This window comes from Hemitrygon akajei, chromosome 9 (genome assembly GCF_048418815.1).
Source record: "Hemitrygon akajei chromosome 9, sHemAka1.3, whole genome shotgun sequence".
NCBI lineage: Eukaryota > Metazoa > Chordata > Chondrichthyes > Myliobatiformes > Dasyatidae > Hemitrygon > Hemitrygon akajei.
Window position 1 is genome coordinate 41828472 of NC_133132.1, and position 65293 is coordinate 41893764.

The 65293-nt window shown below is 40.5% G+C and overlaps 1 long non-coding RNA gene across 1 annotated transcript; it reads left to right on the top strand.

The window, feature by feature from the left end:
- Window positions 1–25064: 25064 nt before the first annotated feature.
- On the top strand, window positions 25065–57162 carry LOC140732757 (uncharacterized). The gene is made up of 3 exons (XR_012100123.1): window positions 25065–25261; window positions 34761–34810; window positions 55977–57162. It is a non-coding gene; the product is annotated as an uncharacterized lncRNA (long non-coding RNA).
- Window positions 57163–65293: the final 8131 nt, after the last annotated feature.

Genomic DNA, 65293 nt, shown 5'->3' on the forward strand with positions numbered 1-65293 from the left:
GGTATCTGAGTAGCCAGGGCATCAAAGGTTATGGTGAGAAGGCAGGGGAGTGGGACTAAATGGGAAAGTGGATCAGCTTATGATAAAATGGCAGAGCAGACTTGATGGGATGAATGGCTGACTTCTGCTCCTTTGTCTTATGGTTTTTATAAAATAGTCTACAGTTTTGTTTCTTCTACCCAAGTGCATGACCATACACTTTGCAATACTGTATTCCATCTGCCACTTCTTTGCCCATCCTGGTCTGTCCAAGTCCTTCTGCAGCCTCTTTACTTCCTCAAACTACCTGCTCCTCCACCTATCTTCATATCATAATGCAAACCTGGCCACAAAGACATCAATTCCATCATCCAAATCATTTACACACAACCTAAAATAAAGTGGTCCCACCACGGAACCCTGCAGAACACCACTAGTCACTGGTGGCCAACCAGAAAAGGCTCCCTTTATTCCTACTCTTTGCCTCCTGTACATCAGCCAATCCTCTATCCATGCTCGGATCTTTCCTGTAATACCCTTGGCTCCTATCTTGTTAAGCAGCTTCATGCGCAGCACCTTATCAAAGGCCTTCTGAAAATCCAATACACACTATCTACCAATGTTCCTTTGTCTATCCTGGTTATTTCCTCAAAGAATTCCAACAGATTTGTCAGGCAAGCTTTCCCTTAAGGAAACTATGCTAACTATGGCCTATTTTATCATATGTCTCCAAATACCCTGAGACCTCATTCCTAACAATCAACTCCAACCACCAAGGTCAGGCTTATTGGCCTATAATTTCCTTTCTTTTACATCCCTCCCTTCTTGAAGAGTAGAATGACATTTACAACTTTCCAGTCCTCCAGAACCATGCCAGAATCTAGAGCTTCTTGTAAGATCACTACCAATGCCTCCACAGTCTCCCCAGCCACCTCTTTCAGAATCTTTGTGTGTAGTCCATCTGGTCCAAGTGACTTATCTACCTACAGACCTTTCAGTTTACCAAGCACCTTCTCCCTAGTACCAGCAATTACACTCACCTTTTCCCCTTGACACTCTCGAACTCTGGCATACTGTTAGTGTCTTCTACAGTGAAGACTGGTGCAACATACTTATTTAGTTTGTCTGCCATTTCCTTGTTCCCTATTACTACCTGTCCTGCATCACTTTCCAGTAGTCTGATATCTACTGTCACCTCTTTCACTCTTTATATATCTGAAAGTAACTTATGGTATCTTCTCTGATATTGTTGGCTAGCTTACCTTCATATTTCATCTTGTCCTCCTTATAGCTTTTTAGTTGCCTTCTGTTGGTTTTTAAAAGCTTCCCAATTCTCTAACTTCCCACTAATTTTTGCTCTATTATGTGCCCTTGCTTTTTGCTTTTACATTGTTTATGACTTCCCTTGTCAGCCACGATTACTTCATCCTGCCTTTAGAATACTTCTTCATTGGGATGTATCGATCCTGCACTTCCTGAATTTCTCTCAGAAATTCCAACCATTGCTGTTCTGCCATCATCCCTATATCTGTGCGCTTCCAATCAACTTTGGCCAGCTCCTCTCTCATGCCTGTGTAACTCCTGTTACTCCCCTGTAATACTGATACATCTGACTTTAGTTTCTCCCTCTCAAATTGCAGGGTGAAGTCCATCATATTATGATCTCTGCCTCCTAAGGGTTCCTATAGCCTTAAGCTAAATCTAGTTTAAATAAAATCCAGTTCATTACACAACACCCAATCCAGAAGAGCTTTTCTCCTGGTGGGCTCAATCACAAGCTGCTCTAAAAACCCATTTCATAGGCGTTCCACAAATTCCTTCTCTTGGGATCCAACACCAAAACATAGTGGTATAAAGATGCCTATTAAAGTTGTACAGGATACTTTTATCCCCAAAATTTACAAAGTTTTCACAACACTTTGGCATTATGAAATCATACTTCAATACTCTTCTTTAAAGACTACTCCAGGGCAAAGCCTGAGAAACAAAATTGTCTTGGTAATTTCCTGATCAAGGAGCCAGTTGAATGAACACTATGCGAATGATGGAGGGAGGAGAACTGCTGTGAAAGTGTATACTGATCATTCCTGAATTACTTCAGTACAGAGGACTGTTTCTAGTGACTTAGGCTCATTAACAGCAGCTGTGTCAGTTGGTGCCTCCTCCATTGGATGGATCCCCAGTGCTTTCATCTGTTCCATGTGCTTTGGAATTAGTAGTATTCTTATCTTTTGTCCACAGGTTTGTTTTGTGTATTTTTGACCATTCGCACAGATGTCAAAAAAGTACAAAATACAGAAAAATGTACAGAAAGGTATTTTGAAAATGGTAGATGAATTAAAAGATGGAATTTTCATCCATGTCTTCATGAAAACAAATACACATTGAATCAACATTTTTGTAAATGTAGTTGCTACCTCCTGAAGGCAGTTATCAAAAACTCTCAAACTCATTTATGAGGAAAAACTTCTTCACACAGAGAGTGGTGAATCTGTGGAATTCTCTGCCACAGGAAACAGTTGAGGCCGGTTCATTGGCTATATTTAAGAGGAAGTTAGATATGGCCCTTGTGGCTAAAGGGATCGGGGGTATGGAGAGAAAGCAGGTACAGGGTTCTGAGTTGGATGATCAGCCATGATTATACTGAATGGCGGTGCAGGCTCGAAGGGTCGAATGGCCTACTCCTGCACCTATTTTCTATGTTTCTACATGAAGATCATTTGCATAAATGGGCACCTACCTACTGATTCTGAAGAGGAATGAACACTGGGTTTACTGAAACACCTGAAGGTTGTCATCTGCTTGTGCCCTTTTTCCTGAAGTAGCCATTGGCTTAGTATTATAAGGGGCATCCACCTGCACATCAGAACAACAGTCAGCCATAGTCATGGTCACCAGTGCTCAGACCAGTTGCTGAAGCCAAGACATCTTTTAAGAGAGCTATCAACTCTAGAGCTTAAGTTTACAAACTATGTTAAAAGTTTGTAACATCAGTGTATGTTCGTGTTTCTATCAGAGAAAAAGCTTCTTAAATCTGAAGATGATGTTATTTGTTATGTGAATGGGATGTTGACCCCCTTACATAATCCTAAACAATGAGAAGACATTTTTTTCAGTTTGTTAATATTGTTTAGTCATTGTGTGCTGTATCCTATGGCATGGCTGGTCATGGTCTTTCCATGGCCATGATTATCCCTGGCAAATTTTTGTACAGAAGTGGCTTGCCATTGTTTTCTTCTAAGCAGTGTCTTTACAAGACGGGTGACCCCGGCCATTATCCATACTCTTCAGAGATTCAAAGCAACACATGCAAAATGCTGGAGGATCTCAGCAGGTCAGGCAGCATCTATGGAAATGAATAAATAGTCGATGCCTCAGGCCGAGACCCTTCTTCCGGACTGTCTGCGCGGTGTCACTGGTGGCATAACCAGGACCTGTGATGCGCACCAGCTCCTCATACGACCATCTGCCACCTGCTCCCATGGCTTCATGGGGGGACCCTGACCGGGGCTGCTAAGCAGGTGCTACACCTTACCCAAGGGTGACCTGCAGGCTAGCAGAGGGCAGGAGCACCAAGCACCTCCTTTGGTAGAGAAGTATATCCATTCTGCCACTCAATGATAATACTGGGGTGAAAAATCCTGGTTTTCATTCTATGGTGCTGATGACTCATGCATTAAGGATCTTATGCTGTGGATTCCTCCACTGGCAGGAACAGTGGCAATTATTTAGTCAGTGAATACTAAAAGCAAGATTGTAGGACAGAAAGAATTCCAAGGCCCTGATGTGGATTCTCCAGCTGTGGCCCTATTGATTATTTATATTTTCCACAATGTCCGGATCGTTCGTCCCTTGAGGGCATATATGCTCTCTTTGAAGATCCACTAATCTCCTAGGAGACATCTTCCCTGAAGTAACGTGCTGCTTGTGCTTTCAGTATATACATAAAAGAAAGTTAAAAGCGTGCTATTAAAAACAACATATGTGTTAATCCAGTTGAGGTTTGCCTTCATGCACTTTTCACATTTTTTCAGAGTACCATTTATCACTCCTTTCTATTACACAGAGCAATGTTCGGCAAGCAGAAAATGGGTCATGTTTCAAAAATAGTGGAAGGTTTGGAGAGCAAAACCAGCGACAGAGCATCGGCATACTGTGCCACTGACTGAGTTGATGCAGTGAGAAGGGACACCAATTTACATCCATTATCCTGAGTATTAAAAGCTGATAGAGAAGGAAAATTGAACGGGAGCATAAACAAATTTTAAGAGGTCCTAAACATATGTGGAAAACAGTAAGTGGTAATTTTTATCAGAAGTTGAGACAGGGGAATTAATAATGAGGAATAAAATCCCAGGAGCTATAAGGAAATGTTTTGAATCTTGAGTATAGGAGACACAAAAAAAAAGGATACCAAAGATCAAACACGAGGAAATCTGCAGATGCTGGAAATTCAAACAACAACACACACAAAATGCTGGTAGAACACAGCAGGCTAGGCAGCATCTATAGGGAGAAGCGATGTCGACGTTTCGGGCCGAGACCTCGGGTCCTGACGAAGGGTCTCGGCCTGAAACGTCGACATCACTTCTCCCTATAGATGCTGCCTAGCCTGCTGTGTTCTACCAGCATTTTGTGTGTGTTGTTGTTTGGATACCAAAGATAGTAGGTGACCGAATGGGAAAGGAGAGGAAGGAAAAACATGTCAGTATCGGCAGGAGAAGAAGTACTTGTACAGGAACTAATACTTTGGAGATACACCCTAGGATGCACTGGGCCACGTCATCAGCAATGTAACCTGGGGTCATCGGGCATTTTGAGTCTTTCAACATTCAACACTCTCGTCCAGGTGACCCAGCCAGAGTTGATCAGACCCCGGCTTGTGTACCAGCAGCCATGGGCCATGGGTCACTCCTCTTGATCCATAGCCATTTGGACAGTCGCTTGGCAGCCTCTGTGATGGCTCTTTTCTTTGGAGCCCCAATAGTGCCAAGGAGAGAGTAGGTTCTGCACTGCAAGCAGCCAGCAAAACATCTACACCTCACAATGCAACAGAGGGCAGAAGAAACCTCTGCTCCAGATGGGTTTTAAAGGAAGTGGCCACAAAGATATTTGATTTATACTTGCCTTCTTGTAAGATTCATCAAAGTTTGGAAAGGTTCCCGCATATTGTAAAATGACAACTCTTAACACCACTGTTCAAAAAAGGAAAGAAGTGGAAAAACTATTAATCACAGCCCGTTTAGTTGAAACACAAACCAGAGAAAATCTGCAGCTGCTGGAAATCCAAGCAACACACACAAAATGTTGAGGAATTCAACAGGCCAGGCAGCATCTATAGAAAAAAGTGCAGTCGATGTTTTGAGCCAAAACTGTTCAGCAGGGCAGGTTTTGGCCCGAAATGTCGACTGTACCTTTTTCCCCACAGATGCTGCCTGGCCTGCTGAGTTCCTCCAGCATTTTGTGTGTATTGCTCAGTTTAGTCGAACAGTAGTTATCAGTAAAATGGTATTGCTAAGGAAGTTATGTTAGAACATTTCGGAGAGTGGAATAATAGAGACACAGGAAATTCACATCTCACTTAACAGTCCCTTTTAATTGAAAGAATTAATGGACTTTTGTTATAATTGGTAAGAGATTAACCACAAAGGTTACTGAAATTTAATCACAGTCTCCCCTTGTGAAGCTTACACACCATCAAGAAAGAAAGATGAGCTAAAGAAAACAGTTTCGGTTTAGAATGTGAGATAAAGAAATTACGCCACTAAGTTATACACATTTGTAAATAAATTCCTAAAAAGGAGTCTCATAATCACTAAGTTCTGCAGATGCCAGAAATCCAGAGCAACATACCACAAAATGCTGGAGAAACTCAGCAGGTCAGGCAGTATCTATGAGAGGAATAAACTGTTGATATTTCAGGCTGAGACCCTGCGGGACTCGTAACGAAGGGTCTCGGCCAGAAACGTTGATTGTTGTTTCCTCTCTATATATGCTTTCTGACCTCCTGTGTTCTTCCAAAATTTTGTGTGTGTTGCTCAGGAGCCCCATAATATTACTTTAAATTACACCATAGAGACAACATGAAGATAGAAATTACTTTCCAGAGAGATTTGTGGGGGCAAAGTCCCCACAAATAAAGGAATTATACAAGTAAGATTTAGATGCATTATTGGGAGGACAAAAGAAGTGCATAACAAAAATAAAAGTGAATCCAGTGGAGAAAATAACAGGATAAATGATAAGGGCTGGGACATTAAATTCATTTGCACGTATCTTCCCAGATAGAGATGCCCCAAGTGTGTAATAACTGTAAGGATCAAAGTAATTTGTGTCACCTGAGGTAATTCTGGAGAAATTATGGATACCAATCTCTACAACCTGGTAGTCTACATCCTAGATTTCTAAAGGAAGTGACTGCAAGGATGATGGGTTCTTTAGTGATAATCTTCCAACATTCTCAAAACTTTGGAAAAATCCTAGTGGACCGTGAGGTGACAAATATAACACTGTTACTTAACATAGAGAGAAAAATACAGGAGGAACTCAGCAGGTCAGGTGGCATCTACGGAAAGGAACAAAGGGCCGATGTTTCAGGCTGAGACCTGTCATCTGCAGAATCTCTTGTGTTAGAGAACCACATGTAACAGGGCCCGACATCTGCTGTCGGCAAGGTTCTGGAGCCCATCACAAAGGCCACCGGGGACTTAGATTATTATATGATTTAGAAGAGTAAACATTCTATTTAAATAATTGGGTACTTTGGGATGATAAACATCAAAATAGTTAAAGAGAATCCCACATATGTAAGATGTTTGGAGTTCCAAAATGTATCTGTTAAGGTGCTTTTAAGGATATTGAACAAGGATCCATTGCAGTGAGGAAACATACTACTAGAGGTGGAGGATTAGTTGAGAGTCTAAAACCTGATGAACAATATAAAAGCTATTTTCAAACAGATAAGATGTATCGAGTGGACTGCTCCAATGAATGAGATGGGTATTTATCCAATTACAATCGACTGTATATTACTAGCTTCCCTGCTGAAGGTGGGTGAGAGCTTACTGGGTGGCTTTCAAAGCAGAGAATAAGACTAAATACTTTATTAATAACACTCTTTTCTGTGGTTAAACAATCTCAATAAACAATGAAGAGATAAGCAAAGGGGAGGCTGACCTAAGGGATGAGGCGCGCTCGTGCGAGATGGAGTCAGTGTGAGATCGAAGCATGTTCCTGACGGAATTGCAGTGAGTGGAGTGGAGAAGTTTTGGAGCCTACCCACCTAAACCTAGAGCGAGACTGGATGGATCCAAGAGCTGGCCAATGTGGAAAGGTCAGATATGGGCTGGATCATGGTGGCAGGGTTCTAGTCCAGAGCACACTGATGAGATGGGGCTGGGTGCGAGTGCAAGGGTTGACCTGGTTTGAACGCCAGGCTGGACGGATGGAAAGGACCGGGTGTCAGGGACTGGAGGCAAGGGTCGGGCCGGTTCTGCTCACTGCTCTGCAACATTTACCCCACACGGTGGCACTGAGGCCGAGGCAATGCCATGCTACAGCTGCTCCGGGCTCCACATCTGTGAGCTTCACTATGATTTACCCTGCTGTGTGATGTACTGAGGCAGCGGCTATGGGCCTGCTCCACGCTTCAAGACTGTGGACTCACTTTCGTTCTGAATGCTGTTGCTTGTATGATTTGTGTTCTTTCCCCCCTCTCTGAACACTGGGCATTGATCTTCTTTTAAATTGGGTTCTTTCAGGTTTCTTGTTTCGTGGCTGTCTGTAAGCAGACAAATTTCAAGGTTGCATAATTAAAATGCACTTTGATAATAAACGTATTTTGAACTTTGAACTTAGATGAAGGAACCAAGAGTATTACATTCAGATTTGGTGAACAGAAGCAGAAACATTGATGTATGTTATGATATTTGCTGTTTTGTGGCAGCAGTACTAAGCAACACATAAAAAGTAATGTAAGTTATAATTAAAAATAAAATAAATAGTCAAAAAACGAATAATGGGGTAGTGTTCATGGGTTCATGGATCGTTCAAAAGTTTGGTTGAGGAGAAGAACCTGATCCTAAAACTTTGTGTGTGTGTGTGTGTGTGTTCAGGTTCCTGTATCTCGTCCCTGGTGCCAGTATTGAGACGAGGGCATGTGCCAGTTGGTGAGGGTCCTGAATGACGGATGCCTTCTCCTTGATGCACTGCCTTTGCCCTGAACTATGGTGGAGAGGCTTGTGTCCGTGATGGAGCTCGCTGAATCTATGCAACCCTCTGAAACCTCTTTCAATCTTGTGCCCTGGAGCCTCCATACCAAGCACTGAAGCAGCCTGTCAGAAGGTGCTCCCTGGTTCATCTTCAGAAATTTGCTGGAGTTTTTGATGAAATACCAAATCTCCTCAGCCTCCTAATGAAGTATAGCCATTGCCGCACCTTCTTTGTGATTGTACCTATATGTTGGGCCCAGGATAGATCTTCTGAGATTTGATGCCAAGGGACTTGAAACCGCCCACCCTTTGCAATACTGACACCCTCAATGAGGACTGGGGTGTGTTCTCCCAACTACCAATTCCTGAAGTCCACAATGAATTTCTTAGTCTTGCTGAGATTGAGTGAAAAATTGTTATGACACCACTCAACCAGCTGATCTATCATGCCCCGGTATGCCTCCTCATCACCATCTAAGATTCTGCCAACAATGGTGGTGTCATCAGTGAATGCATTTGAACCATGCCTAGCCATCAGTGTAGAGAGAGTAGAGCAGTGGGCTAAGCACACATCCATTATGTGCTGCTGTGTTGATTGTCAATGAGGAAGAGATGTTATTACTAATTCACACTGATTGTAGTCTCTTGACGAGTAAGCCACTGATCCTCTTGCAGAGGGAGGTACAGAGGCTCATATTCTGATGAGTACTGACGGGATGATGCTGTTGAATGCTAAGCTGTAATAAATAAATAGCAGTTTGACGTAGGTTTGCTGTTGTCCTTGTGGTCCAAGGTGGAGTGGAGAGCCAATGAGGTGTGGCTGCTGTTTCCGTATTGTGGTGGTAGGCAAATTGCAGCTGGTCCAAGTGCTTGTTCCAACAGGAATTAACTCCAGTCATAACCAACCTTTCGACGAACTTCATTATAATCACAGGAGACGTCAGTGCAATGAGGCAATTGTCACTGAGGCAGCTCTCCCTGCTCTTCATGGGCTCTGGTATGACCGATGTTCTTTTGAAGCAGGTGGGAATCTCTGTGCGCAGTAGTGAGAGGTTGAAGTTGTCCTTGAACACACCAGCCAGATTGTTGGCAAAGGGTTTCAGTACCCTGCCAGGTACAATAACGGGGCCTAACGCCTTGTGAAGGCTCATCCCCTTGAAAAATGTTCTGATGGTGGCCTCTGAGACAGAGGTCACAGGGTCACCAGATACAGCGGCGATTCGCACAGGCGGAGCTTTTGTTTTCCTTTCTAAAGAATGCATAAAACATGTGGAGATCGTTGAGAGTGAAGCATCATTGCCACTCATGCTGTTAGATTTTGTCTTATAGGAAGGAATGGCATGTAAACACTGCTACACCTGTTGTGCATGCAATTGTGATTCTAACTTCACATCGAATTGTCTTTTCCCTTTCACAATAGTCATACCTGGAGTCCTTGTAGGATTCTGGATCCATGGGTTTCTTGAATGCCACAGATTTAGCTTTCAGCGGACTGTGAATCCCCTGGTTCATCTGTGGTTTCTGGTTTGGGTATGTTCAGTATCTTCTCAAATGCAAGTCTTGATGAAGTTGGTAACAACAGTGGCATAGTCACCCAGGTCAAACAGGAAGATAATAACTGCAAGAAGGGAAATAGAATGTTGTCCTTTATATCTAGGCATGTGATACAAGAACAAGGACATTTTGCTACAGCTTTTCAGGAACCCCACCAGGACCAATCTGTAGAGGTTTGTGATCCATACCTAGTAGTTAATGCAAATACTTCCCTTGGGGTCAGTGTGTCAGAGGTTCATGGGTGTGATTCATTGAATGGAAGGTTAGCCCTTTGAAGTGCTCAGCTGATCATTTTCAGGGACATTTTTATTGGAATCCATTCATCTTCAGATTTATCAGTGTATTTCCATCAACCTTATCGCTTCCAAGGAATATTAATCTGATCACAAAAGTGAAATGATATAAAACATAAACACAATTCTGAAAACAAATAACAACGAGAAAAAAACATTAACATTTTGGGTCACTGAACTCTTCTCACAGCTCAAGGCTATTGTACTAAATGATATATTATTCTCATTTACTTTTGCATCAATAGCATCCCAATAGTCCTCTCAGTTAACCAACCTCCTTACTTTTGTGTCATTAGTATATTTCAATATTGAGTTTTTAGTTCAAATCATCAATCAAGCAAAACCAAACCAAAAATATGCTGATAAATGCACCAATCACTTCAAATACAACACCTAAATAATTTGTGCCAATTGTTCCTTATTAACCAGAGCTTACACTCTATTGTTAATTAATTCTGAAAAAGACAGATGAAAGGAGCAATTACCCAATGATGAAGAAAATAACACTGAATTATTTCAGATCTCAAATCAAAATGTATATTACAACTGAACCTTTCTTCAGTCATTACCTCTCAATTATCTCATCAGAATAGTTTCACGGCAAAATAAATGCACTGACCAGAAATACTCGTTCCACCTTTAATCAGATCACTATCAGACTCCAGTTAAAAGAAACTGCAATTAAACAGTTATGCAGAATTATCCATTGTAACACGTTATAGTGAGGGTATTACAATCAGAGCATTGACATGAATTTACTGGTCTTGAGTAGCTGCAAAGCAGATTGTTATCTTTTGTAGATGGACCATCTTTGCTAATTTTGATGATCACATTATTTCAGGGTAGATCCTTTCTCAACATTGAAAGTGAAATATAATTAAGAAAACAAAATGAAAAAGGAAATGCAAGTGCCATAAGACCCAAGAGCAGAATTAAGCTATTCGGCCCATCTTACATGCTTTGACTGTCTATCATGGCTGATCTATTAACCCTCTCAACCCCATTCTCCTTGTCTTCTTCCCCTAACAACTGACGCCCTGATTAATCAAGGACCTGTCAACCGCTGCCTTAAATATACTCAATGATTTGGTCTGCACAGCCATCGGTGGCAATGAATTTCACAGATTCACCACCCTCTAGCTGAAGAAATTTTTCCACATTTCTGTTCTAAACGGATGTCCCTCAATTGGGAGGCTGCAACTTCTGGTCCTAGACTCCCTCACTACAGGAAATAAGCTCTCCACATCCACTTTATCCAGACCTTTCAATATTCAATAGGTTTCAATGAGATACCCTCTCTCCCTTCCCCCCCCCCCCACCCCCCATCCTCATACTTTTAAACTCCAGAGAGTACAGGCCCAGAGACATCAAACACTCCTTGTATGTTAGCCCTTCCATTCCTGGGAACATTCTTATAAACCTCCTCCGGACTCTTTCCAATACCAGCACATCGTTTCTAAGATCAGGGGCCCTAAACAGACCACAACGCTTTATCTGCAGTCTGACCAGTGCCTTATAAAGCCTCAGCATTACCTTCTTGCTTTTGTATTATAGACCTCTCGAAATGAATGCTAACATTGTATTTGCCTCCTTACACCAATTCAAAGTCCAAAGTAAAATTTATTAATGGCGTGAATACATGTCACCATGTACAACCCTGAGATTCTTTTTCTGGGGCATATTTAGCAAATCTATAGAACAGAAAGTAAACAGGATCTGTAAACTGTAAACAAACTGTGCAAATGCAGATAGAAATAAATAGTAATAAATAAGAGGCATGAAATAACAAGATAAGAGTCCTTAAATGAGTGTAACTATCCCCTTTTGTTCAAGAGCCTGATTGCTGAGGGGTAGTAACTGTTCTTGAACCTGGTGGTGTGAGTCCTGAAGCACCTGTACCTTCTACCTGATGGCAGCAGTGAGAAAAGAGCATGGCCAGGGTGGTGAGGATCTTTGATGATGGTTGCTGCTTTTCTACGGCAATGTTTCATATAGATGTGCTCAAAGATTGGGAAGGTTTTACCCATGACGTACTGAGTGGTGTTCCCATACCAGGCCGTACTGCAGCCAGTCAGCACACTTTCTACACACATCTGTAGAAGTTTGCCAAGGTTTTTGATGACATGCCGAATCTCCACAGACTCCTGAGGAAGTAGAGGTGCTGTGGCACTTTCTTTGCAATAATATTTATATGATGTGTCCAGGACAGGTCCTCTGAGATTGTGACACCCAGGAATTTAAAGTTACTGACCCTATCCACCTCTGATCCTCCAATGATTACTGGATCTTGAACCTTCGGTTTCCCTCTCCTGAAGTCCACAATCAGTTCCTTGGTCTTATTGACATTGGGTGAGAGGTTGTTGTTATTACACCACTAAGCCAAATTTTCAATCTCCCTCCTGTATGCTTATTCATCACGCCTTTGATACAGGAGTGGGGTCATCAGCAAATTCGTATACGGTGTTGCAGCTCTACCTAGCCACACAATCGTAGTAGAGCAGGGAGATAAGCACGCAGATGGAGATTGTGGAGATGTTCTTGCCAATCTGAGCTGACTGGAGTCTACAAGTGATGAAATCCAGGATCCAATTGCACAAGGGAATATTGAGCCCCAAGTCTTGGAATTTACTGATTAAGTAAATTTTAAGTGCCAAGCTGAAATCAATAAAGAGCATCCTGATGTATGCATCTTTGCTGTGCAGATGTTCGAGGGTTGTGTGAAGAACCAATGAAATAACATCTGCTGTAGACCTGTTGCTTCTGTAAGTGAATTGGAGAGGATCCAATTCGCCACTCAGACAGGAGCTGGTATGCTTCACGACCAGCCCCTCAAAACACTTCATCACTGTGGATGGAAGTGCCACTGGGCGATAGTCATTTAGACAGGTTACCATGCTCTTCTTGGATACCTGTACGACTAAAGCCTGCTTGAAGCCAGAATGAGAGGTTAAAGATATCCATAAATACACCAGCCAGTTGGTCAGCACAGGTCTTCAGTACTTGGCCAGGTACTCTCTCTGAACCGGTTGGTTTCCTTGAATTCACTCTCTTGAAGGTAGCCCGCAAGTCATCTTCAGATACTGAGACTAAAGACTCAACCTATGAGTTAACATTTAAGGAATCCGCAAGTCCCTCTGCACCTCTGAATTTTGAATTTTCTCCCCGACCATGCCTTTATTCCTTCAGCCGAAGTGTACGAACATGCACTTCACTAGTTTATATTCCAACTACCACTTCTTTGCCCATTCCCTCAATCTGTCTAAGACATTCTGCGGACACCTTGCTTCCACGACATGACCCAGCTTTCCACTATCTTTGTTTTGTCTGCAAACCTGAGCACAAAGCCTTCAATTCCATCATCCAAATCATTGACATACAACATGAAAAGAAGTGGACCCAACACCAGCCTCTGCACGAACACCACTAATCATTGGCAGCCAACCAGTAAAGGCTCCCTTTATTTCCACTCTTTGCCTCCTGCCAGTCAGCTAATCTTCTATTCATTTTAGTATCTTTCCAGGAATACCATGGGCTCTTATTTTGTTAAGCAGCCTCATGTGTGGCATCTTGCCAAAGTCCTTCTTGGAAATCCAAATAAACAACATCCACTGATTCTCCTTTGCCTCATCTGCCTGTTATTTTCTCAAAGACTTCCAAAGGATTTGTCAGGCAAGAATTTCTCCTGTAGAAAACCATGCTGACTTTTGCCTATTTTGTCATACACCTCCAACTCTGAACCTCATCCTTGATAACAGACTCTAACATCTTCCCAACCACTGAAGTCAGGCTAACTGGCTTATAATTTCCTTTCTTCTGCCTCCCTCCCTCCTTAAAGAGCGGAGTGGACATTTGCAATTTCTAGTCCTCAGGAATCATTCCAGAATCTAGTAATTCTTGATTGGGTGGTGGAGTGGAGATGTATCTCTACCAAAAGAGGTGTAAGACCCTTCTTCCCTCCGCCAGCTTACAGGTCACCCTGCAGCACCTGTTAGCCCCGCCCAACCAGGGTCACATGAAGCAATGGGAGCAGGTGGTGGGTGGTCATGTGAGCAGCCGATGTATATCACAAGTCTTGGGTATATGACCACTGACACCAGGCAGACAATCTCTGAAGAGTTTTGATAATGGCTGGGATCACCCATCTTGTCAAGACACAGAAGAAAGCAATGGCGAAACACTTCTGCAGAAACATTCGTCAAGGGCAATCACGGTCAAAGTCCATGATCGGCCATGTCATATGACACGGCACATGATGGTGATGATGAATGATTCTTGAAAGATCATTACTAATGTCTCCACAAACTCTTCAGCTACTTGTTTCAGGGGAGTAGTCCATCTGCTCTAGGTGACTTATTTACCTGCAGCTTCCCAAACTCCTTCTCCTTATTAATAGCAATGACATTCGCTTCTGCCCCCTGACACTGTGGCATTTCTGGCATTCTGCTAGTGTCCTCCATAGTGCAGAATGATGTAAAATACTTATTAAGTTCATCCACCATCTTTTGTCTCCTTTAATACCTCTCCAGCATCATTTTCCAGCTGCTGACATCCACTCTCATTTCTCTTTTACAGTAAAAACTTTTTGTACCCTCTGTTATATTATTGGCTAGCTTACCTTCACATTGCATCTTTTCTCTCTTTATGGGTCTTTAGTTGCCTTCTGTTGCTTTTTAAAAGTTTCCCAAACCTCTACCACTAATTTTTGCTAGATTATGTCCTTGTTATTTTTTTGCTTTTATGCTGTCTTTGACTTTCCTTATCAGCCACAGTTGCCTCACCCTCCACTGAGAAAATTTCTTCATCTTTGTGATGTATCTATTCTGCACCTTCTAAATTGCCCCCAGAAACACCAGCCATTGCTGTTCTACCATCATCCCTGCTAGTGTTCCCTTCCAATTAAGTTTAGCCAGCTCCTCTCTCATGCCACTGTACCTCTGTAATTCCTTTTTCTCCACTGTCGTACTGCTGTGTCTGCTATGTCCGATCTTAGCTTATCCTTCTCAAAATGCTGGGTGAATTCTATCACATTATGATCACTGCCTCCTAAAGATCCCTTTATCTTAAGTTTCATAATCAAATCAGGGAAATTAAATAACACCTAATTCAGAACTACCATTCCCCTAGTGGGCTCAACCACAAGCTGCTCTAAAAAGCCATCTTGTAGGCCTTCTACAAATTCGCTCATGGGATCAGCAGCAACCGGATTTTCCCAATCTACCTGCATATACAAATCCCCCAGGATTATCACAACATTGCCCTTTTTACACTTGTTTTCTATCTCCCAATGTAATTTGTTACCTACATCCTGGCTACTATTCGGAGTCCTTTATGTAACTCCCATCAGGATAATCTTACCCTCGCATTTTCTTAATTCTACCCACAAAGATTATACATCTTCCAATCCTATGTCACCTCTTTCTAAGGATTTCATTTCAGTTTTTACTGATAGAGCCACCCACCCCATCTACCTGCCTGCTGTGTATCCTTAGATATTAAGCTCCCAACTATGCTGTTTAAAATTTAAATTTAACACTTTCAGTCATATATTCATCTCCCTTTTGGATTTTGACCCCCGTTACACTTTAACTCATTGGATTGACTGCAATTTTGCCCTATCATGTGCCCGTCCTTCCTCACAATCTCACAACAGACTATATGTACTTGTTTACCAACTGCCCCATCCTCACCCTGTCATTCTGGTTCCCAGACCCTTGCCAAATTAGTTTAAACCTTCCCCATCAGCTCTAGCCAAATTGCCAACTAGATCATCAGCTGCCCCACACCATTAATGAGCCATTACTGCTATTCATACCATATAACTCCTTAGGTGTATAAGATGATGAGATGATGAGAGGCATTGATCGTGTGGATAGTCAGAGGCTTTTTCCCAGGGCTGAAATGGTTGCCACAAGAGGACACGTGTTTAAGGTGCTGGGGAGTAGGTACAGAGGAGATGTCAGGGGTAAGTTTTTTACACAGAGAGTGGCGAGTGTTTGGAGTGGGCTGCCAGCAACAGTGGTGGAGGCAGATTCGATAGGGTCTTCTCAGAGACTTTTGGATAGGTACATGGAACTTAGAAAAATAGAAGGCCTAGTAATTTCTAAGGTAGGGACATGTTCGGTACAGTTTTGCAGGCCGAAGGGCCTGTATTGTGCTGTAGGTTTTCTTTGTTTCTATTTTTCTGTAATCAAGATCTATAACGCAAAGTTTCTACCTGCACCATGCACTTTGCTGTCAAGGACAAGTAACCAGATATCCAAACTCAGAGAGTGTTTGTCTTTTTATTTCTATTACTGTATGTGTCTGGAGATGTTAAATATTAAACAGCAGTCAAATGTTTTCAGAAGAAATGTCTCATGCTGGGTTGGCACGATCTAGACAATTGAAGGAATATGTGACGTTGGATGATATATTTTGAAATCCTTCCAGACCTGGTGTACACATCAGTATTTGCATATTATTGGTCTGAATAACCACCATTTAGAAATTATGTTATTTTTAGAACATAGAACAGCACAATACAGTACAGGTCCTTTGGCCCACAATGTTGTTCCAACCTTTTAACCCACCTTAAGATCAATCTAACCCTCCCTGTCACATATCTCTTCATTTGCCTATCATTCATATGTCCATGACTCTCTTAAAAGTCCCTAATGATTCTCTGGCAGTGCATTCCAAGCCCCCACCATTCTCTGAGTAAAAATCCTACCTCTGATAACTCCCCTATACTTTACTCTAATCCCCTAAAAGTTATGTCCCCTTGTAATAACCTTTTCCGCACTGTGAAGAAGTCACTGGTTGTCCACTCGATCAATGCCCCTTATCACCTTAGACACCTCTATCAAGTTATCTCTCATCTTTCTTTGATCCAAAGTGAAAAGCCCTAGCCAGCTCAGTTTATCTTCATAAGAGATGCTCTCTAATCCAGGCAGCATTCATAAATCTCCTCTGCACCTTCTCTAAAACTTCCCCATCTTTCCTACAATGAGGCAACCAGAACTGAACACAAAAGTCTAAGTGTGGTCTAACCAGAGTTTTATCGACCTGCAACGTTACCTCGCAGCTCTTGAACACAATCAGCTAACTAACTATATTATTTCTTAACTATTCTAATAATTATCAATTGTTTTAAAAAGATTAATACTAATAATTTTTGAGCTTCATTTATGTCAATCAATTTTCATTAATATACTTTATTAATAGCAAAACAATGAACACACACAAATAAGGAAAAAGGATGAGTATGTAGCTTAAAAATCTCCAAATTATTGTTCCTAATTCATTAATTTATGATAATCCTAGTTCAAAATTACCAGGCACGCCAGAGAATTTTTTTAGAAGGTTATCACCAATTTGGGCACTTGCTCTTTAAAAGGTTCGCCACTCCGATCTAAATAATAAACTCGTACTGTTTAAAGAGTATGAGTGGAGAAATACTGCCTTCACTATTTAATCAACTCAGTTTGAATATAACAAGGTAATCAGGTGACTGAACACCCATCCTGAAGTTGATAGCACAGTCTTACCCAATCTAGATAAGAGCATATCACTTGAGAAGTCCACTTCATTTTTTACTTCAGAAACAGGTTTGCCCAGAGTCAAAATTTACCCTACAACTTTACCATGGATATAAGGCTGAAATTGCCCCATCAGTATGGAAGTATATTCTTAACTGGTATCACAATAATGTAAGTGTTATGTGAAGTTCCAAAAGAACTTTACATTTCATTGAAATACTCTTTGGCATTGTTTTCTCATGAATTTGGCATATTATTAAAGGGGGGGGGGGTCACCAGTTAGCTGTTAATCAAATACCATATAATTAATGAGTAAGAAGTTACATTAATAACATTATCATTCAGCTGTTAGGTATAGACTACACATCACAAAAAGATTACAAACATTCTTCTTTGTTTGCTTCAGCTCCTTTGAATGTTTCTGCAGCACGAACTCTTCCTCAATTCTGCCCTCCTCTCCAAGGTTCAAACCTAATTCTGTCACCATGCCCAGCATATCCTTCATGCATATTTCCCCTTCTGTATTTTTCACTTCCACCTTGCGCCCCAATGTTCACTTTTCAAAATCACGCTGAGAATATCCCGCAAAATCCCTCCGTATCCACTTGCCCTACTGTTTGTAAGGATGCCTTGTGAATGTTGAAATTTCTTGCGGCCCAGGACTAACAAGACTGAAGCACTTCTAATTAAATCTCAGTGGAAAAATTGATACCTTTGCCCCTAAACGAACACAGAACGGCACAACTCAGGAACACACTCTTCCTGTGCTGTATTATAGTTTCCTGAATATTTACTGAAACAGAATTGTACTCAGCTTCAGTATCTTGCTCAAACATGATCTCCAGTCTATCAGCCACAGAATGTACATCTATCCATGAAACAGAAGGTTTCTTACTCACCTCAGTATTGCTCAGCCCTTATCATGGCGTCATCACATCCAGATTAAAGTTTTCTGATATCATCCTCATGAATCCCACCCGATAAAAACTAGAACTCATTCAGAACTATTTCTGGTGTTATCTTCTCCTGCACTGGATTAATGTACCTCAGAGCCTCATTATCCCACACCTTATCAAAATTATTATTTTCGAGCCCCTCCTCAAACTCCCACTTCTCTATGTCTGCAATCTTGCTTGTTTCTTTATTCTTGCCCACGTCATCCTTTCCTTTAATTCTCGCATGATTTCCCACACTATTCCTCCTACCCTATCTGCAACAACTTCAGTATTCAAGAATATATCTCCCACCACTCAAACTATTGGACACTATAACTCTCCCTTTCTTCCTTTAAAAGTTTACCATTAAAGTTTACATTCCAAAGCTACCTCAGTACTGTTTACAACCACCTCTAGTTTAATTCCCAGAGCTTTTGTGAATTAAGGGTTAGTAGAGTTTGACACTTTTGTTTATTGAAATTGTTAACTCTTCATACATAAAGATTTCTTCAATGTTGCTTTCACCACAAATGTTACCTGTTTTCTTTCATGGAAATTACGTATTTTAATAATTTATTATAGATAAATGCAGGATTTATATATAATGGATTCCAGTTAATTGGGACACACCAGACCAGTGAATTTTAGCTCAATTAAGTGGACACCCCAATTAGCCAAAGTTTCTTGGAAATAGTTAAAAAGGTATTTTTAAAAAAAGACAAACATAACAACTTATATATTTAAATGAAATACAGAAAAATTAGAACACTACAAATACTACTGGTGAATGTCTGCCGTATGTGATGATAACAGAAAACCATAAGATATAGCAGTTATAGATATAACATAAGATATAGGCCATTCAGCCCATCGAGACTGCTCTGCCATTCAATCGTGGGCTGATCCAATTCTTCCAGTCATCCCCTCTCCCCATACCCTTTGATGCCCTGGCTAATCAAGAACCTGTCTATCTCTGCCTTAAATGACTTGGCCTCCACAGCCACTTGTGGCAAAAAATTCCAGATTTACCACTTTCTGACTAAAATAACTTCTCTGCACCTCAGTATTAAAAGGACGTCCTTTAATCCTGAAGTCGTGCCCTTTTAGTCCTAGAATCCCCTACCATGGGAAATAACTTTGCTATATCTAATCTGTTCAGGCCTTTTAACGTTTGGAATGTTCCTATGAAGTAACCCCCCCCCCCCCCCCGCCTCGCCAATTCTCCTGAACTCCAGGGAATACAGCCCAAGAGCTGCCAGATATTCCTCATCTGGTAACCCTTTCATTCCTGGAATCATTCTCGTGAATCTTCTCTGAACCCTCTCCAATGTCAGTATATCCTTTCTAAAATAAGGAGCCCAAAACTGCACACAATGCTCCAAGTGTGGTCTCACGAGTAGCAGGTGGGGTTTGAAAGTGGTAAACCATTGAACTTGGGTAATTCCACTCTCTCAAGCTTGGATTCTGGGTCCAGTGGTACAAGTAGATGCCACAACTTGGGTCTTCCATGGATGCAGTGGATGACCATAACTTCTTCTGTGCCTAGTCATGCCCTTCACTCCCCATGTAGTGTTGTGGAAACGCCTTCCTGGCTATTGGATCTTACTGTAGATCTCATCCGTCCAGTCTGCCGGAGCTAACTTCACATGCTAGGACAGGCATGTCCCTATTTCACCAGGGTTTAAAGCCTGCTGGTTACCATCACCTGGTTTAGCCTGCCTATCAAAGCAGTGTGCTTGGATGTGGCCACAGTCACATGCAAACAGTTACCTGGAGTCACAGGTGAGCTGAGTGTCCAATGGTGTGTTCTTTTGATTGACTGTAAATGAACAACATCAGTGCAGACACCTAGTGTAGATATTGAAATGCCTTCATACAATTTTCGATGATTGCATCCTCCAAATCTTCATGTACATTGTAACATTCAATATTATTATTGATACCTTCGAATTCTTCATAGTCCCTAACTCATTGAAGTAATTAAATCATTTTATTTTCACTCCCAGCTGTTTGTGGCATCTCCAGACCTGAATGCTTGAAACCGCAGTGAGCAAAACAGTTCTGTTTATTTCTCACAAACTATCAGAGACAAAAATCACTGCTTTTTAAACAGAAGTACACACAACTGAAGCAATCTAAAAACTGTTTGCTCTAAGCATGGTGTAGTGTCTAACAGCCACAAAGTTCACGCATCTGATGCTAGTTAGAAATTGTCCGGCAACAGTCTACTACCCCAATTAATCTGCACAGTTGCAAATAAATGAAGGGAATCTCAGCTATTTTCTTGTTTGGTTTTTGTTCTTTTAGAGTTGGCCCAAATAAACCTTTATCTAGTTTCCAGATTTTGTTCTTTCTTAGCAAGCTAGGCAGCAGTCAGATTAGCAGAAAAAGACAAACTGTGATTTCCCTCCAAAATTCAACCCTTCCCCCACAAGGCAAAGGTCACAGCAACTCTATGCCCTCGCAGAACAAACAAATGAAAGCCCAAAGTAGATCTTTGTATCCTTTCCTACTTTGCTCCTTGTCAGCAGGACTTTTTTTTAACAATTACTCCAACTTTAATTTCACGGTGATCATTATGAGGTTGTTTAACAAGTGAACAGGCAAAGAGAAGAAAATGTAACAAAACTAAAAAGATAAAATCCTTTATAGTGCATAAATAAAGTCAAATTAATAAATTCAATGCATTATTCATCAATGTAATTGGATATTTGTAATTAATATTTGGATGCAACTTTTGGCAGATGGTTTTAACGTGGTTACTATATTTCAATAATGTGTGTAAAACTTTATTACTCTGCAGTGTATCCAAAATGCCTTCCCATTAAGTTACTGCCATTCATAGCAAAAGGCTGTAGAAATGCAGTCCAAAGTATTTCAGCAAAAGCAAGGGTCGTATTTTATCAGTGAATTCAGAAAATATGCAAATACTGAGAATGTCATTCAAATCAGATTTTGAAATGACTTAATTCACATCTTTAATTTGATCATTTTATTTTTTGCTTGATATGGTCAAAACAGCTTTTTTTTCATGCTCCAGTGGCGACATAACAACTCTAAAGCAAATTGCTGCAGCACGTGAAGGTTGATCAGCACTAAGTTGATCTCATCTGGGGAGATACTGGGACAGAAGAACTGAATTCAGTGCTTAGTGAGTTAAAAACAAAATGTGCAGAGCTGCCAATTCAGATTGCGATCACAATGACCCCCTTCTCAAAATGTGTACGTGCAGATGTGAAATAAATACATTTCTAATGCCACGACGTAAGAAGTGACTACTAACCTCAGGCTATCATATTCTCCTTTCAAACTTACATCTTAAAACATTTTGAATTATTCCCCTATAGGTTAGCAACACAAATGCACATACAATTGGTTACAAAAGAGGCTAGCACCGCAATGCCTCTACCTCCTTAGAAGTTTGCAAACGTTCGGCATGACATCTGAAACTTTGATCAATTTCTATAGATGTATGGTGGAGAGTATATTGACTGCTTGCATCATGGCTGGAATGGAAACACCAATGCCCTGGAATCGAAAACCCTGTAAAAAGCAGTGGATCTTGCCAGTCTATCACAAGTGAAGCCCTCCCCACCACTGAGCATACCTACATGGAGTGCTGTCATAGGAAAGCAGCACCTATCATCTGGCCAAGCTCCCTTCTCATTCCTGCCATCAGGAAGAAGGTACAGAAGCCTCACTACCCATGCCACCAGGTTCAGGAACAGTTATTACCCCTCAACCATCAGACTCTCGAACCGGTGGGGATAATTTCACTCATTCCATCACTGAAATGTTCCCACAACATATGCACTCACTTTCAAAGACTCTTCAACTCAGGTTCTTGATATTTATTGCTTATTTATGTATTATGATTATTTATTTTTTCTTTCATATTTGCACAGTTTATTGTCTTTTGCACATTGGCTGCTCTGTCTTGTTGGGTGCGGTCTTTCATTGATTATTGTGTTTCTTGGATTTTCTGAGTACGTCTTCAAGAAAATGATTCTCAGGGTTATCTGACATATATGTACTTTGAACTTTGAACAAAATGGATATTGCACTGCACAACCAGGTTAGAAATTCTGATTTCTCATCGTAATTATAAATAAAATTTGAACTGTTTTCCAAAATGTTATTTAATATTTACTGTAATATAATTTAGTTATTTGAAACTTTGCAATACAAGACTGTTGCAAAGATGTTTAACAGTTTGCAATGTAAACAAGTCAAATTGAATTAAATCCTTAGATTATTTAAAATCATAGCTGACTTACTTACAAATTAATTTCAATGAAGTGTTTAGAAAATAAATTCCCTCCAATTTCACTAGTTCAAATTAATATTAATGGAGCTCCACTCTGACAACCTATGTTTACTTTTCAAAACTTCATTAAATTTCCTTGCAAATTTTTCTTATTTTGGGAATGGATCATACTGTCAATTCAACTAGCATCCAGCAATGGATTGCTAGATTTCGCTCTTGAAACTGGATTGAATATCACTCTAGACTGAATCATGAAATTGTGATGCACAAAATGTGAACCCAAATACTTGTACAACTATATCAAGAAATTGTGATAATTTTAGCTGGAAAGATGATTGCATTCTGAGATCTGATTTAATCCCTGTTCCGATGGGATAGTCAATCTGAGTCAGCTGAGATTGAGAAGGGATGAAGGAGATAGCACCAGCATCCACCTGTTCAGAGAGGGGGAAGAGGAAAGGAAGGAGGAAGAGATGTTTCAACCATTTACACAGCAATCATTATCAGAAAGTTTACATGGAACAAGACTGCTATTTACTCTAACCTCCAACAACCTCATGACTGTAACTTGCCAACACATAATCTAGTCTAATTCCTGGAGAGTCACCTAGATGAAGTTTTGAAGAGACAATAGGCATTTGTACCTCTGCAGATAGAAGTGGAAGATTTCTTTCTTGAAGAAAACACAAAATTGTTCTTTTTTTTGAGATCAGAAAGTATCAGACTTCTCCCTGATGAGGAGCCACAAGAGACTGCAGATTCTGTAATATAAATCAAAACACGAACTGCTGGAGGAATTCAGTGTGTCAGCTTGCATCTGGTCTCCTAGTCCAGATGAAAGGTCTTGACCTGAAAAATTGACTGCCCATTTTGTTCTACAGATGCTGCCTGACCTGTTGAGTTCCTCCAGCAGCTTGCTTTGTTCCCCATGACATGACTCAATGGCTCTACATTCCATGCCTAGAAAATAACATCTGAACCATTTGGACAGATGAGTAAAGTCAATATAATTTTGCTAGTATGCTTGTTGCTTCCTGCTGCACAACTTAAGAAAAATATCTGAAATCAAAATATGTGAATCTTTCTACGAGGAAAAAAATCACAAAAGTAATGGAATTGCATTATTATTTCCACTTTGTAAATGAGAAATTAAAAACATTTGGCAGAATTCAATGAATGCAAACTACTAAGCTAGGATTTCACTGCCCCTTAATGTTTACTCAGTTCAAGGCTTAAAACCAGACACTTCCAGGATGTCGAATAATTGTCCTTGTACTTTCACAGCATCCCTTTAGCTATGGTAAATCCAGTTTAGATGAAGTTAGGAAACATTCAGCTTGATTTTTAATGTGATACAATTACAAAGTTCAATTTTGACTTATTCCCAGTGCTTCTTTAAGTCACTTCCAAATGAAAACAATTAACTACAGAAAGAAAAAGTTAACCCTTCCTTTGCTTCTCCTCTGTTGTAATTGCTGAAAAGAGAAATAATGTCTTCCACTAAGATTTCTAAGAAATTATTTACTTCTGTAGTTAAAACATCCCATGGGTTAAAAGGGGGAAATTATGTTTTGCCACTGGCCTTTCAGAACCAATTAATTTACACTTTAAAACTACTGAAGATAAAATTCTGTATTTCATCACATTTTTCTTGCATTGTTCCATTCTAAAGGATGTTTTTCCAAAAATCCCATAACTGTGCTTAACGCGTTTGAGCCACAAATGTTCAGTTCTTTTTATTCTCTTCATGACACATTCCTTCCATTTTGCATTCCAGACTGAAAAATTAGATTAACATCAACGTTCACTTTGACTAACAACCTCAGCAAACACTTTATTAACCAGCAGCAATGATAATTACCCTGCTTCCATACAATGCAATCTGCATTTTTCCGTTCCCATCACTTACACACAAACACTATCTGCTGTTTTCTTTAAGGCTCTGCATATGGAAACTGATAATGAAACTAGAAGTTACTAATATTAACAAAGTGTAGATTACATTCTTCACGTTGGAAGATCACATTTTTGTTTTGTTTGTAGTTATTTTTATTAATCTCAAGATGCAAAGGAAAACTTTCGGGCAAATTTGTTGAAGTATTGATTTTAAGGATTAGCAAACACATAACGATAATAACTTGTCGCGGCTTGTTGAACGGCTCCTCGCTTACTTCCTTTCGGTAAGGATAACAGAAGTGCATATTGATAAGATAACATTTTGCACATGCTGAAACTTAAATATCGTTAAAAAAAATTGAGATGGAGAAGCACAAGCCAGTGATGTTCGCCATTGAATGGGTGGCGGCGGGGAAGCCCCTGTTGAGTGTCATGACGTGTGAGGGAAGGGTGTATGTCTGTGTATGCCCAGAGTTGGGAATTCCCTCTCGAGTTGCTGGCTCCGCGGGTTGAAGTCGTCTCCTTCAACCCCTGAATCCTCTCGTCGCCGCTTCACCACCAAGAACACTCAGGCAGGAAGTGAAATAATGAACAAAATGACGTACGCAAGGTAAGAGGGAAAGAAATAGCTGGCCTCCGTTCCCTTCTCCGAAATAGATGTTGTGCAATCTGTTTGCAACGGGCGACAGGCGATGCACTGTAACAGCAAAATGCAACAGGAACATTTCCCGAACAGAGCAATCAGTGCTACAACGTCGGGCTCTCCAGAATTGGAGATGCATGTTCTTCCGGGTTCACACTTTTCGCAGTGTAAATATATTTTTCTTCTCCCTCAGTTCATTACATGGGGGCATAGCAAAAAAAAAAATCGTTTAAATGAAGGAAAATTGAACGCCTCCGGGAATTTCACTCCCAGGTAAACTGAACTTGCACGGGGCGGGTTCAGATCCCACCCCGAGTACTTCGTGCAATAAAACAAGTTAGCACGTGAAAGTTGGTGGACGGTTGAAAATAGGGAGAAAAAGTTGAGGGCGACGTATTTGCGGACGCTGCTTTTGTTAGTATCGCGCTGTGGGTTGGCATGGATGGGGTGAGAAGAGAAGGGAGGGGATTAGTACTCGCTGCCACTGGGCTGCCTGCCTGATAGTACGCGGCTGACATCGGGGGGGGGGCGCAGTGGGTGAGGGAAGCGCGATCACGTTGCCAGCCAGGGCGCTAAACGGGGCAGGGTGAGACATACCTCTCCGCCACCCATTTCAGTCTGTCCCGAGGTAACTCCTTCAGTCTGACCTTCAATTCTCCCCTAATGTCCGTCCGACAACATACAAAGCAATCTTTTCCACACCACCCAACTCTTTCCCTGTAGTCGCTCCCCGTACTACCGCTATTCGCTCCGGTCTCCGTCACTCCTCTTCCCCATCCCTGCGTCCATCCGCTCCTCGGCCCCTCTGTACACCCTCCCTCCCCCACCCGTCATCATTCCCCACCGCACACCTGTCCACATTTCCCCCCCCCCCACTCCCCACACCGCTTCCCCGCAGCCCGTCCGCCACTCCTCCCCTACCAAAGGCAAAGATGTACCAGTATTTCTGAGGTAAAAAAAAACCTGTGTCACAATGTAGCCGTGATTCTTAATTCTCAATTTGTAATCTGCTAAAATTCATTACTATAGATTAATTATAAAATTCCTCAACTGTAGTTTTTCTGAAAACTTTTTATTATTTAATTTTTATCTGTGTCAGTGCAAATGTGGTTGGTTTTTCGAAGATTTCTTTGACTTTTGGTGGTCATAATTTTCATTAAGCTCTGAAACAAGGTTTTTTTTAAAAATAACATGTTGCATATTATTGCATTTATGGTGTTCGTGCTTTTCTTTGTCCTGCTTTTGTATATGTGTATCATTGCTTTGGTTTTTGTCTTTTGATTATTAAATTGCCTGCACTGTTATTTGCAGATAGGTGTTGACATAGACAAGAAATTCAAGTGATTCTACAAAGGAAAATTTGAGAAGTACTCTTAAATCCATCTGTTGCAATGTTTAATTGCATTTCAAAGCCACTTTGCATGCAGTTTGGATTGCTCTTTGCATGTATTTTTTCATGCAGTTCTATGTTTAGAAATGGGGAAAGAAGATACAGAAGTTATCATAACTAGCTTTCTAATCAATCGTGTAAATACAAGAGCATAACACACTGCATACCTTCTGAAACCAGAAAACAATTGACTATGAATCGTGCTGTGCTGTTTAAATGGGGTTCTCCGTTGGTTGGGTTTGACCATGGATCTTGCATCTTAGTTGTCTACGTCATACAGAAGTCAGTATAGAAACATAGAAAACCTTTGGCCCACAAAGTTGTGCCGAACATGTCCCTACCTTAGAAATTACTAGGCTTTCCTATAGCCCTCTATTTTTCTAAGCTCCATGTACCTATCTAAAAGCCTCTTAAAAGACACTATCGTATCTGCCTCCACCACCGTTGCCGGCAGCCCATTCCACGCACTCACCACTCTCTGAGTAAAAAAAACTTACCCCTGACATCTCCTCTGTGCCTACTCCTCAGCACCTTAAACCTGTGTCCTCTTGTGGCAACCATTTCAGCCCTGGGGAAAAAACCTCTGGCTATCCACACGATCAATGCCTCTCATCTTGTATGCCTCTATCAGGTCACCTCTAATCCTCCGTCGCTCCAAGGAGAAAAGGCTGAGTTCACTCAACTAATTCTCATAAGGTATGCTCCCCAATCCAGGCAACATCCTTGTAAATCTCCTCTGCACCCTTTTTATGGCTTCCTGTAATGAGGCGAACAGTACTCTAAGTGGTGTCTGACCAGGGTCCTCTATAGCTGCAACATTACCTCTTGGCTCCTAAATTCAATTCCACGATTGATGAACGCCAATACGCCATACGCCTTCTTGATCACAGTCAACCTGCGCAGCAGCTTTGAGTGTCCTATGCACTCGGACCCCAAGATCCCTCTGATCCTCCACACTGCCAAGAGTCTTACCATTAATACTATATTCTGCCATCATATTTGACCTACCAAAATGAACCACTTCACACTCATCTGGTTTGAACTCCGTCTGCCACTTCTCAGTCCAGTTTTGCATCCTATCAATGTCCTGCTGTAACCTCTGACATCCCTCCACACTATCCACAACACCCCCAACCTTTGTGTCATCAGCAAACTTACTAACTCATCCCCCCCCCACTTCCTCATCCAGGTCATTTATAAAAATCACGAAGAGTAAGGGTCCCAGAACAGATCCCTGAGGCACACCACTTGTGACCAACCTCCATGCAGAATATGACCCGTCTACAACCACTCTTTACTTTCTGTGGGCAAGCCAGTTCTCGATCCACAAAGCAATGTCCCCTTGGATCCCATGCCTCCTTACTTTCTCAATAAGCCTTGCAATGGGGTACCTTGTCAGATGCCTTGCTGAAATCTATATACGAGCCTGGGCAGTAAGATATGGAGAGCAAGCTGTTGCTGACACAGCTGGTTCCCCCTTCTCAACACAACTGATCAATCCAAAGGAATGGCAGAGACCAATATAGTTCGGCACCATGGCATTGCAGGAGTCCATGTTGAATTCAATGTTGGACTGCCTTAGGGACTCTTGCTCCAGATTTTTTTTCCTCAAGGGTTTACCCTTGTAGCCCTCAGCCATGAGTGGATATAGCTGTAAGGCAGTGGAGGTTTGAGATCAGAGTTTTCATTCTCCCACATGGCTGATGAGCTCCACCTGTCCGATGTGACTGGTTTTAAGGTGCCATTAACCTGCCTTTGCCCCTTCTCCTGTCCGTAGAAATGGTTCCACCACGTTTGGTTGGTGAAAGCCGAACTGGACTTGGACATCAGAGGGTATTTAGGATGCATGCCATTGGAAGCATTGAATTGGTAGTGGGAGCTTATCCCCACTATTTTCCCTGTCTATGACAACCTTAAGGAAGAACTACCTGTACATTGAAATTCAAAGCTTTGAAATGCCATACATTTGGAAGATTGAAGGTGAAAATTAGAATGCTTGTGAAAGTTATAAATTTTATTTGGCATCCAAGTTTCAGCAAATCTATATGTAATAACTGTGTAAAATTTAAAATGTAGGTTTATCATTGCTATTTTGGAAAGCTCTGATTTTGGAAATATGTTTTTAGTTCCTGCACCAGTTCAGATCTTAGCATGTACAATTTTTTTGCTTAAATGTTTGAGAAATAATCATGTAAATATTTTATTCAGATTATGGGGGGGAGCAACTAATAAAAACCTTTTTGGTCATATACAGTGAAGCAATGATATTTAATCTTGGTTAAATAGTGAACAGTGAGATTTAATCTTGGTCATCTAATTTGATTTATTTAAGTTTATTTGGATGTATTTTACTGCATTTATGAGTTAATAACTGTGTAGCTTAGCTTAAGTTTTGAAATAGTGTTAATATTTTCCCATAATCAGCAAAACGTGCTACTGTTAAGTTAGACACAGGCAAACGGTGCTGATTAGTTCAACCACCTCTTGCAAATGGAATATTTAGTAATAGTTATCTGTGAATACTGAGATTGATTTGTAAAGGAGAGAAGGTAGGAGAATGGGGTTGAGAGTGAAAATCAATCACCCATGATCAAATGGCATAGCAGACCCAATGGGCTGAAAGGTCTCATTCTGCTCCGATGTCTTATGGTCTCAAGTCCATGCAAAGCCAGCTGCATGTAATTATAGCTGAATAATTATTCTTCTGAAAGCTTGCTTCAGCATTTTTACTAAAGTTTTGAAACTCTAACATTGCAAGATCATTCAGATTGTGTTTCAGACCTTAGTGACAGCATTGAGAATTCAAGATTTTTGAGTTGTGCTTGGTTCATTCAAGGAAATGTGATTAATCAAGTTGATGTAGTTGTTTGATAAAAGGGTAGAATCTGTGTTAGATTTTCTTCATTGTTTGTTTCTTAAATTGGATTGTGCAAAGTCTCAGCCAATTGTGGAAAACTTGAAAATATCAATTCAAGTGCAATTATGTAAATTTGTTCTGGCTCATTTAAGAGGTAATTTAAGTTTAAATTGTAGCATTTTTGTTTTGGTTCTAATCTATGTCTACTAAATTAATTTGTTTATTTTCAATTAAGGTCCTGTAAATGTCTAAAAGAGTGAAAGTGAGCTTGTTTTCTTAAACATTTGAATTATTACCACAGATTCCTATTCCTTATCATCGTTTCAAATCATGTGCTCATTATTGTTTGAATAGAAATTGAATAGAGTTTTGATATCATGAATCTCAAAGTAATTTTACCTTCCATATTCTGAGGAGCAGAAAATGATCCATATAATATAGTCAGTACGTTAAATCAATGTATACAAGTTTGCAATATTTTTGTCATCCTGAGATGCCTTTTCTTAATTCTGTACGTTAGCATGAATTCCTCACATTATAAGCCATTGTGTTGCAGATATAATTCTGCTCTTACTTCATTTCAAAAAGTGGAAGCAGTATTTGAAGTTAAATAGACTTTAACAACTATATTTCCCCAAGATGGAAAAGAAATGGTACAACTTATGAATATGGTGCCTGATACACACTGATATCATTTGAACAATTTATTTCCCTTTGGAATTTCATCACCTGGTGTAAGTCAGTAGGTTGTGTAACAATTAAACTATTTAAGCATTTGCCATTAGGAACACTGTAAAGCTGAATAATGCAGTACATTAAAGATTTGTACATTTGCTTTAAATGGTGCAATCATGCCACTTAAATATTTTTGTGTACTTCCTGCAAAAAAAGACTGGATATAAGGCAAAATTAATTACTGATTCTTAAACTTTGGAGTTCAAAATTCTAACCAACTGTAATTAAATTTTACTTCTAAATAGAACTAATGGTGAAATTCTGAGGAAAATGCATTTGCAATAAATGTTTTTGTAGGCAATATTTGTTTTCAAAAAGAGCCACAGCAAAAAAGGTAAAGATACTAATCTAATCTTTATAGTCAAATCATAGGGGATTATTCTCACAATTTAGTGCTTTGAATTTCCTGGTCTTGGACTTAAATGTATCATTTTTTCTTATTTTATTCCTGCGTAGATAGATAGCACCATCCATTCAGATTAGAAAAAGCAGGAAGTGGAATACGATCAAAATAATTTGCTGCTTAGTTTATGAATGGCAGGAATTAGCTTTTGAAAGGGCACCATGCAATACTGTTTAATTTATCATGAAACCTAGCAGTCAAACCACTTGACACAATAAAAAGTAATTCTGGAGACTGATCATTGTTCCAAAGTAATCTCTTTCTGGTGTTGTTCCAAACAATGAAGCTTTCTCGGGCTGCTGAACAGTTCAGGTGATTAATTGCAGCGAATACTTTAAGAAAAAAAATTGTCTATCAGCAAAAGATATATTCAGTTGGTTTAACAGTCCACCACTGGATTTGATTCTAAATACTTGCAATAAAAATTGAGTGTAAAATACCTACTGTATGCCCTCTTACATTGCGTATACAAGGTGATGCTGTAAGTTGAAGCCTCTTAAAATAATGTGAATTATCTTGATTATAATTTGAATCTGTAATCTACAGATACCACAGTAATTGAATCTGCTCATGCTCAGATTCACTTAGTCCAGTTGAGTGTGGTGCAGAATAGTGACTAGCCCAATATGGGATCCTGTACCAAAAATAACATAACATAGGAGAGCATAAGATTATGGAGTCAGGAAAAGTTAGAAATTTAGGATGTGAAAATTTCACTGAAATATTCTAAATCCTGGTTGAATCCAGCTGGTGCAAACCAATAAGCATAATGTTTACTCACAAAGACAAGCAAAATAATTTGTGACCATTTCATGTGCTTATAATCTGAAATAGGAGAATCTGGATCTCCATATAAACTTGATTAAAATGAATACGAGGTTATAATAGTCAAAAGCATCAATCCTACATCTGTTTGCGTAGTAATATTTTTCAAACGGGTTGCCCACCACCCAATCTTTTGGCAGAAATCAGTCATCATCAAAATTGCCTTTGAGCTTGGGGCATGAGGAGGTGGAAGGTGTGGCAAGGATGTTCCTTTTCTCATCACATGCTCTTTGTTTAGGGCAATAAGAAACAGGCGGGTTTAAGCTCACCTATTTGATTTTGAAGGTGTATTGGAATTTGAAGTTTATTAGAGCTTTGTAGACCAATGGAAATGACAAGATTTTAAAAGTTCTCATTAAATCGATGAAGCTTCTTGGAATTAAAGTCCTCTTGTTGTTTTGGGCCAGAGCTTCCATCTGATCCACTGGCTCAGAAAACGGATGCTTTTATTTGCTAGCCTTAATGCCTGGTGTCCTTAACTAATGTAAACATTTGTAATCATCCAACACCATGAATCAGGCAAGCAACAAAACAAGACACAAAAATCTGTTAGGAAGCATTCATTTCCTAGCTGAGTGATCCCTTTAAAGTGGTAACATGACATGTATTGCTGAATTTTCATGGCGGTGACCTTTGCACAAGAATTGACTCATGGGATCATGTTTATTGGACGTGCGCCATTAGAATGTTACCAGATGCAGCTGCTGGTGTGACCTCAGGGAGAAATTACACGGGCTAGTTCCCAAAACTATGAAGAATCCGTGGTTAGCCTGAGAGCTGAAGGTACAAAATCCTGTATTATTGTTTTGTGCCCATAATAGCGGGCTGATGAGGCAGGTTGTTCTGAGGTGGAAACATCATAGTGATGTAGTTCTTGCATCATTTCTATCTAATTACAAGTGCAAGTTAACATTAAATAGCCTACCTTTCATGAATGTAGGGACAATTTTAGGGTCATAGCAAAGTACAGCACAGAAATGGGCCCTTTGGCCCATCTAGTCATTGCCAAACCGTTTAAATCTGCCTAGCCCCATCGACCAGCACTGGGACCATAGTCCTCCAATAGGTTTCAATGGGTACATTTAATGTCAGCGAAAGGTATACACTATACATCCTTAAATTCTTTTTCTTCACAAACATCCATGAAAACAGAGGCGTGCCCCAAAGAATGAATGACAGATAAATGCTAGAACCCCAAAGCCCCCCAGCACCCCTTACATGTAAGCAAAAGCAAAGCAACGACCCCCCTCCCCCACCAGCTAAAAAGCATCTGCACCCTCTACTGGGCACTCAGGTGTGCAGAAAAGCATCAATAAAGACATAGACTTGCAGTACCCAAAGACTACTCGTTCACCTGGTATTTGACATACCACAGGCTCTCACTCTCCCTCTCCCTTCACCCTCCCTCGATCCCTCTCCCCCTCTCAAGGGAAAAAGGGATACCCTCGATACCCATACCATTCATGCACCCGTCCAAATTTATTTGCTTTATTTCAAGAACTAGAGAAACCATTATCAATTAAACTATCAAATAATTATGAGATTTAAGCTATACCATAAAGTTGGATGAATTAATAATAAGGAAACAGTAGAAGCTATTGACTGTATGACGGAGTTGCCCAATTGTTCCAGGAGCAATTGGTTAAATCCTAACATTATCCACAATCGAAAGCCGCACGAACGCCTGGCTCGGTGTCCCAGATGGTTAGTATGTGCTGGACCTCGAGTTTGCCGGCATTTAAAATCCTCCCGCATTGCAGCCACCATCATCATGACGGTCTCCTCTGGGGGGGTCAGCTGGATGTACACGAGGAATTCAGGGAGGATCACCTGAGACTATCCCACCTGTTCTAATGGCTGTAGGCAAGCTGACGTCGCCTGCTGCGAGGTGAGTTCCTGCAAATTGCGTGACCGAGACTGGCATTCTTAAAATAGCCAGCGGAAGCCAGAGCACCGGGTCTATTCACTGAGCTGCCTGGCTACAAGTTGCCGACACTTTGGAAAGTGAAGAATAGAAATGAACCGAGGATTCTGAGTGACAATCCCCCCCCAGTTCTTTGTTGTTCTGATTCCTCGAGCTTCAGTTTAAAAGCCATCATAGTCTCCACTTTTACTAGCGTGATCACTCGCGTCGAGTAATGTGTTCGCCGAAGGGGTTGTCCGTTAGGGGGTTCTCTAGTAGCTGTAGAGGCGGATCCGGGATCCACATATTCTGGTACAGTGAGGGTAGGAGTAAGCAAGTAGTTCGGTTCTTTAGTTGTTCAGAGTCTCCTTTCGCATCTGCGGCACAACGGGCGTGGCTCTCACGTTGCGCAGCTCCCTCTTGAACAGATTTCCTCCAACTGCATCTGTGACTCCCACTTTCCCACGGCCAGCCCGTAATTTAGTGCTAGTCGCCTCTTAGTGGATCCTGATAATTTAAAAAAAATGATTTGATGTATTCAAATTTGACCAAAAAAAATGTATTGGGGGCGGGGATCGTGCAAATGAAATGTTCAAAAGGAAAGATCAGATACGCAGGAGGGTAAGTAATAGGTAGATAGAAGAGAGAGATGAAGGTACTGTAGTAGGTGGCTCGGGTGAAAAGTGATCCTCTGCAGGTGGGCCACGTGTTTTTTCTTCCCTGTTGTGAATACAGTGTCAATGTCAGGTTGAAAACGTGCCTCGCAGACATACCGTGGCATTGCAATGGGGTTAACAACCACGATTATTGAGCCCGGTACAGTATTGCAAGAATAATTAGGCTGGAACGTGGAGTAAGTATTGGAACGCAGGGAGTTCTTATGTTACACACTGCTGGTAAAATGAAATCCATTATTAATAGGCTGAAAGAATATACACCTCGCTGTTGCAATAGGGAAACAAATCGGTACGCCTTCCTCAAAAATGTGGCTGGAATGTTTGTTGTACATCTGTAAACTGCCAATGGGACACAAATTCCGGCTGTAAGACTCACAATAAAACGGACGATCCCGAACCTACCGGTGGCCCCCGAGGTTGGTAAAGTGTGACTGCTTCTGTGTTAGCCTGAGCAGGCAGTCAACGTATTTGTTCTTGGCATAATTTTGTCCTAGTGTGTGATGTGAAAGCGAATCGGAAACTTCAGATTTGCTGTGTTGGGGTTGGGGATGAAAGGGGCGAAGTGATGCAGGATTCCCTCTCTGGAGGTAATGGTGGTCTTGCGGTTTAGCTTTAAAAAATTGCGACTCGTGTGGAAGAACATGAGTCCAAACTGAGCTGACGTGTTGTTTTCCAGGTCACAGAAAAGGATGAGCGCTTTCAACGTGGTTTCTAGTCCAGATTCAGGTTGGTCTCTTTTTTTTAAACCAAAAATATTTAAGATACTCCGTGCTTGATCGTCACGGCAGCATTTCTGCGTTTTCCCAATCTAGTTTAAAATATATATGACCAGAATATGTGACGTTCTATTTCCTGTCAATTGTTTCATTTATTTCCCCATTGGCATGTGCATTTCCCCTTGGCAAAGTTTAAATATGTAACGAAATATCGATTGATGTACAAAATTCTGACAGGAAATACATCATTACATAATTCCCAATTTAGTCGGTATAAATTTCATTATCGCAGCGGGGAAATTCCATGATGTTTGCACCTTTTGAAACATAGGGCATCATACCGGACGATTACGTTCATATACGCATATTCAATAGAATGTGCGTTCACTACGTAAAATAAATTTTGCTTCACAAATGACGTCGCGTGGCACACGTCGGGGAGGTAGATGTGGTTTCCTCGCGTAGCAGGGAAGTTGAGTGCTAAAACACTAGATTTAAAAACTTCGGTTAATGCTCCGTGTCGCAAGTAAACGTAACCAGCTATCCTGTGTGTGGTTGGCGAACTCCAGTCATTTCTTTGCCGCTTTAATATTTGTTTTATGCGTAGTGCAAATAGCGCGACAGTTTGCATGTACACTGTAATGTAGTAAAGTAGGCCAATATCTGGCAAAATAGGACATCAAAGAAAGGCTTCAAGCTAACGATTCAAAACCTCGGACGATAGAGAAGTTCTCAACGCGGTTGGAGGGGCGAAATGGTTAAGAGCATGAATTCAAAATCTTTGAGCTTCCAGCAACTGTGGACACGACCCGTAGCTGAGTTGCGAGCGTTCGATTGCTTTTCTAACCTGGACGGCGTACCTTCAAAGGCGTTCTACTAAGCTGACTGATGCTGTATCAATTAATCATATTTTGAACAAAAAGTTTGCAAGGAAGATTGGAAACCACTGCGACTCCTGTTTTCCGGTGGCCGAATTTGGCCATCAGTTGGAGACATCGATTCTTGCTGCGACGAAACCTGATATTCGGGCTCTGGTTATTAGTTATATTTTGCTAACCCATTGGGTTAAAATATTGCGTGGTAAAATTCGCGAAAAGAAAAAGAGTCACCTCATACTCGGAGAGTTAGGTGGAACTAATAAACAAAAACATCGGTTCCGTTGCAAGTCGGAATTAGTCCTGATGGTGCGAAAATTCGGCAAACCCTGCATACCTCAAGGTAGAAACTGGGCTGAAATTTGCTAACAAGCAGAAATGTTAAAAATCTGGAGCGTTGTGTTAGGGAGGGATGCGCTGTCGTCACTTGACGCTTGCTTACCCGCGGGAGGGGGTAAGGCTGTCGTCTGGAGCAGTCTGGATAGCCCTCGGGTTGCACTTGCCCGGTAAACGCCCGCAGTAAATCTCATTCTTTCCCCCCATGTCAGTGAACTTTGGTCCCTTCTAACCCCGAGATCAGAATGCCCTCTTCTCCCCCCCCCCCCCCCCCCGACTCGCCGCTGTAGTCGCAGTTGCAGAAAATGAGATCAGTGCAATTCTAACTTGTTTAGCAGTGGACGGTTGTGGACGGCACAGAATCTCTACCCGTTCACTCATCCCCGTTCCCTTTCAGGAACTCGGTCGCTCCAGTTGCCGTAAGCGGTGGAGAGCGAATCGCTGACGTCACCAGCGGACGGAAGGATTTTCCTCAAAAGGGACGTCATCGGACCAGAGCAATCCTCCTAAAAGCCGCAGGGACCCCCGCCACCGCGCTGTAAACATCAGCCAAAGCATGCGTCTGCAGGCAATAGTTGGCTGAGAGCTTGATTCTTGGTCTGCACGGGTCCCTTGCTAACTGTTTAGTGACGCAACGATCCAAGCATTTAATGAATTGATTTTTTAAAAAAGTCATCATTTTCAGTTTAAATATGAGTGGAGTCAGTTTCTCCACACTTCATTAGAGAAAAACCTTTTTGTAACTCAGATGATATAAATCAGGTATGCGATATTATGAATCAGCTGGGTTTAAGATCTACGCATCAAATCTTACCTTGATTGAACATATTGAGTTAATGATGATTTATGAGTGTATAATTGTTGCTAGTTCATTTAGAACGTGGTAAATATGATTAATGAAGTTTACCCCGAGAAACCAGAAGCTATTACTGTGTTTAATAAAAAGGGACTGATTGAGGTTGGATGAACTTCTATTATCCACCCCCCCCCTTAAAAGAAAATGTCCATTGATTATTTGTAGTTTGATTTTTCAAGACCTCGAAAGGTGTAGAAATTGTGGTTGAATGTAGTTAACGTTCCAAGATCACATTCCAGCCCCAATTATGTATGTCGGAAATCTGAGTTGCCTCACTTGTGAAGTACACATGACTTTGACATGTTGTTACAGCAGCAACATCAAGTTTTGACTCCCAATATGACACTGCTTGACAGCAGTAAGCCCTCATCTATAACCTTAACCAAGAGATTGTTTGTTTGTGTAGAGCACAATGGTCATTTCTGAAGGCTGTTTGACCAAGGCAGATTGCTCATTTGGGAAGTAGATTAAAGATGAAGCTGCCTCACGTATTCCCGTGGAATCACAGACAAAAACGGATCAAAATGTATGCATGCAATCGTGAGTTGACCATGATGACTTTTCTTAGATTGTCTTTCTTAGTTTTGAACTTCAGTTGAGGTTAGTTAACTTGGCAATAACCGGGGCATGAGTCTCTGAAAGGTATTGTAGTTAGCCACTATGGAAGCACAATGCAGTTTTTTTTATAAACAGATTCTAGATTACTGGATCAGATTCTAGATAGGTAAAATTTGCAGATGCTGGAATTCAAAGAAACACACAGAAAATGCAGGAGGAGCTCATCAGGCCAGGCAGCATCAATGGAAAAGAGTGCTTTGGGCCAAGACCCTTCATCAGGACGAGATAAATGTGACTGGTCTCAGATAGGACAAGGTTCATGACTCACAGACTAAGAAAACTTCTAATTCTGATAATTGCACTGTGGTCCCTGTTAGAATATCTCCAGAAATGGATATTGGCAAAAAGTGGGCTATATTTTCTCCCTTTCATTTGGTAATAGCTAAATCTGTGGCTATGATGCTGACCACATTGTAAAATCAGTATTTGTCATGGCTGAAGTGGTTCGTTTTTGTTCCTCTGATATCCAGCAGAAAAAAACGGGGTAGAAGCAATAAATCAATTCATTAGCCAGAGTAAAGGAGACAAAATTAACCACTGTTTCTGACTTATGAATGCTTTTCCCTGATCCCTGAATCAAAATGTTAAAAAATATAATAACTCCTCTGGCAATATATCACAAATAATTTGGTAAGGTTCATTGCCGAGCATTGTGCATGGAATAAATTGACAATGAAGGAGATAGTGAAGCCTGTAAAGTTTGCTCAATTTCAAGAGGGTTATAGGATATTGAAGACAGACACCATGAAGAACTCAGCAAGAAGAAGCTTCTAATTGCAGTTGAGGTAGATTTCTTTTAAAAATCAAAGATGGAAGGTAGGGAGCAAAAGAGGGGTCTTTAGTTCTGGAATCTTTCATAGCATCCTGAATGCAGCTTGAGATTAAATGAGAGCTTTTCAGGGAAAAGCTGTATGGATAACGCTCCAACAGTTAATGAAACGAGGAAAGTGGGCAACAGAATTATAACCTGATTCCAACATCTGAGAGGCATCAAAAGTTGCAGCCCTCCATGTACTGATGTCCTGGAGAGGAGAGTCCATACTGCAAATGGTGTTGCTGCAAGTCTGTTGGTAGTCCAAATCCTAAACTCACAGGCAATAAAGTGAGAATGAGAATTCTAAAAGTCAGTGATGTACAGCATATGATGCTTCAGATGTAGCCCTTGTTAGGTTTTATTTTTGTTTAAGATTTGTGTTGGGAGATTTTGTGTTCCTGATGGCTTTGCCTTTAGCGATTTAAATATTTCTTTGCTGTACGGAATATCATCCACACTTTTTGCACTGAGTGAAAGAATATGGAAAGAACTTTTTTGCAGAGGGCAAATATTTTCTAATGCACATTGAGAGGATGGGAAACTGAGGGAGCTGTACTAACTGTAAATGTAACAGCAATAAATTAAGGTGCATTTTTTGACATTTCTCAAGCCATATGGAGCATATTTCATGAATCTGGCTACTTTATTGCCTTGCGCATAGAGGGCAGAGTTGGATTTAGCTGGGGTGTTTTCTGCCTGGAGTTCGGTGATCGGCTGCGTTCCACAGGGATCTGTTCTGGGACCCCTGCTTTCTGTGATTTATTTGTGTAAAAATGGCTTGTATGAGGAAGTGGAGGGTGGGCTAGTATGTTTGCAGATGACATGAAGGTTCGTAGTGTTGTGGATAGTGTACAGGGTTGTCATGGGTTATAACAGGACATTGATAGTTTGCAGAGCTGAGCTGAGAAATGGCAGATGGAATTCAACCAGGAAAAGTGTGAAGTAATTCACTTTGAAAGACAGAATACAGCGTGAAGGAATAGAGGGATCTTGCAGTCCGCATCCATAGTTGCTAGACAAGATTGATAGGGTTGTTAAGAAGTCGTATGGTGCACTGGGGATTGAGTTCAAGAGCTGCAAGGTAATGTTGCAGCATATAAAACATTGCTTAGACCACACTTGGAGTATTATGTTTAGTTCTGGTCGCCTCATTATCAGTAGGACGGGAAAACTTTAGAGAGGGTTCAAAGTAGATTTTACCAGCATGCTGCCTGGCTCCCCATCTTATTTCATCCCCCTTTCTCCACTCACATGGCTTCACCTGTCCTTCCCCTTCTCTCCCTCCCCCCCCCCCCCACCTTCTTATTCTGGCTTCTTCACCCTTCCTGACAAAAAAGGAATCACTACCAGGTCTACTATTGGGAAGTGAATCAGAACAACTAAGAAAAAATTGGAAGCAATATTTGGTTTTAAGATAATGATGGGGGAGGGGGGAGAATAGACCAGGACAAAATTTTGGAAAAGTGAAACGCACTTCTATGAATGAAAAATGATATAGGATGAGAAATTGGAAAATAAAATACTGGCATAATAAGTTAGTGGGGTGGTTGGAAATACTCTTAAAAACTTATTAGTGGAGTTCAGGATGAGTGTATTTCAGTGAGGAAAAGGGTAAATCAGCCAGTGGGTGAACAAAATAAACTTATTTGGCCTCAGTTGTACTTTTATCAATCAAAAATCAAACACAAACAAAAGGAAAGCTAGGAATTGAGGAAAGATGCTGAAAACAAAGCTAAGATGTGTAATTATTGAAGATTACATGTATTTTTAACAGAAAGAAAATGTAGAAAAATGATAGAAGCAACACTTTGCCTCAGCATTTCAAAAGACCATTGGATGGCTATGATATTAAAAACTTATTTAAAAAAAAGTGGAGAGGAAAAGAAAATCAATGTCAGAAAGAATGAAATTCCCAGTCAAGATTGATTAGAATTGTACATATTTAAAATGGGAATAGATGATAAACATATTTTTGATTCAACAATAAACATTGCAAAGCTGCAAAGTTCTAGAAATAAGCTAACTGTGATGTTTTTAGAAAGTAAAGTAGAATAAAATGAGTTTTATTTGAGTGACAGGGAAAGTTCAGCTGAGACTACAAATGGGTAGATGATTCTAGACCCTAACTGAAACTGTAACAGGAACATTGGATGGAATATACTTCAATTTTTCAAAAGATTATGTGGTGGGTACTACCAAGTTATCCCTTGATATTGCAAGAGTCTACATGCTAGTACCCAATACACAATCTTGATATGGCGGTAGGCTAAAGCATTTGAATACATACCTATTGGTTAATTGCATAATAACTCATACTGGTATAAGATGAGAAGTGGTCATTCATTCAGATTTGTATAGGGTCTGGTGTGGCTCATTATTTATTTAAGTAACTTGAATAGGAAGTATCAAGACATCTAAATTCTGTGATTGATAAATTATGGGATAAATTAAATGTAGAAAAAAACCACATTCTTAATTGCAGAATAATTGCATAAATATCTAATCATTTTCAGAGATTTTCAAAGGAGGTGGTGCCTATCAGTTGGTGAAGAAAGGTTCTATGTTTTTCACCAAATGGGTAGAAGACCAAAGAGATTTTGGATAGAAACACAGAAACATAGAAAACATACAGCACAATACAGGCCCTTTGGCCCACAAAGCTGTGCCAAACATGTCCTTACCTTAGAAATTACCCGGGGTTACCCATAGCCTTCTATTTTTTTCTAACCTCCATGTACCTATCTGTTTTAAAAGCTCTACTTAAGTTGCTAAGATTATTTAAACTATGCTTCAAGCACTGGAGTTAATTTTCCATTTGATTCCGTTGGAAAATATTAAATTTTAATACAACTGTGATTACACCACGTTGATATACTGCTACCTTACAAAGTTGAATCAGAGGTACTAAAAAGACCAAAAAATAATTTATAGGTATTATCCTAGAAATAAAGGTCTGTGAAAACTATACCTGTTTTTATTTCTCTGTACACTGTTAACCAAATGACAATGTTTCAAATTATGTTTGAATGTGAGGTGCAGAGAAGCTGTTTTTATCCATAATTAAGTTTAAAAAAAATAACTCGTGTATTGTAGATACTAGCAAACCAATAAAGGATTTGGGAATATATTCTTTATCCAAAAAATGGTTACTATGCAGAATTAGTTGAGGTAAAACTAGGTAAGCATTTGAGGATGAACAGCAAGATATAAAGATAAACACAAGAGATTCTGCAGGTGTTGGAAATCCAGAGCAAATCACACAAAATCTGGAGGAATTCAGCAGGTCAGGCAGCATCTATGGGAATTAATAAACAGTCGATGTTTTGGGCTGAGACTCTTCAACAGGGTTGTTTGGAAGGCGGAGGCTGACAGAATAAAAAGGTGGGGGGAGAGGAAGGAGAATAAGCTAGGAAGTGATAGATGAAGCCAGGTGGGTGGGAAAGAAAAATGGCTGAAGAGAAAGGAATCTGATAGGAGAGGAGAGTGGACTTTGGGACAAAGGGGAGAAGGTGGGTCATCAGGGTGAGGTGATAGGTGAGGAGAAGAGGTAAGAGGCCACAGTGGGTTGAGTAGAGGGAAAATAAGGTTCAAATGAAGTATAGTGGAAGGAAAGAGTGTTTACATTGGCTTAGATCAGCTGGGCTACATCAAATGTTTGCATGCAAGCTGACATTGAAATCCTATTGTTATTAAAATCTTGATTTAATCTAATTGTTTGAAAGTGATTAGAATGATTGCTCTAAAATTTTGTTAGATATTAACAGTAATTGGAAATTTAATTTTAAAAAAATAACAGCATCATGATTTCAAGCATCCATTACAGCAGTAACCACCTTTTTCCCATGTTTTAAGCTTATTGATAATTTTGCCCTGCTTCACGGATCATTTAAACATTTTTAATAGTTATATAACTTGACTTACTACTAGGTGCCCTTGTTTGAGAGATTTATCAGCCATTCACTTCCTGGTTCTGAGTAAAACTGATTGAGGGAGCAAGCAAAAGCCAGATGTTTTTATCACAAGAAATATATTTTTGAACTGAGAGTCAGTCACTCTTGATAGGCAATAACTATCAGTGGAGTGGAACTGGCAGAGTTCCAACAAGGATCCTGAAATCTTACACACACAAAATGCAAGAGGATCTCAGCAACTCAGAAGTCTTGATGAAGGGTCGTGGCCAGGCTTGCTGAGTTCCTCCAGCAGTTTGTGTACTTCCCTCAAGATTTCCAGATTCTGTAGAATCTCTTGTGATCATGGCTGATATTTTGGCTTATTTTTCCTCTCTACAGATGTTGACTGACCTACTAACTGCCATCAGGATTTGTTTTGGACCTTCAGCTTTTCCTTTGCAACACAAACAAAATTTCTCTGCTTCCATTCAAATTTCTTTTTTTTTTGAGACACCTTCAGTCTTCTCCATGACTCCTGGTCAAAAAGGAAAGAAGCTCTTCCCATTTATTACCTCAGAATTCTGTGATATTAGTCTTCTCCCTTTCATAAGACAGGAGCAGGATTAGGCCACTTGGCCCATCGAGTCTGCTCCACTATTCCATCATGACTGATTTATTATCCCTTTCAACCCCATAATCTTCTCTCCGTAACCTTTGACAACCTTACTAACCAAGAGCCTATCAACCTCTGCCTTAAATACACTCAATGATTTGGCCTCCACAGCTGTCCGTGGCAATGAATTCCACAGATTCACCACCCTCTGCCTGAAAAAGTTTCTCCTTATTGCTGTTCTAAATAGATGTCCCTCTGTTCTGAGGCTGCCAAATCCCTTTGCATCACAGATTTTTGAGTTTTCTTTCCATTTAGAAAATAGTCTAAGCCTTTACGTATTCCTACTACCAAAGTGCATGACCATACATTTTCCTACACTATATTCTATTTGCCAATTCTTTGCTTATTTCCTCCAATCTATCCAGGTCCTTCTGCAGACTCCCTGCTTCCTCAGCACTACTTGCCCTTCCACCTGTCTTTGTATAGTCTGCAAATTTGGCCACAAAGCCAACAATTTTGTCCTCCAAATTGTTAAATATAACATAAATATCGACATCTGTGGAACACCTCTAGTCACCGGCAGCCAACCAGAATAGGCCCCATGTGTTCTTAGTCCTTGCCCCCTGCCAGTTAGGCAATGTATGGTAGAATCATTTCAGTAATACCATGGGCTCCTATCTTGTTAAGCAGCTTCATATGCAACACCTTGTCAAAGGTCTTCTGAGAATTTAAGTACACAATATCCACTGACTCTCCTTTGTCTATTCTGCCTGTTATTTCCTCAAAGAAGTTCAACAGATTAATGGGGCAAAACTTCCTCTTAAGGAAACCATGCTGACTTTGGTCTATTTTATCATGTGCCTCCAAGTACCCCAAAACCTCATCCTTAATAATGCAACATCCCTGCAACATCCTTTCAATCACTGAAGTTAGGCTAACGGACCTATAATTTCCTTTCATCTGCCTCCATCCCTTCTCGAAGAGTGGAGTGACATTTGTAATGTTCCACTCCTCTGCATTCATTACAGAATCTAGTGATTTTTGGAAGATTATCATTAATGTCACCACAATCACTTCAGATACCTCTTTCAGAACCCTGGGTATAACTGATCTGGTCCAGGTGTCTTATCTACCTTCAGTCTTTTCAGCTTCCCCAAGTACCTTCTCCTTGGGAATAGCAACAACATTCATTTCTGCCCAAAGGCGCTCTCCAATTTCGACATACTACCTGTGTCTTCTACAGTGAAGTCAAATGCAAAACACTTATTATTTCTTTCTTTGTCACCCATTACTACCTCTCCAGCATCATTTTCTAGTGGTCCAATATCCATTCTCACCTCTCTTTTACTCTTTATACTGTATATCTGAGAAAACTTTTAGTACCCTCTTTTATAATATTGGCTAGCTTACCTTCATATTTCATCTTTTCTCTCCTTAAGTGTATTTAGTTGTCTCCTCCTAGTGTTTAAAAGCTTCTCAATCCTCCAACTTCCAACTAATCACTGCTTTATTAAATGTCCTCTTATGTCCAAAAATATGCTATCTTCAACTTTGTTTGTCAACCACAGTTGCCTCATCCTTCCTTTAGAATACCGTTTCATCTTTGGGATGTATCTATCCTGCACCTTCAGGATTCCCCTGCAGAAACTCCAGCCATCACTGTTCTGCCATCATCCCTGCTAATGTTCCCTTTCTATCATTTTTAGCCAGATCCTCTCTCATGCCTCTGTAATAAACTTTACTTCACTGTAATACAGATACATCTGATTTTATCTTCTTTCTCTCAAACTGCAGGGTGAATTCCATCATGTTATAATTACTGTGTCCTAAAGGTTTTTTTTTGTACCTTAAGCTCCCTAATCAAATCTGGTTCATTACACAACCCATAATCCAAAATTGCCTTTTCCCTAGTGGGATCAAACACAAGCTGCTCTAAAAAGCCATCTTGTAGGCATTCTACAGATTCCCTGTCTTGGGAACCAGCACTAACATGAATTTCCAATCCACCTGCATATTGAAATCCTTCATGACCAACATTGCCCTTATTACATTCCTTTTCTACTTCCTGGTGAAATTAAATCCCACATCCTGGCTACTCTTTGGGGGCCTGTATATACAGTGCCTATCAAAAGTATCCCCCCCCCCCAGAATTTTTCGTGTTTTATTGTTTTACAACATTGAATCATAGTGGATTTAATTTGGCTTTTTTGACACTGATGAACAGAAAAAGACTCTTCCCTGTCAAAGTGAAAACAGAACTCTACAAATTAATTACAAATATAAACAACAAAATAATATGACACACCAAGTCATCACTTGTGCAGCCAATTGGTTTTAGAAGTCACATAATTAGTTAAATGGAGATCACCTGTGTGCAGTCAAAGTGTTTCAATTGATTCTGGTAAAAATACACCTGGATCTGGAGGTCCAACTGCTGGTGAGACAGTATCCTGGCAAAAACCAGACCATGAAGACAAAAGAACACTCCAAACAACTCTGTTAAAAGGTTATGGAGAAGCACAAGTCAGGAGAATTTTTCTAAGTCACTGAATATCCTTTGGAATACAGTCAAGTCAACCATCAATGAATGGAAAGAATATGGCACAGCTGTAAATCTACTTAGAGCAGGCTGTCCTTAAAAACTGAGTGACCATGCAAGAAGGGGACTAGTGAGGGAGGCCAACAAGAGACTTATGACAACTCTGGAGGAGTTACAAGCTTCGGTGGCTGAGATGGGAGAGACTGCACATACAACAACTGTTGCCCGGGTGATTCACCAGTTGCAGCTTCATGGGAGAGTGGCAAAGAGAAAGCCCCTGTTGGGGAAAAAAAACCTCATGAAATCTCGGCTAGAGTTTGTCAGAAGGCATGTAGGAGACTCTGAAGTCAGCTGGAAGAAGGCTGTAAGGTTTGGTGAAACTAAAATTGAGCTTTTTGGCTCTTAGACTAAATGCTATGTTTGGTGTAAGCCAAACACCGCACATCATCAAAAACACACCACCCCTACCATGAAGCATGTTGTTGTGTCATGCTGTTGTGATACTTCACTGCAGCAGGCCCTGGAAGGTTTGTGAAGATAGAAGGTAAAATGAATGCAGCAAAATACAGGGAGATCCTGGAGGAAAACCTGATGCAGTCTGCAAGAGAATTGCAACTTGGCAGAAGATATGTTTTCCAGCAAGACAATGACCCCAGGCATAAAGCCAAAGCTGCACAGGAATGGCTTAAAAACAACATTAAAAAAATGTGTTTAAAATGGCTTAAAAAAATGTGACTCTGGAGTGGTCACATCAGAGTCCAGTCTGCAATACAATTGAGAATTTGTAGCTGGACCAGAAAAGGGCTGTTCACTCACAATCCCCATACAATCCGACAGAGCTTGAGCAGATTTGTAAAGAAGAATGGGGAAAAATTGCAGTGTCCAGATGTGCAAAGCTGATAGAGACCCATCCACACAGACTCAAGGCTGTAATTGCTGCCAAAGGTGCATCTACTAAATATGGATTTGAAGGGGCTGAATACATATGCAATCAATTATTTTCTGTTTTATATTTGTAATTAATTTAGGTCACTTTGTAGAGACCTGTTTTCATTTTGACAGGAAAGAGTCTTCTTCTGTTGATCTGTGTCAAAAAAGCCAAATTAAATCCACTGTGATTCAATGTTGTAAAAAAAAATAAAACATGATAACTTCCAAGTGGGGTGAATACTTTTTACAGGTTCTATACTTTCTTTCAGGCTCTCTTTACTCTTGCAGTTTCTTAAGTCTACCCATAAGGCTTCTACACCTTCAGATCCTATGTCACCTCTTTCTAAAGATTTGATTTTATATTTTTCCAATCGAGCTACCACACCTCTTCGGCCTATCTGCCTGTCCTCTGATTCAATTGAACTCTTGGATGATAAGCACCCAACTATGACCTTTTAGCCAACACTGTCACACCTGCCAATCTCTAACAGCACTATAAGATCATCTATCTTACTCTAATATCCTGCGTGTGTTCAAATGTAACACCTTCAGTCCTGTATTCATCACACTTTTTAATTTTGCCCCCATGTTGCACTTCAACTTATCCCACTGACTGCAATTTTGCCCTACCATCTGCCTCTCTTTCCTCACACTCTCACTACACGCTGCATCTAGTTGTGTACCAACTGCCACATCCTCAGCGCTATTACTCCAGTTCCCAATAGCAATGAAGCCAAGTTTTATTCATGAGTGGGCTGGCTTGTGAAGAAATGTTTGTTAGTTTGAGCTTGGCTCATATCTACTGGAGATTTAAAAAAAAATTGTGACTTTTAGATTAAAACATAAAAGACCGCAAGGGATGTTGATTTGGTGGTTATAGAGATGTTTCCACCCATGTAAGATCAAGGCATCACCCATTTAAGACAGAGATGAGGATTTCTTTAACCAGAGTGTTGTGCATCTTTGAAGTCTCTTCCTCAAAGAGCATTGGAGGCAAAATCTTTGAATATTTCCAGGGCAGAGGACAAACAAGAGGTGAATAGTAACAGAGAATAATGTGAATTTAAATTTACAATTTGATTAGCCATAATCTAATTGAATGGCTGAACAGACGGAGGGACCTAGTCCTGAACCTGGTTTATCTATATTGTATGACTTCTGGAGTCAAATGGGTACAAGTGATGTGGCTACCACTGGGAGGGCAATTATTCATGTTCACCCCATTCACGGGCTGAACTGAACAGCTTGCTGGTTTTTATTCCAAGTCTTATGTTGCTGTGGGTCTAGAGTCATTTATACATCACACTGGGCGAAGCTGGTAGATGTTCTTTCCTGAATGTCATTAATGAACTAAATGACTTTTTGCAATTCAGTAGCTTGACGTTACTGAATTGCAAAACATTGTTTAGTTCATTAGTTTACTAGTCCCAAGTGCTGATATTAGCATTTAATTTCAGATGCATTTGAAGAGTTGAATATAAGGTCACAACTTTCTGTGGTGATGTCTAGTCCTGTAATACAACTGTCTGTGTGTGGTATCCCAAAATGACAGGGGGGTTGTTCTGCCATTCCATTGCATCATTAATGCATGTGTTCACCATACATTCTGATGTACAATTAGATGATTTTGTGGTGTTGCGTAAAAAATTGACTTTTAAATGAGTATTGGTATTCACTAAAGAGGGTGTTGCAGTTGAAAAAATCGGAAAGGGGTTGAGAAGAGGAATTTGAAGTTCTAGAGAAGTTACTACTAAAAAAGGAAAATGTATTAGATGTCTTTTTTGGGTTTAAAGTAGATAAATCCAAGAACATAGGGTTTGCTGGAATGTAACCCAGCTGCTAAGGGAAACAATGAGGTGACAGCCAGGACTCCAACAGAGATGCTTAAATTTTTGCTGCCAAGGCTTGAGGTGCTAGATGACTGGTGCTCAGCGAAAAAGCAATATTCTTGAAGGGCAGCAGGAATTAGACAAGCAAGAACAGGTCAGTGAGTCATCAGTGGTAGGAAGGTCATTCAAAGCAATTCTAAATTTCAGGTTCGAACTACACTTAAAGTCAGGGATTAAACAAAAATAATTAGCTTGGTTTTGTTAGGAGATCTTGTTTGACTTTGTTTAAATTTACCAGCCTGTATTGACAAGGAAAGTACTGTTGATTAGTGTACGTGGGCTTCAGTAAAGCCATTGACAAGGTACCATGTGGGACACATGTTCCAAAAGCCCACAGGATCCAGGGCAATTGGCCAAACTTGATGGGGTATTGGCAGGTGCTGTGTAATTGGAAGCCTGGTGACCAGTGCTTCCCCACAAGGTCTTGTTATAACATTATAGATGAAATAAAATGGTTAAGCCACAGCTGGAGATCTGTGTGCCAGTCTGTTCATCACGCTGCAGGAAGGATGTGATTGCATTGGCAAGGTTATGGAGGAGGTTCATCAGAATCTTGCCTGGGATGGAGCATTTCATTTACAAGGGACTATATAGGCTAGCAGGGAATCTAACTGAGGTAGACAGATTTATAATTTATAGGATAGGCAATATTTGCAGAAGTATCTAAAACCAGAGGCTATAAGTGTAAGGTAAAAGGGCACGAAGTTTAGAGGGGATCAGTGGAATTTTTTTTTCACCTAGTGGGTGATCACAACCTGGAAAACACCACTTGGGCAGGTAGTGGAATCACAAACTCTCATGACATTAAGAAAAGTGTTCATAAGAGCATCTGAATTGCCAATGCCTATTGGCCAAGAGCCAGAAAATGTGATTACTGTAGATAAGTACTCAATGGTCAGCATACTTTGGTGATCTATGGGCCTACTTCTATGTTGCATGTTACTGACTCTAAGAATTGGTTGAATAGAAAATGCTTATCCAACACCCAGTTATCTAGTTATTTACCTCATTAATTTTAATTTTACTTCTATTTTTAAATGCAGTATTACATTACAGAAAACACAAAAACAATTTCTTCAAATGGTTTCAAATTTCTGCAAAGTTCTTCAAATGGTATAGTACCTTTACCACCAATTCTGATCTCATGTGCGTCAAAGTCTTGGACTTTGCAGGGACACTCAGAAATTTCTCATTTGATATGGTTGCTCTATTGTGCAGATGTTACAGCATATGAGAAGTACAGTTCCAATGAACTGGGTTCATCCCTGAACACTGGTGCACTTTATGTGGAGGTGTACCGTGTGAGTTTTTCTCTGAGTGCTCTGGTTTCCTCCCAGATCTCAAAATATGGTTAGTAAATTAAGAGGTTACCATAATTTACCCCAGGTCTAGGTGGGTGGTAGGAGAATTAAGATGGTGTTGACAGCATGTGCGTGATATTAGCATATGGGGAAATAAATGGATGGCTGAGATTGCTCTGAGTGGATGGAATGGTTTACTTGTATTTCGTGCGTGAATATTTGAACACGCAAAGAGATCATTAGAGTGCCCGCCCTTCACACATGATGCCAAGCTTCCTTCTAGCCCACTCTGACATCTGAATTTTGACCTCCCACATGGTCCCAGCAGTGCTCAGTCAGGACAGACTGGAGAGCTCATCTAGTGAGGCTTTATGGGTAGAAATGAGGAATAAGAAAGGTATGACCATGTTAAGGGACTAAATAATAGACTGCCCAATAGTCAGTGGAATTTAGAGCAGCCAATCTGTCGAGAGATCGCAGACTGCTGCATGAAACACAAGGTTCTGATAGGTGATTTTAACTTTCCACATATTGACTGAGGACTGATACTCCCATACTGTAAAAGGGCTGGATGGGAAAGAGTTGGTCAAATATGTTCAGGAAGGTTTCCTTAATCAGCACATAGAATTCCCATCTAGAGAGAGTGCAATACTAAATCTCCTGTTCGGGAATGGAACAGGGCAGTTGGTACAAATTTATGTAGGGAAACACATTACACCTAGTGAGTAAAACGCCATTAGTTTCAAGGTATATCTGGGAAAAGGATAGGTCTAGTCCTCAGGTTGAGATTCTAAACTGGAGAAAGGCCAATTCTGATGATATCAGAAAGGATCTGTCAAGCTGAGACTGGGTCGGGTTGTTTTCTGGCAAAGGTGTACTTGGTAAGTGGGAAGCCTTCAAAAGTGAAGTTCTGAAAGTACAGAGTTTGTATGTTTCTGTCAGAATAAAAGACAAGGATAACAGGTTTAGGAACTTTGGTTTTCAAGAGATATTGAGGCCCTGGTTAAGAGAACAAAGGAGGTGCTTAGCAGATATAGGCAGTTGGGAACAAATAAGGTACTTGGTGTATAAGAAATGCAAGAGAACACTTAGGAAGAAAATCAGGAAGGGTGAAAGAAGGCACGAGGTTGCTCTAGTAGGCAAAGTGGAGCAGAAGCCTAAGAGCTTCTACAAATATATTTGGAGCAAAAGGATAGCAAGGGATGAAATTGGTCTTCTGGAAGATCAGACTGATCGACTATGCATGGAGCTAAAAGAGATGGAGGAGATCTTAAGTGGAATTTTTGCATCTAAATTTACTCGGGAGATGGACACAGGGTCTATAAAAGTGAAACATTATAGCAGCAAGGTCATGGACCCTATACAGATTACAGAGGAGGAGGTGATTGCACTCCTGAGGCAGATTAGTGTAGATAAATCCCCAGGATCTGATAAGGTGTTCCCTTGGACCCTGTGGGAGTCTAGTGTAGAAATTGCAGGGGCATGGCAGAGCTACTTAAAAACTCCTTGGCCACGAGGGAGATGCTGGAGGATTGGAGGATAGCTAATATTGTTTTATTGGTTTGAAAGGCTCTAAGAATAAGCCAGGAAATTATCAGCTATTGAACCTGACATCAGTAGTGGGAAAGTTATTGAAAAGTATTCTAAGGGACCAGATATATAAGTATTTGGATAGACAAGGACAGATTAGAGATAATCAGCATGGCTATGTGTGTGGTACGTCATGTCTATCCAGTCTTAGAGTTTGTCGAGGAAGTTTCCAGGAAAGTTGATGAAGGCAAGGCAATGGATGTTGCCTTCATAGACTTTAGGCAACGTCCTGCATGGGAGGTTGGTCAAGACGGTTCAATTGCTTGGCATTCAAGATGAGGTAGTAAATTGGATTAGATATGGGCCTTACAGGAGAAGTAAGAGTGATAGTAGATGGTTGCCTCTCTGACTGGAGGCCTGTAACTAGTGGTGTGCTACAGGAACTGGTGCTGAGTCCTGTGTTGTTGGCCATCTATATCAATGATCTGGATGGTGATGAAGTGCTTTGAGAGATTGGTCATTGCTAGAATTCACTCCTGCCTAAGCAAGGACCTTGACCTGCTGCAATCTGCCTATTCCCACAATAGACCTACAGTGGATACAATCTCACTGGCTCTCCACATAATCTTGGATCATTCGGATAATAGCAATGCCTATGTTAGGCTCCTGTTTATCGATTACAGATCAGTGTTCAACACTATTATCCACACAGAACTAATCAACAAGTTTCAAAATATGAATTTCTGTATCTCCCTCTGCAACTAGATGCTAGACTTTGTCACCAGGGAACTGCAGTCAGTGCAGATCAGAAATAACATCTCTTCCTCACTGACAGTCAACACTGGCACACCTCAAAGATGCGTGCTTAGCCTGCTGCTCTAATGTCTCTGCACCCAATGACTGTGTGGTTAGGCAGAGCACAAATGCCATTTAAGAATTTGGTGATGACACAACTGTTGTCAGATGTATCCCAGATGGTGACAAGGAGCCGCATAAGAGTGGGACATATCAGCTAGTTCAGCGGTGCTACAACAACACTCAAGGTCAGTAAGACCAAAGAACTAATTGTGGACTTAAGGAAGCAGAAACTGGGAGAACATACACCAGTCCTCAGCAAGAGTTCAGCAGTGGGAACATTGAGCAGTTTCAGGTTCCAGGATGTCAATCTCTATATCGATGCAATTACGAAGGAAGCACGCCAGCAGCTATATTTCATCAGGAGTTTGAAGAGATTTGCTATGCCACCTAAGACTCTCACAAATGTCTACAGATGTACCGTGCGGAGTATTCTAACTGGTTACTCACCTTCTGGTATGGAGGGAGCATGGCACAGGATTGGAAAAATCCTGCAGGGGGTTGTAAACTCAGCCAGCACCGTCATGGGCACTAGCCTCCCCCACCATTTAAGAACATCTTCAAAAACCAATGCCTCAAAGAGGCAGCATCCATTGTAAAGGACCCCCACCACCGGGTCACACTGTCTTCTCATTACTACCATTAGAGAGGAGGTACAGGAGCCTGTAGACATACTCTTAACATTTTAGGAACAGCTTCTTCCCCTCTGCCATCAGATTTCTGAATGGACAATGAACCTATGAACACGACCTCAGTATTTTGTTCTCTTTATGCACTAATTTAATTTAAATTATTTATATATATTTCTTATAGTAATTTATTGTATTATTATGCATTGCACTGTACAGTATGTCAGTGGCAATAAACCTGATAATCAAAGAGGAAAGAATGGTTATCAGAAAATGATACAGGAGTGCTGGACAGGTAGTAGTGGTGGGGTGGAGGGAGGGGAAACAAAGAAGTGGCAGATGATCTTAATAAGTATTTTGTGTCGTTCTTCACGTGGAAGACACCAGCAGTATGCTGGGAATTGGAGAGTGTCAGGGGGCAGAAGTAGGTGTAGTTGCTATTACAAGGGAGAGGGTGCTCGGGAAGCTGAAAGGTCTGAAGGTCGATAAGTCACCTGGAGCAGATGAACTGTACCCCAGGGTTCTGAAAGAGGTAGCTGAAGAGATTATGAAGGCATTAGTAATGATATTTCAAGAATCACTAGATTCCGGAATAGTTCTAGAAGACTGTAAAATGGCAAATGTCACTGCACTCTTTAAGAAGGGAGAGAGCCCGAAGGAAGGAAACTATAGGCCAGTTAGCCTGACTTCAGTGGTTGGGAAGAAGTTGAAGTCCGTTATTAAAGATGAGGTTTCAGGGTGCTTGGGGATGCATGGTCCTTAAGGGGAAATCTTGCTTGAAAATCTGTTGGAATTCTTTGAGGAAAAACAGGCAGGACAGATAAAGGAGAGTCAGTGGATGCTGTTTACTTGGTGGTATTATGGTATTACAGGAAAGACATTAGCTTAGATAGAAGACTGGTTGACTGGCAGAAGGCAAAGAATGGGATTAAATGGGTTTGCTCCTGGTTGGTTGCTGGTGACTAGTGGTGGTCCACAGGGATCAGTGTTGGGACCACTTCATTTTACATTATATGTCAGTGATTTGGATGACTGAATTGATGGCTTTGTGGCCAAGTTTGTGGACAATGCGAAGATAGGTGGAAGGGTATGTAGTGTTGAGGAAGCATGAGGTCTGTAGAAGGACTTGGCCATTTTAGGAGAATGGGTAAAGAAGTTGCAGATGGAATTCAGTGCAGGAAAGTGTACGGTCATGCTCTTTGGTAGAAGGAATAAAGCCTTAGACTATTTTCTAATTGGACCAAATTCAGAAATCAGAGGTGCAAAGGGACTTGGGAGTCCTCGTGCAGGATTCCATAAAGGTTAACTTGCAGGTTGAGTAGGTAGTAAGGAACACAAGTGAAGTATTAGCATTAATTTTGAGAAGATAAGAAGACTACAATATTAAAAGCAAGGATGTAATGCTGAGGCTTTATAAGGCCAGACTGCACTTGAAATATGGTGAGAAGTTTGGGCCCCTTATCTAAGAAAGGATGTGCTGGCATTGGACAGAGTCCAGTGAAGGTTCACGAGAATCATTCTGGGAATGAAAGGGTTAACATAATAGAAGACTTTGATGGATCTGGGTCTTTACTCACTGGAGTTTAGAAGAATAAGGGAGAATATCATTGAATCCTATTGAATACTGAAAGGCCGAGATAGCATTGATGTAGAGAGGGTATTTCCTTTCGTGGGCAAGTCTAGGACCAGAGGGCATAGCCTCAAAATACAGGGGCATCCCTTTAGCACAGAGAGGACGAAGAATTTTTTTAGACAGACGGTGGTGAATTCATTCCAATAGACAGCTGTGGAGATCAAGTCATTGGGTATATTTAAAGTAGAGGTTGAGAGGTTCATCAATAAGGGTGTCAAAGGTTATGTGAAGAAGGCAGGAGAATAGGGTTGAAGGGGAATAATAAATCAAACGTGATGGAATAGTGAGGCAGACTCAATGGGCTATGTTGTGGAATGGGCTGCTGGCAGCGGAGGTGGAGGCGGAAATGATAGGGTCTTTTAAGAGGCTCCTGGATAGGTACATGGAGCTTAGAAAAATAGAGGGCTATGGTTGAGGACATGTTCAGCCCAGCTTTGTGGGCTGAAGGGCCTAAATTATGCTGTAGGTTTTCTATGTTTTTTTAACTGATCCTATGTCTTATAGTTATAAGACCTGCCTTTGTCACCATGTTCTTCATTCTAAATTTTACTGTCTCAGATTTAATGCATTTCCTTTATACGCTGCACATCAAAAAATGTTACTTCAAAGTTCAAAGTACAATTATTATCGAAGTATGTATACAACTGCAAATATAACTTTGAGATTCATTTTCTTACAGGCAGCCACAAAACAAAGAAAACCAATAGAACCCATTAAAAAAAAAAGTCAAACACCCAATGTGTGATAAGAGAACAAATCATATTTAAAGTAAACAAGTAACAATCAGGACTAAAGTTCTCAAAAGTGAGTCCACAACCACAAAGTCAGTTCATTGCTGCAGCCGGTCCAGGAGCCCACTAGTTACAGGCCACAGCCTCATTTCAGCACAGAGGCAAGTAAACTTGGCAGAGCAGCGGGCTGAACACCTCCGACCTCTTCAAGCAGGCCTGGTGTTTAAATTGACCCAACATTGGCTCGTTCCTCACTCTTGGACACGCTTGCTGCCTCGATTTGGCCCGTACCCACCCTGCCACAACCTTACTGCACCTCTGAAACTCCAGTTCACACCTACACAAAACAGACTTTCCAAAGAAAATGAAAGCTCATCCCTTCATCTTGCACCCTTAAGCTTAGAAGCATTACTGTACTCTAATTGACCAGATGAATTTACAAGGATCTAGTATTATTTCAGTGCCCGCTGGGAGTCCTTATGACATTATCTTGATGGGACAGGCTAGGTTAGCATTCAAATCACTACCATGCTTCAGGGCTTGAACTAATGACATGAAGAAAAAGTCACTGGAACACGGAAGGACATTGTTCTATATAACAGTGTTGATTTCAGCACATAAGTAACACTCATGTTTATTTAACAAAAACTGTACATCTTGATGTATACTTTACATTACAAACTTTAAAACAGACCTCTTTGGGCAACTGGTGTTTGTACAGTAAATTATTGGTGAATTGGGGCAGGAATGGAGTCGTAAAGTCCTTGTGATGACTGGGAAGTTGAGATGAATGATGTAAAACATTTTGGAGAAAGCATGACAAGTAACTTACGAGGTGAGCATTTTAAAGCCATGAATATCTTCTGTACTAGGTGGTGTACCTCCGGGGATTCTAAGTTGTCGCACGTGATTAATTATTTTTCACTAACGTCTAGTCCGTGTTTTTGCACAGGCAACATACAGTATTCACTTTACCAGTATCTGGCAATGCAATGTGCCCTTGCTTCAGTGATAATTACTACTAAGTATCCCATCTTAACTGTCTTCCAGTGCTGTAAATGAAGTGTGCAAAAGGAAGACCCAAGAGAAGTTTGCAGCGATTCTTTTTTTAATTTAAATATATGGATTGCTTTGCAGGGAAAATAACACAATTAGCATCTTGGAAGAACCTGCTATTGATGACTTGGCTAAAGAACAGTGAATTAATTGAATGACCTCTTGTTTCGGCATTCACACATGGCTGGTAACCAATGATCAATCTGTCCTCTCAGACTTGGAACCCATCTGATATACCTGAATGTTGGATAACTTCAATCTTACCACCATATAGTGTCATTAGGTTTATCTCTGGTCATTAGAGATTTAATTTCCTCATGCTTTGTTAACATCCATTTATTATTGATTTGCTTTTTTAATTTAGTAAACCTGACTGATGTGACTTGCATGCAGTGCAGGTTGGTATCTGATAATTTAATTTCATTTGCAAATGATCTGTTTTCAAAGGCTGATATGCCAAGTTTGTTGCAGCACTTGTACAATTTAGCACAATGAAGGATAATTTATGACCAAATCTCGCTTCACATGCAGAGAACAGGTATCTACACTGGCCATACAACTTGCAGGAGTAGTGCTTTTGACTGCATCTTGATGCATGTGACAAAAATAGACCAATGCCAGTGAGAGCTTTGGCACAAATGGAACATTTTAACAGCAACAACAAAGAAAAGAAAAAGCCATGGCAGTCACCAAAGACATCATTTTCACTAAGATTCTTAATAACACAGTACTTGATTGCGGTCTGCAAATGAGATCCAACACCAACGATATTGCTTATTAATATCTACCTCATTAAGCACATTGAGATTGCAAGTACGTAAATTAAAGTAATCAGAGCTCTCTTTAGACTTTAAATACTTTAAATTCATAGCAAATGAACCACACAAATGAGCAAGATAGTTTAAGAGAGTCGTGTGAACCAGAGATTAAGAGATACATTATGCTGGATTTCCAATTATTTTCATGAGATATTTTTGCTTTATTTCGTACTGTGGGCAGAATCTTATTTATTTCGATCTCTGCCACATTCATTTCTCTTTTTCCAGGACCCACCTTGTACTGGTAGGGTTGATTTTTGCAGTAATTAGGACCATATGTTCCCTCAGCTCTTGTTCTTCTTTTGGTCATTATTCTTAAACAAGACACTAGAGCACACCCTACCTTTCATGTCCTAATACAAGTTATATATTTTCTCTCAATTGTTGTTGTTTTATTCTGTAAGTTACAAGATCTGTGTCATACTTCCTGTATACTTCTATATAAAGGAATAAATGCATAGGTTATCCAAAGGTTGTATTGTATTCATTCCTTTCAAATTCCCCCACCCCATTCTACCCCCCCCCCCAACAAACTACGTATCCAGTCTTTCCTGCCAAATTACCATTTTGGAGCCGCAGGAAATCTTCCTTATTATACCCAGGTGGCTGCTCTCCATGGTAAGTTTAAGCAGCAAATGACAAGGGACAGTTCAACTACGTGAGATGTTGCAGTTAATCTTGACTGTGCCATTGTTACATATGTGCATTTCAAAACATAGTCTACTGGATAGGAACTATCTACTGCATTAGACATAGGAACTCTTGCCTCTTGACTCATTCACCTTTGTCCAACTGTTGTCCGCCCCTTCCCTTCGTATCAAACTCCATAGAGGTCAGAGAATGAATCTTGGACATGGAATGAATCCATGTCTCTAAGACATGGAAATGTACCAAGTAACAGCTTGGGTATTTATGCAATCGTGAACAAGTTACTTCTACTGCTAACTTCTTGGTTTAAATCCTGATTTTCAACATAATGCTGAGGGAATACTGTACTACCAAGAATAGTTTGGTTTGGTAGCAAGACATTAAATGGAATATGACTCACCACTAAAGAGAAGTCATTGTTAAATAAGAATAAGATAATTATATTTGAGATAGATTTGTCCATGATTGCAAGGAATGGTAGAACAGATTTGTAAGATGAAGTGGTCTACTTGTGCACTCACCTAATGCCCCCAGTCTCTATTTTATAAATTTAACTTGTAATGCTATATTTGGCAATTCAGGCAACTTCTGTCTACTGTACGCTGCCTGCACTGAATAGGATACACCATGATCAGAAATGTCCATCCTTAAAATTAGCTTGGTATATGTGACATTCTTGGGTATTTCTAAGTGGGGGCATTTTTTATTTTATATTTTAAAACATTGTTACGACTTCTCTTTCCCCATCATCTCTGCCAAAGCAGCTCAGTCTTCCTGATACAGGGGAACCCTGCCTTACAGCTGCTTGCTTATAGAAATTTGCCCTTGCAGACTTCACAAATTAATACCCAAAACTTTGAGATATAGAATACAATTTGATTTCGAGGAATTAGTGTGGGAAAAGAAGTAAATAAATCAACAATTTTTTTTACAACTTGCATTATGCACCAATTTTGCAGATGATGCCGTTTCATATTACAGAATTATGGAATCAAAATTAAAAGCAAAATTATAAGTGCCTTAGGAAATGAATCATTCCTTGTCTCTCCTAATTGTAAACACAATTTTTCTGACAAGATTTTAAATTTGTTCATGCAGCTGAAGATATAACAAGAAAATGGAAATTCAAGATAAAATTGAAGAAACTGTAAGAAAATATTTTCAGGCTGAAAATACTTTCTGAGAGATTGAAACAATTTATAATTTCCCTTCGTATTCCTTTTCTATAATAAAGCTTGCATTGGATTTTAAAAGGACATTGGATAATTACTAGATAAACAGTGTTGAGAACCAAAACAAGGTGAGATTAGGTCTGATGGCTCATTTGAAGATAAGTGTGTAATGTATCAATGAGTCAAATAGCCTATTTTGTGCTTTTAATATTTGGTTACTCTATAAACAATGACTCAAATTGGAATTACATGCTTCAGCTGTCCAATTGTCATTTTTTTCACCAAGTGCTAGAGTAAGCAACTCCAGCAATTCTGTATCAATGCACCTTTAGAAGAGGTAACCAGTTCTTAAAGGGGATGTCAGAATTGCCACTTTTATGTTGGTTTACTTTCTGCTTTTATGAAATTCATCCTTTTGTGTTTTATTGTGCGTAAACCTGGAGAGGTCAGGGAATTGTTGGCGCAAAACCCTGTAACATCTATTCCTCAGTGTGTCTGTGTCCACAGTATGTTCAGTTCATAAGAGTAGTGAAAAGCTGATGTCAACGTGAGAAGTTAAAATACTTTAATTTTCTTGATGGTCAATAATTGCCTTATATATTTTATTACAAAGCATATTATTCAGTTCCGAATTTACCTTAGCACTATGCCAAGTTAATGAAGATTTTGTTTGTATTTTCTTATAGCCGTGGTTGAGGTCATTCAGACCAACAATTAGATCCTCGATAACCACACTTACAGACAGACCCCAGTCAGTTCGGATTGGCAACAACATCTCCACAAGGCTGTGTGTTGAGCCCCCTGTTCTACTCGCTTTATACATTCTATCATTATTTCTCTACAGCCATTAGTTTGTATCCTGTCCAATATCATTACCCTGATATTATATTCACCACTGTGCCACTTATCCTATCTGCTATCGTATCATTGGGATGTACCGGGAAATTGGAATGCCTGCCAGAAACTCATGTGATGGTTAAATCAGCAAACTCCTCCCGGATACCACCGGAGGTCAAATTTGAATCTTCATCACTGGAACTGAGGCAGCAGTGGTACCTACTGCACCACTGTGTTACCCACAATTGAGCAGAACATAAATGTACTATAGTCACAGAGTCATGAAGCATGAGACCAGGCCCTTTGGCCCATCTAGTCTTTGCAAGCTAATTTTCTGCCTAGATCAGTCGACCTGCACCTGGATCATAGCCCGTCATACCCCACCCATCCATGTACCCATTCAAATCTCTCTTAAATATTGAAATTGAACACACATTCACCACTTCTACTGGCAGCTTGGTCCACACTCTCAGCACCCTTTGAATAAAGAAGATCCCCCTCACGTTCCCTTTAAACATTTCACCTTTCTCCCTTAACCCTTGACCTCTAGGTCTCACCCATGAGGCCTTACCCAACCTCAGTGCAAAACACCAGCATGCCTTTACCCTATCTAGAAACTTCATAATTTTGCATGCCTTTAACAAATCTCCACTCGTTCCTGTTGCTCTAGGGAATAAAGACCTAACCTATTCAATCTTTCCCTAATTCAGGTCTTCAAGTCCTGGCAACATTCTTGAACATTTTCTCTGCAGACTTTCAACCTCATTGATGTCATTCCCATAGGTAGGTGACCAAAATTGCACACAATATTCCTAATAAAGCCTCACCAACATGTTGTACAACATCTAAACCCCTGTACTCAGTACTTTGATTTATGAAGGCCAATGTGCCAAAGTTTTCTTTATGACCCTATCTACCTGTGATGCCACTCTCAAAGAATAATGGATCTGTATTTCAATATCCCTCTGCTCTAACATACTCATTAATGTGTACTACTCATCGGGTAAGTTCTACCATGGTCTGTCCTCCCAAAGTGCAACATCTCACACTTGTCTGCATTAAATACAATCAGCCATTTTTCAGCCCATTTTTCCTGCTAATCTAAGTCCCACTGCAAGCTTTGATAGTCTTCCTCACTATTCACTGATCCCACAATCTTGGTGTTATCCGCAAATTTGTTGATACACGTGAGAAACAACAGCAGAACTCAGCACCGGTCACTGTGGGACACCACTAGTCATAGTCCTCCATCTACTACCACTCTTTGGTTTCTCCTGGGAAGCCAAAGTCTAATCCAATTTACTACCGCATCTTGAATGCCAATCGACTGAACCGTCTTGACCAACCTCCCATGTAGGACCTTGTCAAAAGCCTTGTTGAAGTCTGTGTAGAAAACATACACTGCCTTCATCAACTTCCCTGGTAACTTCTTGGAAAAACTCTATAAGATTGGTTAGATACTATCTACCATGCACAAAGCCATGTTGACTATCCCGACTCAGCCCCTTCTATCCCAACACAAATAATAGACACCGGGGTTCAATTCCTGCTGCTGTCTTTAAGGAGTTTGTATGTCTCCTCGTAACCACATGGGTTTCCTCCAGGTGTTCTGGTTTCCTCCCACAGTGCAAAGACATTCCAGTTGACAGGTAAATTGTCCCGTGATTAGGCTACAGTTAAACTGTTTGCTGGGCAATGCAGCTGAAAGGGCTGGAGGGACCAATTCTACACTGTATCTCAATCAATCAATAGCTAACTAACTAACTATCCTTGCTTGGGCCCCTGCAATTGCTGCACTAGCCTCCCATGGGGTCCATCAGAACACCTTGTCAAGCCCTGGGTATTTATTCACCCTAATTTGCTTCAAGACAGCAAGCACCTCCTCCTCTGTAACCTGTATAGGGTCCATGAAGATGCTGCCATTTTGCCTTACTTCTCTAGACTCTGTGTCTGTCTCCCAAGTAAACACAGATGAAAACAAATCCATTTAAGATCTTCCCCCATTTCTTTGAGCTTCAGATATAGATGACTATTCGGATCTTCCAAAGGACCGGTTTCGTCCTTGCAATTCTTTTGCTCTTAATATATATGTGACAACCCTTGGAATTCTCCTTTGTCTGCTAGAGCAATCTTATGCTGCCTTTTAGCCCTCCTGATTTCCTTCTTAAGTGTTTTCTTGACTTCTTATCCTCCTCAAGTACCTCATTTGTTCCTGCACGCTATGCACCTTCTTAACCAGGGCCTCAATATCTATCAAAAACCAAGGTTCTCTAAACCTGTAAACCTGTTATCCTTGCCCTTTATTCTGACAAGAACATATAAAATCTGTTAACAGGAAGTTTTACTTTTGAAGACCTCCCTCTTACCAAGTACACCTTTGCCGAAGAATAACCTGCCCCAGTTCACACTTAGCAGATCCTTTCTGATACCACAAAAATTGGCTTTTCTCCAATTTGGAATCTCAACCCAAGGACCAGACCTATCCTTCTCGATAATTATCTTGAAACTAATGGCATTATGATCACTAGACCCAAAGTGTTCCTCGACACATACTCCTCTCACCTGCCATACCTCATCCCCTAACAGGACTGTAGTATGACATTCTTTCTCTAGATGGGACTTCTGTGCACTGATTAAGGAAAGTTTCCTGAACGCATTTGACAAACACTCTCCCTTCCAGCCTTTTTACAGTATGGAAGCCCCAGGAAATATGTGGAAAGTTAAAAATGACCACCTATCACTACCTTGTATTTCTTGCAACAGTCTGCAATCTCACTACAAATTTGCTCCTCTAAATCCTATGGACTGGTCTATAACAGTGGTTCTCAACCTTTTTCTGCTCGTGGCCCATTTGTGATGTTCATTTACCTCTGTAGCCCCACGCTCCATAGGTTAGTTGCTAAAGTTTTTTGGGCAACTGTAATAATTATTCTAACATACAGTCAATATTTAACAGGTTATACTGTAGGTATAATTATATATTAAAAATAATGTTACTGATGTATATGAAAAAATAAAACTATTTCAAAGCTCTGAGTAGGACACTTTATTTATAATCTATATAATATTCTTCCAACCAGCAATGAGAAAGTGCTTAATGTTGTTACTTTGAGTACTTAGTAAGATCCTTGTGACTGAGGTACACTAGTGAGTTTTTGAAAATCTGGTTGCAACTTGGTTAAAGATTATCGAAGATCACCTCTTTTCACAACATCAAGATGGTTAGGAGCTTTTGATAGCAGTTGAACAGCTTGACTAAAACCACATTCAGCTAGATAGGAGGTGGCAAATCCAATTTAAAAACAATTTTGTCTTCTCCCTGAGCAGTGGAAACTTATTTCAAGTATCATGAATTACCCAGAAATGTTGCTTACTGCATCTGAATTTTGCCTGACCTGTTATTCACTCTGTAGGTCAATGAGACATTCTTGCAATGTGGTGTTCACATCATTCCCATTCACCCAATGGATCCACCATCCAGTCTGGAATGTGCATCTCCAGCAGATCCCTGATCCAAAATTTCATATCAGTGTGCAGTTGTTTCAAATGATCAAGATAAGACAATCAGACCAGCATCTTGCAATTCTATGTTAAGAGTGGCCAAGGAAATTGCATAAAACAAGTGACACCCAATATTGCTGCTGAAAAGTTTGAGTTGTCCAGGGAATGTGGCAATAGCCTCTTTGAGTGATATAAAATTGCAGTTTCTTCCTTGACTAATAAATTCAATTTTTCAGATATACAGTATCTGACAGGTAAAGTATATCAGATTTAGCAGCAACAATTTGTTCTCCGAGCTGTTTATCACTTAAAAATGCTATAATACTATCCCGAAGTGCAACAAAGCGACAAAGACAATTACCATTTGATAACCATCGGACGCCTGTATGCATTAGTAGCTGTTCAAAATCTTCTTCGTTTTCCTCACAATGTTGTTGAAAAAGACGATCTTGAAATGCACTCGACTTGATGAAGTTGAAGTTAGGTTCAAAGTTCTAACATGTCCTGAGAAGGGTGTCATTGTCATGTGAAGTGCCTTCATCAATTTGCAGGGCAAACTTCTTAACTTGCAGTTGTGCAACTAGTCGCTTTTCCACATTATCTGACATTTCATCAATATGCCTTGATACTGCTGAGTTGCTCCAGGGGATCGCTTGAACAGTCTCATATGCGCTCTGATTTATTACAATGGAAGCTACAACAGAAACTGCCAGCAGAATCAATGATTCACTGATATTATGTGGCTTGCCAGCATTTGCAATAAAGTTTGAAATCTCACCGGGTGCTTAGCTGTTTTTTCACTAAACATTCGCTTTACTTTCTACCTTGATTAAAAATCATCATGTAGGGTTTTTAAGTAGTCCAGTGTCTTGTATTTCTTGTCCTTACGCGTTGTGTCCAAGTGCTTCCTCAGCTACATGGTCATACAGATTAGACAAAGTGGCATCCTTTTGTCCTGTGGGAATGGAATAAAATCATACTCAATGGAATATTGCTGACATTTCATGTAAAAACAGTAACAATACAATTGTGTGTGTAGGCTCTTTAGAAAATCAGTAAACGTTGAAGAATTATAATAAATTTAATCTCACGTAAAAAATAAAGCTAGCTTTTTTTGGCAGGTCATAAATATTTAAAAAATGCTGTTGTGATATGCAAATTCTATGTGGCAATAAAGAGCTTGTACTCACCAAGAGAAGTGAATTGAGCTTCATTTTCAAAATACAGGTATCAGGGATTTAATGGACGTCGGAGTGGTAGATAGTGATGCAGTGGCAGACTTCATGTGTTCTCGCCTTTCTGCAGTAACTGCAGCCTTCATGGCACATTTTGTAAATATTATAACGCACACAGGTCAGTCGAAGGCAAGCAGAATCACCTCCTGCTGCACACTGGCAGATGGGTCTTACTGCGGACAGCCCCACCCAATCTTCAGTTTGTTTGTGATAGCCGTTACCATTTTAATTTGATGACTACAACACGGCCCATGCCAGGCTTTCGATATTAATCCCCTTCTGATAAGGGTTTTGATATAGAAAACTCGGGAACTTCTGACAGTCTTTCAGTTGGAACTAGATCCGGGTGGCTCCCTGATAACTTGGACTCTAATTATCCATAGCAAACTGATCAGAATCACTTGCTGGTGGAGCACGTTGCAGGGCAAGTATCCTGTTGGGTCACGCCCGCCTGCTCACTGTATCATCAGTGATTTGGAGGAGCAGGGCTCAGTAAGCTGCCCTGCAGGGTGCGGACGATAATTTTTGCGTGGTCTAGCGGGAGCAGGGATAACAATTGACATGCTTCAGTCTACACACACACAGACACACACACGTTTTTGGTGATATACCGAATCTGTGCCTAACCACACATTCATGGGTGTAGAGAGAGTAGAACAATGGGCTGGCACATATACTTGTGGTGCACCAGTGTTGATTGTCAGTGAAGTGGAGATATCATAACTCTATGTACTGATCCATGCCCTAAGCTCATCCACGTTTCCTACAATATTCCTTGCATTGCGATAAACCCATCTCCTACATATCCCCACCTTTTGATTTCAGACATTAACAACGTCTTTCCCAAACATTCCACTATCTATTCTGGCACTCTGGCTCCTATCCCCCTGAAACTAGTTTAAACCAGCACCAGCAAACCTTCCAGCTAGGATATTCGTATATGGAATAAGGTAGATAAACCTATAGCACAGTTACAGATTTTCATGTATGATGTTGTAGGCATCACTGAATCACGGCTGAAAGAATATTATAGCTGGGAGCTTAATGCCCAAAGATACACATTGTATCAAAAGTCGGACAGGAAGGCAGAGGAGGTGGGGTGGCTCTATTGTTAAAAAATTAAAATCAAATCATAAGGAAGAGGTGACATAGGATCAGAAGGTATTGAATCGTTGTGGTGAGCCGAA